This window comes from Amblyomma mixtum, chromosome 3, assembly GCF_055824585.1.
Source record: "Amblyomma mixtum isolate Tamu chromosome 3, ASM5582458v1, whole genome shotgun sequence".
Taxonomy (NCBI): domain Eukaryota; kingdom Metazoa; phylum Arthropoda; class Arachnida; order Ixodida; family Ixodidae; genus Amblyomma; species Amblyomma mixtum.
This window is the reverse complement of record NC_143014.1, coordinates 359,310,212-359,381,920: the sequence shown is the minus strand read 5'-3', so window position 1 is coordinate 359,381,920 and position 71,709 is coordinate 359,310,212. Positions and strand designations below refer to the sequence as shown.

The 71,709-nt window shown below is 48.0% G+C and overlaps 2 protein-coding genes, 1 long non-coding RNA gene and 4 pseudogenes across 3 annotated transcripts in view; 6 read left to right on the top strand and 1 right to left on the bottom strand.

The window, feature by feature from the left end:
- Positions 1-18,942: 18,942 nt before the first annotated feature.
- Positions 18,943-20,460, top strand: LOC149356494 (uncharacterized; annotated as a pseudogene).
- Positions 20,461-45,736: 25,276 nt separating this feature from the next.
- On the top strand, positions 45,737-47,514 carry LOC149356493 (uncharacterized; annotated as a pseudogene).
- Positions 47,515-50,933: 3,419 nt separating this feature from the next.
- Positions 50,934-51,683, top strand: LOC149356492 (DNA (cytosine-5)-methyltransferase 1-like). The gene has a single exon (XM_089576358.1). The coding sequence runs from the start codon at positions 50,934-50,936 to the stop codon at positions 51,681-51,683; it is 750 nt and encodes a 249-aa protein (XP_089432484.1).
- Positions 51,684-52,066: 383 nt separating this feature from the next.
- On the top strand, positions 52,067-53,844 carry LOC149356491 (uncharacterized; annotated as a pseudogene).
- Positions 53,845-56,488: 2,644 nt separating this feature from the next.
- LOC149356490 (uncharacterized) lies at positions 56,489-60,338 on the top strand. Its single transcript, XM_089584190.1, has one exon. The coding sequence runs from the start codon at positions 57,575-57,577 to the stop codon at positions 59,729-59,731; it is 2,157 nt and encodes a 718-aa protein (XP_089440316.1). The 5' UTR covers positions 56,489-57,574; the 3' UTR covers positions 59,732-60,338.
- A 2,941-nt stretch (positions 60,339-63,279) lies between these two features.
- LOC149356489 (uncharacterized) lies at positions 63,280-65,057 on the top strand (annotated as a pseudogene).
- Positions 65,058-68,417: 3,360 nt separating this feature from the next.
- LOC149356488 (uncharacterized) overlaps positions 68,418-71,709 on the bottom strand; it is an 11,153-nt gene continuing 7,861 nt past the window's right edge. Inside the window, exon 3 of the long non-coding RNA XR_016289818.1 lies at positions 68,418-68,645. This is a non-coding gene — a long non-coding RNA (uncharacterized LOC149356488). The remainder of the gene's footprint in view (positions 68,646-71,709) is intronic.

The following is a 71,709-nucleotide window of genomic DNA, read 5'->3' as shown; positions in this document are numbered from 1 at the left end:
ATGATAGTGTAAAGTAAAAATATGTATAGAAAAAAAATGCCTCAAAAGGCGTGTTCATGAATGCATTACTCTACATGAATATAGGGGGTGGGGGCACATCCTCGACTTTGACGGAAGAAATCTTGCTGCCGCCTGAAAACACAGGATGACCTGCTACTAATGCAAGAGACAGAAACCAAGGCAATATATACAGAAAAAGGGAACGAATTAGCACTGTGATAAAATATGTGAAAGTTTTCAGACATGAGCAAAGCAGTAAAGTGCACGTGCCTGTTTATATTCGCCTTAATTGCTCGAAATGCTGCACAAGCCTTTTAAAGAAAGCCAAATGCTTCTTCACTGGCTGTGGTGATGCAGAGGCTACAGTATTCAGCTGCTTAGCATGAGTTGCAAGTGTTATCTCAGGTGTAGCATTCGCATTTCATTGGCAACAAAAAACAAAAATGTCCATGTGCTGAGAGACAGTGTTAAAGACCCCAGATGGGCGACATCAGTTGGGGACAGGTGTTCAGTGTGGCATTTCTTATAGCTAAAACACAGCTTCAGGATATGAACTCCACAAAAAAAAAACACTTTACACAACTGTGCATAGATCAAATGTGTTTCCTGAAAACACATAGTGAACAAGGGAGGCTGTAGCTTCAGGGTCTTGCCAGCTGTTGCTGCAGGGTTCTTTTTTTGAATTGACAGACCTTTATTTCATATTACAACGCACGAACACACTCACACGAACTTGTGAAGTCTCCAGCTTGGGCCAAGTATGTTGTGCACTATGTGCAGATAAATAGATGCCACACATCACCTGCGAGACCTTCTATTCATTGTGTGCTTCCGAAAATATTTCCACTTCTGTAAACCTGAGGCCGGTATGGTATTTTACAACAGGCTCATACGCCAACAGGCTGGCCATCTGCCTGTGTTGGCCTTGTGGCACTTGGCGGAGAGCGTTCGCTATAGTGACACCGAAATCATCGCGTTCATCTCGGTCCTTGTGTGGCCTGAGACAACACATTCAGAAGTTTCTCTTCGAGCGACGCGGCGCTACCAGGGCTACCCGAGCCGCGCGCGACCTCCACCCCGAAGCTCGGCAGAGAAAGAAGATAGTGAGGAGAGGCGAGCCAACTTCCGGTTGCGAGGCGGCTTCACAAAAAGTGACGTCACAGCCTCTCCTTACTACTTTCTTTCCTCCATGCATGGAGACATGAATGCTCATGCATTGAAAAACAATTGTACTTGGCCCAGGAAACAGCATCATATTTAACAACTGTTAAGCGATGTATTTTAGTACCACAAACAGATCTTACTCTACATTAGACCTACCACTTGCATTGTCTGGATTGTCCCTCCATTATTCGTGGAATGCAATGCAAAACCCTTTTGGTAGTGACAGTTTTCCCTTCTCCTTTGAAGCCACAACTCCATGCCCAACGCCGTTTGTTTGGCCCCCTGAGTGGAAGCTGGTTCATGCCAAGTGGGATATATTTAAAGAAAATTCCTTAATCACTCACGATGATCTTACACATTTAACTATAGATAAAGAAAGTACTGCGGTCACATTGATAATCATCGTTGCAGTTTCAAGGTCCATACCCTGTTCCACTGGACGTCACAGGTCTACGGTAGACCTATTCGTGCGTCTTGAACCACAGGCCCGCGCAAATGGCCAAAACTGTCTGTTGGTATTTTGTGATCTAGAAAGGGCATACGACAAGACCAGCGGGTATGGAATCCTCCGGGACCTTGTCAACACTGGAATTGCCGGGACAATGCTCTGCTGTATTGAAGGCTTTTCCGTACCTTTTGAGTCCAATTGGGAAACACTATTTCTTATCTGTTCAAGAAAATATTGTGCCCCAGGTATCGTGTTGAGTGTGACGCTTTTTCTATAAAAATAAATTCAGTAACTAATATCATCCGTCCTGGTGTGCAGTACTCGTTGTATGTAGATGATCTGGAAATCAATGCTACATCATGGAACTTTGCTATCTGCGAAAGAAAAATTTAAACAACTGTCAATCGCCTCGCCAAGTGTGCGGATGAAAGTGGCTTTAGGTTCTCTCCGGAAAAAAGCAGTTTCAGTCTTGTTCTCACACACACTAGGCCTGCTTCCACATCCATCCCTGCATCTCAATGCAAAAACCATCTTCGTAAAAACGGAACAAAAGTTTCTTGGTTTGATTTTTTACTCGGAACTAACATTCAAACAACACATCAAGCAGCTGAAGCTCCGCACTCAGAAAGCAACAAATATCCTTGAGGTTTTTCCCAAAAGACGGTGTGCGTACAGGGTGTGCTTACTTCCACCTGTATCGGTAACTGATTTGCACAAGGACGGACTATGGGTGAGTTGTCTATTGTTCAGCCGGACCATCCACAATGAAGGCTCTAGACCCCGTGCATCATTTTGGTTTAAGGATTACTTTAGGCGCATACCGAAAGTCACCTTTTGAAATTCTAAATGTGGAATTCCATGAAGCATCCTTGAAATTGCGTAAGAGTGTTTTTGAATTTAATTTCAAAAGGCATTTTCATTGCCGGGGAACACCCTTGCAATCCTATTTTGGAAAATACACGCCAGACGACTCTTGCCAAATTAGACAAACTTCATACCAACCATAGGAATCAATAAACCAGACCGGCGAATGATGTCAATTGAGAATTTCTATAGAGCATATGTTCTTGTATGAAAATAACGTCGCACCCTGGGTGTGAACGCCCGTGCAGTGTAATGTTGAATTGGCCAAGTACGATAAGAAAGCTGTACTGTTGGTACTTATACCAAGGCAGTTTTTTGAAATTGAAAAATATGACGAATTTACTGCTTAATACGCAGATGGCTCAAAAACACATGACTGTGTTAGTGCAGCTGCTGTGCAAAAGGGTGAAGCCGGCTGTGCCATTTTATTGAACCCAGAAGCAAGCGTGTACGCTTCTCAATTGTGTGGCATATTAACAGCACTGGACGAAATACGTAATCAACACAGTAAAAATGCAGTAATATACACAGACTCCAGAAGTGATATGACTGCAGTTAGCTCGACATAAAGATAAAAAAACCCTCTTTTACTCTCTCCTGCAGGCGTCTGTCATAGCCTGAGTTGCTCTGGTATGTTAAGCCCCATAATCCAAGCCATCTATATCCTGCAAGAAACTCCATCAGCTTGCGGTACGCGGGTACAGTGTACATACTTCTCCTGGGCACTGAGCCATGTTGGGATTTCAGGAAACACTCGCTCAGTCCGTTGCAGGTAATGTAACCACAAGCGATGCCAACAAAGTGAACATGCCGTGCCAGGACTAAAAAGGAGCAATTAAGGGAGCGCTGAAATAGAAACCGCTGGTTGAATGGAACAATGAAGAAAATAATAAAATGCACCTCACAAAGCCAAACATGAAAGAATGGAAAAAATGGAGCAGATTTTATCAAGTCATACATTCAAGTCTACAAATCGGGCACACAGCATTAACACAGTAATTTACTGATGGGAGCAGAACCACCAGAAAGCAAGTACTGCAAATGCCTGCTCTCAGTCATTCACATCCTTTTAAGGGAAACTGCATAGGTTTTAGAAATCAACGAGCTTAAGAGGGTCGAATGTGCGAAACCTGCAGGTAAAGCATGCGAAGTCTTTTTGGGCTAGCACTTGAAATAGTGAAGTAATCGCCGATTAAAATCCGGACGTCATTCCAGCTTCTCCGCAGCGCACAACGCCAAGTGGGGGGCGCATGATGACGTCATCGAAGGTATGGGTACATCTCCAACGCACAAACGCGTGCTTTGAAGGAAAAAAACCAACGCCACCGAAGGCGAACCCTGCCGAGAGTTGTTTGGCAGCGTCTAACGCGTCAGGGCAGGGTGTGGCTGACGACAGCGGTAATTTGAAATACCTTCCATGACGTCACGCTGAGTTTCCCTGCACTTCTGCGGTGCATTGAGGAGAAGCGCAAAATTAAATCGTCGATTACGTCACTATTTTAAATGCTAGTGAAAAAACACTTTGCATGCTTTACCTGCAGCCTATAAAGATCTGTATCCTTGAATGTCGCGAAATTCTCAAAAAAGTGCTGCAGTTGCCCTTTAACCTGCCCATTTTATGAGACATCCTGACACTAATTTTGCAAACCTTTACAAATATCGCGTTTCATTCTATCTCGTTTGTCACGTGATGAACCTGGTATCCTCTGCCAAAGTTATGCAATTTTTAAATGAGGCTGGAAATATGAAGTTTTTATAGTTTTTTCTCTCTCATATCACATCATCTAAAGGGCACCCTGTCACAGACAAGGAGGCGCCGTAGCCATGAACGGTGGGAGGCAACTCCTCGCCCTCTTGCTCTTGGCAAAGCCTCCATTTCAATGTTTTTACCGCCATCTTTGCACCACATTTTAGGTATTAATATTTAGATCTCGTTATTTTGTTCGTGCTTTTTACACTGGATAATTAGTCTTACTTCCTTATAGAGAGTACCGTTTGATAATTACATCATTTTCACATAAACTAGATTTAGATAAACATTGCTTTGACGCTTTTTTGGCCTTGTCACCCGTGCGCCAATAAACTCCCAACGAACCAAGTTACCACATAAAACTAAACCGAAAGTGTAGCCCTGCATTTTCATTGCCGGAACACCCTTGCAATCCTATTTTGGAAAATACACGTCAGACGACTCTTGCCAAATTAGACAAACTTCATACCAACCAGAGGAATCAATAAACCAGACCACCGAATCATGTCAATTCAGAATTTCTGTAGAGCATATGTTCTTGTATGAAAATGACGTCGCACCCTGGGTGTGAACGCCCGTGCAGTGTAATGTTGAATTGGCCAAGTACGATAAGAAAGCTGTACTGTTGGTACTTATACCAAGGCAGTTTTTTGAAATTGAAAAATATGACGAATTTACTGCTTAATACGCAGATTGCTCACAAACACACGACTGTGTTAGTGCAGCTGCTGTGCAAAAGGGTGTAGCCGGCTGTGCCATTTTATTTAACCCAGAAGCAAGCGTGTACGCTTCTGAATTGTGTGGCATATTAACAGCACTGGACGAAATAAGTAATCAACACAGTAAAAATGCAGTAATATACACAGACTCCAGCAGTGCTATGACTGCAGTTAGCTCGACATAAAGATAAAAAAACCCTCTTTTACTCTCTCCTGCAGGCGTCTGTCATAGCCTGAGTTGCTCTGGGATGTTAAGCCCCATAATCCAAGCCATCTATATCCTGCAAGAAACTCCATCAGCTTGCGGTACGCGGGTACAGTGTACATACTTCTCCTGGGCACTGAGCTATGTTGGGATTTCAGGAAACACTCGCTCAGTCGGTTGCAGGTAATGTAACCACAAGCGATGCCAACAAAGTGAAGATGCCGTGCCAGGACTAAAAAGGAGCAATTAAGGGAGCGCTGAAATAGAAACCGCTGGTTGAATGGAACAATGAAGAAAATAATAAAATGCACCTCATAAAGCCAAACATGAAAGAATGGAAAAAATGGAGCAGATTTTATCAAGTCATACATTCAAGTCTACAAATCGGGCACACAGCATTAAAACAGTAATTTACTTATGGGAGCAGAACCACCAGAATGCAACCACTGCAAATGCCTGCTTTAAGTCATTCACATCCTTTTAACCTGCCCATTTTATGAAAGACATCCTGACACTAATTTTTGCAAACCTTTACAAATATCGCGTTTCATTCTATCTCGTTTGTCACGTGATGAACCTGGTATCCTCTGCCAAAGTTAAACAATTTTTATATGAGACTGGAATTATAAAGTTTTTATACTTTTTTTCTCTCTCATATCACATCATCTAAAGGGCACCCTGTCACAGACAAGGAGGCGCCGTAGCCATGAACGGTGGGAGGCAACTCCTCGCCCTCTTGCTCTTGGCAAAGCCTCCATTTCAATGTTTTTACCGCCATCTTTGCACCACATTTTATGTATTAATATTTAGATCTCGTTATTTTGTTCCAGGCTTTAACACTGGATATTTAGTCTTACTTCCTTATTGAGAGTACCGTTTGATAATTACATCATTTTCACATAAACAAGATTTAGATAAACATTGCTTTGGCGCCTTTTGGCCTTGTCACCCTTGCGCCAATAAACTCCCAACGAACTAAGTTACCCCAGAAAACCAAACCGAAAGTGTAGCCCTTCAAGTCCCTCATATGGAGGTAGACATGGAGCGCGGCGTGGTCGTCGAGCAAGGTTATTCATCCGCTGCATGCCCACTATCAGGTTCTAAAGTTTGCTCGAATCCTTCGTCGGCACGTGTTCACGAACGAAGAGCTCCGGGGCAAGTCTGGAAAAAGGGCTGAGGCCCATTAAAAAGTTCCATCCAAGAATGGAGTGGATCCGGTGCGGCTCAAGGCTGTCCTAGCTATTGGTGCGCTCACTATGACTTGCTGCGTGGCACCGTGTGGCCGCAGCGCTTTGTGAAGGTACGGGGGCGCCGATAAAAAGCGTGCCTGAAATGTAAATACTCTACCTTTCCAAGCATCCGTAGGCTGCCTGCGTCGTTCGCCATCACAAGGCGTCGTTCCTGCCACGTACCGGCGCGTTCAGTTGTTTGCGGGACCTCTACGCTGACGCGGAAGACTCAACAATAAATTTCTAGCCAGCGTGCTAGAAACGACTAGTTCACGATAGGTACAATTTTTTTTTCAGTGGCAGCGCATGCTACTGAGCCAAGCATTTTTCATTGACCCTAAGGCAACTAAACAAAAAACCAGACGGAACTATGCATTGCGCTTAGAAACAGAAAGAACATGAAACTAGAGTCGGTCAAGAACGTCCATTCCTCCATGGACGTGGATAGCAGAAAGTATTTTCGGGACGGTCAAAGAGTTTCGACACGGCTCGTGTCACCCTGAATGTCGTAATATGCTTCTTCAGCTGCGTTCAGTCTTTGCAGGACGCAGAGTCCAAGGCTTCGCTCGCGTTACGTCACTGAAGCCCTTATACACTAACATCCTCCACCCAACTGATCACGCGTCTTGCATGGTGGACTGGGCAGAGGTGTCTTTTCAAGTTTTCGTCAAGGAACCGACCATTCGAGAGGTACGGTATCGGTATATAATCGAGGATTTCGCAGTATTTGTCAGACGTGAGGCTACCTTCAGTCCAGTGGAGTTGACTCTAACTTTTCGGGACATGGCTACCCATGCATTCACCGTAATGTTTCCCCTTGCAGCCGCACCCTGAATATATTCTTGTTCGTGAGACCCGAGCGGATGCCTTAACCGATGTCGTTTAGAATGATAATGGTGGTTGGTTGGTTTATGGGGTTTAAAGTCCCAAAGCGACTAAGGCTATGAGAGACGCCGTAGTGGAGGGCTCCGGAAATTTCGACCACCTGGGGTTTTTTAACGTGCACTGACATCGCACAGTACACGGGCCTCTAGAATTTCTCCTCCAAAGAAATTCTAGCCGCCGCGGCCGGGATCGAACCTGCGTCTTTTGGGTCAGCAGCCGAGCACCATAACCGCTGAGCCACCGCGGCGGCTAGAATGATAATGGTGAATCATGCCAATTCCTTGGTCGATTTTTTTGGTATTGCCCAGGGAATGAAACAGGGTGAATGGGGAATCTACAACTTGGGTGAACACAGCATAGACACGGGCTATCGGTAACTTGGGTTCACACAGCAGACCATAGACGTGCGCTGTACTGCAACAACTTATAGCAAGAAAGGTTACGAAGCAGCAAGGACAAGCAAGACGGTTGGTCCTATTCATCTTTCTCGTCGTTGTTCGCTGCTAACTTGCGCGCCTACGTGCGATGAACAGACGACGTATGGTCATACAACTTTATTTTGCCCCGCATTTCACTCTTCACAGTCGTCTTCTATTTCCAAAACAAAAAACAGAACCAAACATCGCACACGTCACCCCAAGAGCATCTTGGGTCATTTTTGTCATCGATAGTAAGCACCGATAAAGAACACACCACCATAAGTTGTCTTCATCGATTTTCGAGCCCACCGCTCCTTGTTAGTTCATCTCTGCGTACTGATAACATTCACTGCCTTCATCAGATTTTCTGATTTCTCTAAAGCCATCCACAAAGTACTTTGATTTTACACGACACGCAACAACAAGCAAAAACTACCCGTGGAATCCGCTGTTTTCTAGCAGGCCGTCATGTTCACACTTTTCCGTCGTCAGCGTACCCTCACGGAAACGAAATTGACTGAAGAGCAAGAGGACGCTTCTTATTTTGCTTAGAATTGTTGAATTTCAAGCATGGTTTGTTAGCGAAATAAAACATTGCGCATTTTATTCATGGCCTGTTTACATCGAAACGTTAGCCTACGGTGTCTTATCGTGCAAATAAATGCTTCCGAGGCGAAGTCGTACTACTAGCCACCGCAACCTTGCTGCTGATTGGTTGAATCCGTGGGCAGTGTCTCGCGGAGGCATTTTGTTGTCATGCTATGGGAATTGAGAGCGGCTCGTAATTCGGCCCCAAAAGTAAATGTGCTTGCCTATCGGCGCTGCCATGCCGGGCCTGCACCGCAGCTCTCCTGCGCTGGCGAACACGAGAGCGTAGGAAGCATGCTGTTGAACACGGAAGGGTCCTGGAGATAACTGATTCGTTCAGCCCCGCAGGTCCCGGCTCCGAAGGACGGTGTCGAACTCCGATATGGAGGAAACTGTACAGAAGGTCGAGATGGGAGTGCTCCGTTCACAAAACAACATACCGTTATATAGGGTTCAGATTCCCCAGAACCCTGACTGGGGAATAAAGTTCGGAGAACAATGACCAATCAGGTGGGCAGATGTAGACACTGGTGGTACCCACATCAGGGGGCGGTGCTGGGCTCTCTCGCAGCTAGGTTGATGGGAAGGGGAAGACAGTCATCAAACACAGAGGCGTCACCTTGACCACTGCGGCAAGTCTTCTGTGCGATGCCTCTGCGGGAGAGGAGTCTCCTGCAGTCTCCCTGCTGGTGAATGAACGTCCTCGAACGCCCCCGCTGGATGACCAAAGCATGATACCACTGTCGAGGACACAGCTGTCTTTCAATTAGCAGCCTCAGCCTGACCTTGCGTAGCAACACACCGTCTGGCGACCCGAGGACAGACTTGGCCACACTACCGCCGCCGCCATCGTCTGCTTCCGCCGCTGCTGTCGCCAGCCCGCACCGCATCTTTTCTTTGCGATGAGTCACGTCCGGTACTAATTCGTCCGAGGTCCGTGTTCGCCGATCTTAACAGCTCCTCTGCGGCCTGAAGAATCTCGAATGGCCAGCGTTCACCACCGCTGGGCAGGAAGAGATGAGGCTGGAACCGGGTTAAAGGGCTGGTTTCCAGAAAGGTCATCCAAGCTAGAACAATCAACAAAAAAGGCATCAGTGAACTGTTCCCCGCGACAGGGCACTGACCCACAAGCAAGTGCTCGGAATTTGCCAAAGACCCACCAGGCTTCCCACAGTTTACTAAAATATGACTTAATTTTGGCGTAAATTTTGTGCCGACAAATTGAGAGTGCCCCCTTTGAAATCGCCAAAGACGGACTGCTCAAAAAAAAAAGGGAAGAAACACAGGCAGTGGTACTACTAAATTCTCCTACCTACAACAATCGGCTGAAGGCATCAGCATTTCCGTGCGGTTTTCCCCTTCTTGAATTGCACCGTGAAATTTGCTTTTGGAATGCAGTACTCCGTATAAGCAAGCGACCATTTTTGGGAGACAATTGTCATAGCCACGTCAGAGACAATGGTCAGTCTCAAAGGCGAACCTCGCGCCATACAGGTAACCCTGGTAACCCGACAACTGCTGTGCCGCCCAAACGAAACACGCGCAATCTTTTTCTGAAGCGCTGTACGCTTCCTCTCTACAGGTCAGCTTGCGGCTGACGTACAGAATCGGGTGTTCGTCGTGGTCGTCGCCAACTTGGCTTAAAACGGCACCCAGTTCTCTATCACTAACGTCACACTGGACTAAAAAACTCCCCACCATAGTCAGGGGTCCGAAACAAGGGTCTAGACATGAGCGCATCCTGCAGGCTCCTGAAAGAGTTTCCTCTTAGTACTGAGATAGGAAATCTCAGTGCAGGTCAGTGAGGCTCCCTTCCGTAAGGTGTCAGTCAAGGAATCGAAGCTCCATCTGCATCATCGAGTGGAACAGACGACGACACGTCGCGTGTCACTTGCTGGACAAAAGTGAGCCCCAGCGTTTATTCAGCACTGGTTTTATATACGATAGGAACAGGCGGGTAACGCCCTTATCACATAATGGCGTATCTGGCCATGAACACAGAGCTCGCTACATGCTGATCAGATTAAATAGAGATTACGATACATCCCCGTTTGTAAAGAGAAAAAAAAGGACAAGGAGCGCTTTTAGCTCGGGAGAACAAAAGAAAAAAAAACGAAAGTTAAAGAATCACTGCACATCAAAACTACAGCAAAGATCAGAGTGCTGAATACAGTCACGGCACTTGTTGAAAGTTCGCGTCATACATTAAGCGCCGAGGTGGTCTGTGTTGTCTTGTGGTCCTTCTTGGAGCAGCTGCTTGTTGCGGAACTGTCGGCAAAATGCTCGCTGTGCTGTTTAGATTTTGCGCCGCCTCTGGGTCGTGTTGTGTGCTGGCAGGGGCAGCGTATTCTTGAAAGTCACTTTCATCGTCGTGAGGAGGACCGGTAAGGCGAAAAGATTCTCTGGTTGACAGCAGATGCTCGCGGTTGCGCCGCAAAAGTTGCCCGTCTTCCGTCATGACTACGTACGACCTTGGTTTACCAGACGACCGAAGAACCCGAGCCTTTCTTCTCCATGATGAGCCGTGTTTTATTCTGACCGTTTCACCCTTGTTGAGTGGTGGGAGTGGCCCTCTTGAGTAGTCTTTTTGCTGGCGTTTGTCAACCCGCCGGCTTTGACCGACCTGCACGGCTGGTAGAGTTATTCACAGCGTGCGTCCCTGTAATATTTCTGCTGGTGACCAGCCGCATTCTAGTGGAGTTGACCTGTTAGCGAGGAGACCAAGCCAAAAGTCTTGCTTAGCTTCAGTAGTTTTCTTCAAGATTCTCCTGAATACTTGTACCCCTTTTTCGGCGAGTCCATTGGAGCGGGGAAAATACGGGCTTGAGGTCACGTGTTTGAAATCGTATACTTTTGAGAACATGGCACATTCTCTACTGGAAAACTGAGGCCCGTTATCAGTGCATACCTCTACAAGTATGCCATATCTAGAAAACATGACACTTGCTGCATCTACAGTAGTTTTTGCTGAAGTGTCTACGAGCTGTTGGACTTCGGAAAAATTGGATAGGGCATCATAAATACACAAGTATGACCGACTTGCGTGGCTAAAAATGTCCATGCCGACGCGGTACCATGCCGACGCGGTACCATGGTTGGTCTGGAACCGGACGCATAACCAAAGGCTCTTGTGGCAACTTGTAAGCGTACGTTTTCCATACAGAACGTGCCTGTAAAAACGCCTCGATATCAGTGTTCATTCCTGGCCAGAACGCCAGGCGCCGTGCCCTTTCTTTGCTCTTGCTAATTCCCATGTGGCCTTGATGAATTCTTGCCAACATATATCGCGCCTCATACTGGCCGGAATGACAATCTTACAGCCTTTCAAGAGAACCCCTTTTACTTCCGATAGCTCCGCAGCAAACGGCTTGAGCGGTCCTTCAATTGGTTGCCCGTTCTCCAGGTGCTCTAGCACAGCGGCGAGCTGCGTGTCCTTCATTGTCTCGGAAGCCAGTTTTTTGCACGTGGTTTCGCTGACAAGGGAATCGACCACACTTACTGCATGCACTTCGACGTCGTCGTCGTTGTCTGCGTTATCTGCTGCGCCCTTAACCGAAGCCCTGGACAGCATGTCCGCTAATAGACCTGGAACATAGTGCATGACAATGTCATAGCGTAGCAGGCGCAAAAAAAAATCGCTGCAGTCTTGGCGGCATGTCACCGATCGCCTTCTGCGAAATGGAGATCAACAGACGATGGTCAGTCTCAACGGCAACCTTCCGCCCATACATGAACTGGTGAAATATTTCGCAGCCGAAAAATATGGCCATTGCTTCCTTTTCAATTTGTGAATAGCGTTGCTGCGTATCTGTAAGCACTCTGGAGGCGTAAGCAACCGGTTTCCATGCACCGTGTTGATACTGCAGCAAAGCAGCACTGATTCCGTTTTGTGACGCATCGCATGATAACCTGGTTTCTTTTTCAGGGTCAAAAACTGATAGCAAGGGCTGCTTGCTAAGGCTGTCGCACAGTGCTCTCCACTCTTTTTCGTGATTTGCCGACCATTCGAAAACAGTCTTTTTTAGCAAGCTTCTGAGAAGCGTTGGCCTTTCCGCTAGTGCTGGCAAAAACTTTCCGAAGTAGTTCACGACACCCAGCATGCGTTGAACGGCTAGTTTATCACTAGGCGGTGGCATCTGCAACATGCACTCGACATGGGATGCATGTGGATGGATTCCTTCTTCGTTTATCACGTCGCCCAGGAATTCAATTTGTTGAACGCCAAACACGCATTTTGCTGGATTGAACGTTAGACCCGCACGTCCTGCCGCTTCTAGCGCTGATCTGAGACGTTGGTCGTGCTCTTGTTGGGAATTGCCCCACACGAGTATGTCATCGACATACACTCTAACGCCAGGAAGCGCGTCAAAAATTTCACTTAGGGTTTGATGAAATACTTCGCACGCTGATGATATTCAGAAAGGCAGTCGCAAAAATCGATAGCGGCCGAAGGGTGTTGCAAAAGTGCATAACCTAGACGTCTCGTCATCTAAAGGAATTTGGTGAATTTGCTGTGCCGCCCAAACGAAACACGCGCAATCTTTTTCTGAAGCGCTGTACGCTTCCTCTCTACAGGTCAGCTTGCGGCTGACGTACAGAATCGGGTGTTCGTCGTGGTCGTCGCCAACTTGGCTTAAAACGGCACCCAGTTCTCTATCACTAACGTCACACTGGACTAAAAAACTCCCCACCATAGTCAGGGGTCCGAAACAAGGGTCTAGACATGAGCGCATCCTGCAGGCTCCTGAAAGAGTTTCCTCTTAGTACTGAGATAGGAAATCTCAGTGCAGGTCAGTGAGGCTCCCTTCCGTAAGGTGTCAGTCAAGGAATCGAAGCTCCATCTGCATCATCGAGTGGAACAGACGACGACACGTCGCGTGCCACTTGCTGGGCAAAAGTGAGCCCCAGCGTTTATTCAGCACTGGTCTTATACACGATAGGAACAGGCGGGTAACGCCCTTATCACATGGGGGCGTATCTTGCCATGAACACAGAGCGCGCTACATGCTAATCAGATTAGATACAGATTACGATACACCATTTACGTCAGTTCTTGTGCAGGTCGCCTGTTGTAAGGAGCGGCTCCGGTGCTTTGAGGAAATCCATTTCACGCCACAGGATCGCTGGTCTTCACGCGTCGTGCAGGAAGTGCATTGCCATGCTAACCACTTCTGTCACCATGCATCGAGTGGAACAGACGACACGTCGCGTGCCACTTGCTGGGCAAAAGTGAGCCCCAGCGTTTATTCAGCACTGGTTTTATACACGATAGGAACAGGCGGGTAACGCCCTTATCACATGGGGGCATATCTTGCCATGAACACAGAGCGCGCTACATGCTGATCAGATTAGATACAGATTACGATACACCATTTACGTCAGTTCTTGTGCAGGTCGCCTGTTGTAAGGAGCGGCTCCGGTGCTTTGAGGAAATCCATTTCACGCCACAGGATCGCTGGTCTTCACGCGTCGTGCAGGAAGTGCATTGCCATGCTAACCACTTCTGTCACCATGCATCGAGTGGAACAGACGACGACACGTCGCGTGCCACTTGCTGGGCAAAAGTGAGCCCCAGCGTTTATTCAGCACTGGTTTTATACACGATAGGAACAGGCGGGTAACGCCCTTATCACATGGGGGCGTATCTTGCCATGAACACAGAGCACGCTACATGCTGATCAGATTAGATACAGATTACGATACACCATCTACGTGACTCTACATGTAGTTCTACGTGAGCTGCACTCCTGTGAGTGCCGTTATCACTTAATAGCATGGGAAATCGACACCTATCGTTTCCAACTCAGTGGCACCATAGCCTTTTTCTAAGGAAAAAAACAGTAACATTCGATCAACTCCAAGTTTTTAAACAAAGTAGCCTTTCCCTGCCCGATTTCACTTGCACAAAAAAAAGCAGTGCAATAAGAAAAAAAATAGCTTCGAATGGCTACGCGGGCGGTGAAAGCTGACTCACCTCCGCCGCGTTGAAAGGATTAGTCTTTCAGACACGGCCACCGGGGTCGCGCTCTGACTGACTGCTGCTGTCAACTCGTGACAAAAGGCTACAGAAAAAAATGATCCCTGACTCTCACTGTCGTTTCCGCGCCCCCTCCACGCTTTCGGACAACCTTTGTAGGACCAACAATTTCGATAAGCGACTCTGGACGGCGAGCAGTGAGCAGCGCGAGAAGGTACCCTTTTTTCTCGCCATAAGCAGGAAGCTAGGCAACCCTTTCGCTATGCGCGCTTCCTAGAATGCGGTGCCAAAAGTGAAGCATGAAACCTTCCCAAGGGCGCCCGCCTAACACGCCTGCATGCTTTGTCTCGGTTGTTCGACCCCTGCTCTCCCATGCGCTGAGTGTCGCGGAACCCGGCGCAATCTGATTCGGGCCGCTTTGCCTATTTTCTATCTGCCTTTTTGGTAGGACGGTGTGCTCTAGGTTTTTTTACAGGCCGATGCCCCTTGAAGCGTTTCGCGCCTGCTTTGATTGGAAAACACGCTGTTCTCTTTGCGTTACTGCGGTCAGCTTTAGAGCCACCTGCGTATGCCGCCTGACCACTAACTGCTGCTGCAAGTATACGAGGTGCAACGCGGGAAGGCTTCGCCTTTCCTTCTACCGCATTCCTTCCTTTGATAGCATTAGCAGCTGTCCGCACAACTGAATTTAGGGCTTCAAATTTGATGTGTTTTCTCTTGGCTCTTTTCCTTCTTCGCCTAGACTGTTCCGTGTGCGTCTCCTGATCACAACTAGGTATCTTCTTTTTCAGTCGCACCCCGGAAACCTTCCTCCAATTCAAAACTGGCCTCTGTGCCTTCGCAGCAGAGTGCGAGCTCCAAGCAGCTGACAGGTGGACATGAAGCTGCCCCTGAGATCCTCAGCTCATTCCTTTGTGGGTTGTCCTCTCTAGCTTGTCTGTCGTTCTGAGTAGAATTTCTGCATTGCACTGCTCAGCTACAACGGAGTTATCTTCTCTGGAAGCCTGGCTCTTTCCCTGCTCAGCTACAACTGAGTTCCCTTCTCTAGAAGTCTGGCTCTTACTGCTATCTTTTTAATCGGCAGCCTCGCCTTCTTCGAGCGCCAGCATAAGCAGTGTAGCCTCTCCCGATCTTTTGTCACTGATGCCACTGTGACACCTCAACTGGCCCGCGGTCACTACTGTCTAAAGGGTTTTCCTTTGTTTCAACTCGAAAACCTTTTACGGTAGAAAAATCTTCCTTTTTGGCGGTGCTGCCGGTCCGACGCTTGTATCGGCTCTCCCGAAACAGTCGCGCTCTCAACAATTCCTATAAAGGTGTCCGTTGCCCTTCCTACCTCAATTATAGGAGAATCCTCGTGTAGACGCTATCTCTGAATGCTCTCTCTTAGCATTGCATCTAACTACTCCGGACACGGTCTCGGATTCTGCGGCTTTCCTTGGACCAACGTACCGGTTGCACATGTTCTCTGCCACTTCCCTCGTGGTGTCACGATTTACCAACTCGGCTACGCTCACTGACATTGCGGGTCTTCTGATGGGGTTTAACATCCCAAAGCGACTCAGACTATTGGGATGTCGTTGTGGATGACTCCGGTAATTTAGACCACCTGGGGTTCTTGAAAGTGCACTCACATTGCACAGTAAATGGGCATCCAGCATTTCATCTTCATCAAAATATGACCGCCCTGACCAGGATCGAACCCGCTTCTCTCGTGTTAATGATTAGTGTCGACAGGTTGCTCGAGAAGAACAACCTGGATCTCATTACTGGTGGCAGCACCTGCCATCGCAAGGCCAGGAGTGCTACGAAAGCTCCCTACGATCTATGAATTCAATGTAGACAATGACGAATTCCACATATTAACCCATTAAGGCTATCGCGTCGTAACATTTAAGGTGGAGCTTAAATTTCCCCTCCAAATTTTCTTCTCATCTGCACTTTCACTTATGCAAACGAAAATTTTTGAGTGCCAGGGGTTCAGTAAGAATGAGTTCATAACGAATAAAGGTTTGACCTGGTTAAAAATTTGCACGCAATAGCTGCATGTGCCCAGAAGAAGGAGAAAAGCAATGTATGCTGCAACAAACTACTCGTAGACTTGTGCACTACTGCATGACATTCAGATGAGTGGAACAGTACATGCATGAAACTGGAATTCTTTTTCTCCAATCCTTCCTTTTCATGAAGAGTACTCTCCAGCTGATTTAAGAGCCTGCTTCGAAGAGTCCAGCCCTCTATGAGTAGACTTTTCTATAGTCACCTTTTCTTAAAGAGAAAAAGAACTAGAGTTAATTGTGAAAGGTTCAATTAATTCTGTTCATTTCCTGCAGCAATGACCATTACACCGCAATTTCACTCTGGAGATAAAAAGGCCTGGATACTTTTGAGTTGTTCCTGCTCCAACAACTTGTAAACAGCTGAAGTTCTATCACATAAGCAGACCACAGTTCAAACTGACATTGACTGTGCAGCCAACTTTTGCAGCACGCAGTTGCTGCAGTGAAAGTAGATAGTATGCGAATCTACAAGAGGCGCAGTGTCAAAGAACTAGAGAATTATACCCATGCTGTAGACCCTCCAGCTTCCACTGCACCTTTCCAGGCTCCTGCAGAGTCCACAGACACCTATTTTTTTTACAATCCAGCTAAATGTGGATATAAGTAAGTTAAGTGTTTTGCACAGAAAATATGAAAGGGCAGACATTATTGTGGTTCTTTTGCCAGGCAACGTTTTATTTCAGCATCTAAAAACTCCCTAAGCTAAGGTGGTGATGACAAACAACAGAGTGGGGACCATGGTGGAATTCGCAAAGCCGGAATACATGGTAGAGGTCGCCCGCGAACAATGTCTCTCGAAGCGGCTACTGAGGATGGGCCAGCAAATACGGTATATCTCGTCCAACGTGAAGCAAAGCAGTGGGTTCTTTCCAACAAAAGTGCAGTGATAAATCCTAGGCCCAGAGGCATAGATCACATCAGTAACAGAAGGTGCATGTTCGTTCCGAAGTTAGCCATGTTGTCACAGATCAGTATGGAGATAGCCATTCTAAAGTGCTAACATTGTGGCAACACAGCGTCACTTGGCCTCCCAAACACAGATACTGCTGCAGAAGAAAACAACTGCAAGATAGTCATTTAGCTAAGCCAGTGATAGCAACACAGTAGGAAACGTGGTGGAACTGACCAAGCTAAAGGACAATGCGGAAATCACCCCCAAATGTAGTCTCTCGAAACGACTACAAAGCGTCTACCTGGTGCAGTAGCTCAATGGTTAGGGCACTCGGCTACTGAGCCAGAGGATCTGGGTTCAATGCCAGCCACAGCAGCCGCGTTTCGATAAGGGCGAAACACAAAACGCGCCTATGTGCAGTGCGACTGTGGTGTAAATTAAATTGGCGCCTTCCCACTACGGTGCCCCTCATGGGCTTCAGGAAGTAAACCCTGCCAGTTCACAATTTTTGTAGATATCGTCCAATCTAAAGGAAAGTATTTGCTTCTTTACATAGCACTGCAGTGCAATGATCGTTAGTGGCATGACACTAGTGGACTGTACTAGATGACTGCTGTAATAGTACCACTCCACGACTGTACAGTAAGGTGCCAAGGTGGTTTTTTGCATAAGAACCCATGCAGTCTTTACCAAGACCTAGTCCGCATTATTGCAGTTTTCCCAGGATGTCATGTTAACAGTGAAAGTGAGCATTTATTATGCTATGAAATCGTTTGATTCATTTCTGCTCCACTCTGATGCATTTACAATTCAGTCGTAATTTGTTATATATGATTTCTTAATTGTGATGGCAGCAGACTGTCTTCTACCGTTTAGCACAAATACGAAAATCATCTTCCTCCTCGAGCAACAAGCCTCAGATTACCATGCTTTGCAGTTACTATCCATGAATCACTCAGTTGTGATGGCATCGCAACAATCCTTTGACTGCTAGATATAAAGAACCGATATTGTTCACTACAAACATAGAAAGCCGGCATTTTGTCTGTGCGATCCAGTGTTCTCACTCAAGTTTTACAGTACACGATGCAAAATGAAGACATAGATCAGGTCATTCACAATGTGTGCTTAATGTTTTTGCCACCTGTTGAAGAAATCAGATATATTTCCATTCTAATCCAATTACACCCTCTGGATGCGGTGACAGGCCAGACTCGGATAGTTGAGGCAGCAGCGCCATTGCAGTTGTCTCCGTTGGCTCATATGAAGCTGCTGGTGCCACAGACTCTTGCCCGGGCACCAAAGGAAGCTCGTGGGAAGCCGGAAGAGACATCAAACGCCCCTCCCGAGCAAGATTTTGCTGCTTCAGTTCATAGCGAGTGGCAGATTCGGCCACCTGTGCTTGCACAAGAAGCTCTGATGGCCAAGCTGTCTGCGGTGGTTCTGAATGAGCAGACACGGCAGGCCCTGTTTAACGTGCAGAGATCGTCATAGGCACCATCAGTTTTGTAACGTGATCCAAATACTTTGTCGTTTCCTGTGGCAGTTTGGAGGAAGCTGAAGTCACCATGAGCTCCTCCGCAGCTTCCATTACAAGGCTGTGCAACTCCATCTTGGAGAGAGCAGCAGACTTCAGCTGTTCTGCAAGAGATGCCTGCATGCTAGCTTCAGACAGGAGTGTGGATTGAGAGCGTTCTATAAGAGGTGGCACCTCTGGCAGTGCAGAGACAACCCCAGGCACTATGAGTCTTGTAACATGCTCCAAGAACGTTGTCATTTCCTCTGATGAGAAGGCCATGCTGCTCAACATGATAGCAGAAATGAAGGCTCCCCCGCCACTCACCCTTGCCTCCATCTCCTCTACGTGGTTGGGAAGAAAGCAAGGTTGGCATATTTGAGGTGACCTTGCCCAGAGCTGCCCTCCAAGTCCCCATGGTTGGCCTGGTCGCAAGAGTCGGTGCCTCCTCACCAAAGCCAGAGACCTCTCCATCAGAGCCAGTGCCGGAGTTGGCCCCTCCTTCAGAACCATTCCAACCCACATGACTCTTCGAGGCTTCTGTGCAGATATCCGGGGAGGCGCAGCTAGTGCCTGCTACTGTGGAGGAACCTGTGGTGCCTTTGGGTTCCGTTCCTTCGAACTGCGACAGGATATGGCAGAGGTGCTGGAACACCTCAGAGAGCTAATGGCATTTGCATCGATCTCTGCACCAGAGCCAGGGCTATTGCTGGAAATGACTGTTCTTTCAGGACTAGCCCAACCCATACGAATGTTAGCGGTTCGCATGCGGGAATCTGTGAATGAGCAGCAGCATCTTGCAATGAAGGATCTTAAGGAACTTGTGGCAACTTCAGTTTCGTCCGAACTGCCACACGAAACGGGAAGGGTGCTGGAGCCCATCAGAGCCAATGGGGCTTGCGTCCATCTCTGCACCAGACCTAAGGCCTGTGCCAGAGCTGCCTCCTACTTCAGCATCACCCCAGTCGAATTGGCTGTTGGACGCAAGTGTGCAGGCACCTCTGGCGAAGCAGGTGGAGTGTTGCGCTTTATCCAAACTGGAGTGGCAGGGTCTTATAATGGAAGCTCTGGAGGAACATGTCCCTTTGGCTACCGCCGAAGTGCCACAGGAAACAGCAGGAGTGCTGGAGCACATTGAAAAGCCCATGATGCCGGCAGGTACATGTGCAGTGGAGCCAGGGTCATTGCTGGAGGTGCCACCTCTTCCAGAACCATTTGAATCCGAACTGCTGTTGAACGCTAGCATGCAGGCATCTCTTGCAGAACAGCTGTAGTCTGTTACTCTCTTCAAGATGGAGGTGGAGGGCCTTGTAATGGAAGCTGCGGAGGAACTCATGGTAACTTTAGCTTCCTCCAAACTGCCACAGGAAACGACAAAGCTGTTGGAGCATGTTGCAGGACTGATGATGCCTGGGGCTATCTCTGCAAGGGAAATAGGGCCTGCGGTGTCTGCTCGGTCAGAACGACCACAGACAGCTTGACCATCAGAGCTTGTTGTGCTAGCACAGGTGGCAGAATCTGCCACTTGCTATGAATTGAAGCAGCGCAATCTTGCTCGGGAGGGGCCTGTGATGCCTCTGCCTGTTTCCCCCTAGCTTTCTCTGGTGCCCGTGCAAGTCTGGCACCTGCAGCTTCATGTGAGCCTACGGAGCCAACCGCAACGTCGCTGCTGCTTGAACTATTTGAGTCTGGCCTGTCACCGCTTCCAGAGGCTGCAATTGAACCGGAGTGGAAATATATCTGATTTCTTGAACAGGTGGCAAAAGCATTATACATACATTGTGAACGGCCTGATATATGGCTTCATTTTGCAGCCTCTACTGTAAAACTTGGGTGAGAACACTGGATCGTACGGACAAAATGCAGGCTTTCAATGTGTGTAGTGAAAAACATCGGTTCATTACATCAAGCAGTCAAAGGATTGTTGCGGTACCGTCGCAAGTAACTGGGTACAGCACACTTTTATTCATGGACTTGTTGCTCGAGGAGGAAGGTGATATGTCTTTCGAGTATCTGTGCTAAACGGCACTAGAAGTCTGCTGCCCTGTCAATTAAGAAATAGTGAATAACAAATTACGACTGAATTGGAAGTGCATCAGAGTGTAGCAGAATTTAATCTTAAACTATTTCATAGCATAATAAATGCTCACTTTCAGTGTTAACATGCAATACTGTGAAAAGTGCGGACTGGCCCTTAGTGTTGAGTGCGTGGCTTGTTATATACTAAACCAGCTTGGCACCTTACTGTGCAAATGTGGAGTGGTACTATTACAGTAGTCCTCTAGTACAGTCCACCAGTGTGATACCACTAACGGTCATTGCACTGCAGCTATATGTAAAGAAGCCACTACTTTGCTTTAGGTTGGACGATATCTACAAAAATTGTGAACTGGCAGGGTTTACTTCCTGAAGCCCATGAGGGGCACCGTAGTCGGAAGGCGCCAATTTAATTTACACCACAGTCGCACTGCACATAGGCGCGTTTTGTGTTTCGCCCTTATCGAAACGCGGCTGCTGTGGCTGGCATTGAACCCAGATCCTCTGGCTCAGTAGCCGAGTGCCCTAACCATTGAGCTACTGCACCAGGTAGACGCTTTGTAGTCGTTTCGAGAGACTACATTTGCGGGTGACTTCCGCATTGACCTTTAGCTTGGTCAGTTCCACCACGTTTCCTACTGTGTTGCTATCACTGGCTTAGCTAAATGACTATCTTGCAGATGTTTTCTTCTGCAGCAGTATCTGTGTTTGGGAGGCCAAGTGACGCTTTGTTGCCACAATGTTAGCACTTCAGAATGGCTATCTCCATACTGATCTGTGACAACATGGCTAACTTCGAAACGAACATGCACCTTCTGCTACTGATGTGATCTATGCCTCTGTGCCTAATTTTCATCACTGCACGTTTGTTCGAAAGAAGGCACTGCTTTGTTTCAAGTTGGACGAGATGTACTGTATTTGCTGGCCCAGGCTCAGTAGCCGCTTCGGGAAACATTGTTCGCGGGCGACCTCCACCATGTCTTCTGGCTTTGGCAATTTCACCATGGTCCCCATTCTGTTGTTTGTCGTCATCACCTTAGCTTAGGGACTTTTTTGATGCTGACACAAAACGTTGCCTAGCAAAAGAACCACGATAATATTTGCGGTTTCATGTTTTCTGTGAAAACACTTTACTTACACTTATATCCACATCTAGCTGGATTGTAAAATGTGGGTGCATGTGGACTCTGCAGGAGCCTCGAAAGGTGCTGAGGCAGCTGTAGAGCCCACAGCATGGGTATAAATTTGCTAATTCTTTAACATTGCCCATCTTGTAGATTCGCATAGTCTCTACTATCATTGAAGCAACTCCCTGCTGCAAAGTTTGCTGCACAGTCAGTGTCAGTTAGAACTGTGGTCTTGCTGCTATGGTCTGCTTCTGTGATAGAACCTCAGCTGTTCACACGTTGTGCGGGAACGACGGAAAAATATCCAGGCTTTCTTATCTCCACAGTGAAATTGCGGTGTAATGGTCATTGCTGCAGGAAATGAACAGAATTAATTGATTCTTTCACAATTAACTCTAGTTCTTTTTCTCTTTAAGAAAAGGTGGCTATAGAAAAGCGTACTCATGTAGGGCTGGACTCTTCGAAGCAGGCTCTGAAATCAGCTGGAAAGTACCCTTCATAAAAGGAAGGATTGGAGAAAAAGAATTCCAGATTCATGCATGTACGGCTCCACTGATGTGAATGTTATGCCGTAGTGCACAAGTCAACGAGTAATTTGTTGCAGCATACATTGCTTTTCTCTTTCTTCTGGGCACGTGCAGCTATTGCGTGCAAATATTCAACCAGGGCAAACCTTTATTCTTTATGAATTCATTTTTAATAAACCCCGTGGCACTCAAAAATTTTCTTTGACATGAGTGAAAGTGCAGATGATAAGGGAAAATTGGAGGAAACTTCAGCTCGGCATTAATGTTATGACGCGATAGTGTTGATGTGTTAATGGGAATTCGTCGTTTTCTACTTCGAATTCAGAGATCTTAGGGAGCCCTGATACCACTCCTAGCCTTGAAATGGCAGTTGATGCCACCAGTATTGAGATCCAGGTTGCTGTTCCTGAGCAACCTGTTGCAGCTAATCATTAACACGAGAGAAGCGGGTTTGATCCTGGTCGGGGCGGTCAAATTTCGATGAAGATGAAATGCTTGAGGCCCATTTACTGTGCAATGTCAGTGCACTTTAACTATTTCGCTACCGCGGAAAAATGGCCGATTTGGAGTGCGCTGAGAATTTTTTTTTACAAAAGATAACAAACCTAGCGCGCATTGCAATACATTAAAATGGAGCTTATTAGTTGCACTTCTGAATGAAGTACACAGAAGAGTCGTGTGTGCAAAAGTACTCGAACATTTATTAGTCAAATACGGCAAAAACACAAAAAAAGCATATACAAAAACCACAATTTACCTGCTGCACTTAGCCGAAGCTTGATTACAGGAAACCTGCAATATAAAAATTGTTTGATATGTCTATATCTTTCATTTCGCCGAGTTTCAGTTCTGAGAAAAAAGTTTTGCTCTTTCTACGGCCGGTCAAGTCAGGGGTCATGACTGCGGTGCCACTGTGCGAAGCAATCACGTGATTATGTAAAGCAGAGGTTTACTTTACAGGTGCTGCACACAACGTTCATTTTTTCTTGTTTTCTGCTCTGACAGCAGAGCTTGCAGTTCCTTCGCTTTTCCGTTTTTTTTCCGGTTGATGACGGATTGATTGTATGGGAGCATAGGGGGCGTGGCCTTCTTTTACTTCATCATACTCGAAGATTTGTTGCATGAGCTGCTCTCTGAAAGCCAGCTGATCGAATTTGGCGTGTTGGGTGAGCTCTGGTACATCCGGATGGTATCTTCGGTGTGCTTGGTACAGAATAAAACTGTTGACGCAAGCGATGTCAACACAGTGGAAAAATAGTTTTCCACCAACACACGCATTTTCTCAAGACGTTGTATGTGGCAATTATCTGATCGGACTTGTCAACGCCCAACATTCCGGCATTATATTCACAGATCAGGAGAGGCTTCTTGATGCTTGTCACAGTCCACGTGTGTCTTTCTTTGTGCCTTCGTTTTGCGGGAACATGCTGGTTGGCTGTGTGAATGGTGCTCATAAGGTTCACAGCACGCCGGGTCCTTCCTTTGCATGTACAAAATGTTGCCATCCCGAAGCCACCAGGACGTCTCCTGGCTGGGCTCTCCTCTCCCACGTGATGTCCTTCAACTCGGATGGGAAGTAGCGCCGATCTTTTCTGGTTGTGCCACATGCAAGTTTTCAGCTCAAGAAGGTGCTCGAAGAGTTCGGTTGACGTGTAGAAATTGTCCATGTAAGCACGATAGCCGTGGTCAAGGTACTCTGCGCACAGTTTGCTGACTACATCAAAATCTAGACCATGCGGTCCTGCTAGCTTACGTTTGCCAGTGTAGAAAGAAAACTGAAGGGTGTACCCTGTTTCGGAGTCAGCCAATACCCATAATTCATAACCCCACTTCGTCACTTTATCTCTCAAATACTGTCGAATTCCGGACCTTCCTTTAGATTTCACCATTCGTTCATCAACGGAGAGGTCGCGTTTTGGTTGAAAAAAATTTGCTGACGTTTCATTGATGTGCTTCAAAAGCCGGGACACTTTCCATGTCTTGCCAAAAGATGCAGCCGCTCCTGAATCCTCCGGGTCTGGTGCGTGAAAAAAGCAAGCAAAGCGAGAAACCGATTTCGGGACATTATTTTTGATGGCAGAAGGCCAGAATAGATCACTCCTGTATTCCAATAGAGATGTAGTCGCGGCACGTCAACAATTCCAATGTATATGATGATTCCACATCTGCAATGGAGTCGCCTCTTCCTATGAGCCGTCACGTCGAGAGTATATTGGCTTGTCCAAAATATTCATCTATGCGTACTTGTTAGTGCTTTCACAGAGGGTCTTCATCGCCTCCGCTGTGAAGAACATCAAGAAGTCGGGAGGTCGAGCAAAGCGCCGAGCGCCGCTCCGCAGCGATGCGATGCGCTGATATGGACTCCTCGTTGTCGCCTTGGTTGAAACGCGACTCGACCTTGGGCATTCGGCAGACTGTCTTCGCCATATGTTGTGAAGACCCTGAAGCAGCAAAATAAACCACTGTCATCAATTACAAACCCCATGCATCGCAGAAAATAAAGAGCGAACGAAAACGAAACTTACGTGCGAGTACGCGCTGATGATCTAGGCCTTAGCAGCGAAGTCTCGCTGTCGGAACTGAAATCCGACGTTTGTACATCGTTGTCCGACTGCTCACCACTGCTTTCGTCACGAAAAACGGCATCAGAAATGGCCGAAGTGCTTGGCATCGGTTGTCGTGTTCGAGGAGCGCGCGACGAAGCGGACGCCATGTTCGTGTTCTGACGCTGCTCACCCCGTTCAAAGTTTCATTTTTCACGGCGCCCCCTCATGTCGAAAGACCAAAACAACCACTGAAATCAGAAGAGCAGTTGTTGAGGACCACACTAGATGGCGCCGGACGTCCGCAACTCTCCGAAATCAGCGTTTTTTTTTGGCGGGCGATTTGAATCGATACCGGTGGTCGAAATTACCGGAGTCCTCCACAACGGCATCTCCAATAACCTGAGTCGCTTTGGGATGTTAAACCCATCAGATGAAATCAAGTTTAACTTTTACCTGACATGCTAGGCAGTTTGCTCACAAACTGGTGGGCAGGTTGGGATGGCTGTCGCAAGGTTCACATGACCTAGGGGGCCCACCTGCCACCTAGGTTGCTTCTCTGGGGATTTTTCGCTCGCGGCCAATGACGCCGATGACGGCGTCAGCTTTTCTGCATGTGTGTTCTGTGCTTCACCACTGCAGGGGTAGGATGTCACAGAACACGAGGCGAGAATTATTCAGTAAGAAGACTCCCTTTAAGACCAGCCGAGTTCCAAAACTCTTCTGAAGCTTTTTATTTCCTTTTAACACCATAATGTTAAGCCAAACACATTAAGCACAGACTATTTCTCTTTTTGCCAAGTTAGGAGAGGAACATACTTCAGCTGAGAGCAATGGTCTTAGAAAATCTTAGCCATTGGTAGAAACAGTGTTAACAAAACTGGAGGAAAATGCAGGGTGTCTCTCTTTTTTTTATATAGCGAATAGATGAAGCGAAATCAGTTAATTTTGAAAATGTGTCATTTCGTGAGCACTTCTCTCAAAGGTGAAATCTTTTACACGATATCTTTGCAAGTACTACTGTTTTGTTAACAGCCCTTATAGCTTCTGTATGGTTTCTTGCTTACTTGTACCATTGACTTATTTGTTCCGGTGTGTGTATCTGCGTGCATGCATATTTGGAAATTAGCAGGAAGATATTTCTGCCGGCCGCACTGTTCGCGGCAGTGACGGTATGGGTGGGTAGCCTCACTTCTCATCACCGAAGAACATACGATGCAAGGAGTCTGTAGGCTGCTTCTATGGCTTATACCTAACCTCATGCCTAGGAATGGAGAAGACATTTCATTGGGCGCAGTTTTAGAAAAGAAATGGCAGTCGATGTGCTCCCGCTTGGTCCGTCTTCGGCAGAATCTGTTAACGGACTGCCAACCGACATGACAGTCATTGATGTACTAAGTATGTTTGTTGGTTTCAATGCCAGAATCACTGCCATTGTGCTTAAGCGTTGTCCAGATGAAATGATTGACAAACTCGCTCGTAAATCATGGTGCTAAAGCCCGCGAGTAAAGCGGCATTCTTTGAAGAAGGCGATACTTTGTTTTTGCCTCTTTTTCTTGAGCCGTCACCTCATTTTCTCTGGCACCACCGCCTTTTACTTTTGCAGGAAATGAAATAAGATAGCTGTCACTGCCATGGGTGCTTGAAATCTGAAAAATAAAAGGAAGCCTCTTCTTTGTGCATGGAGCCTCTAATGGGGATGGACACTGCTAGCTCATCCTCATGTTTACCACCATCTAATAAACGTCATCAATATTTGAGTAGTAGATTGCAAATTGCGTTATTATATCTCTGTCAAGGGGGCAAGTTAAGTGCACTTACGGAGAGTGTCACTCGCTATAAGTGCACTTTGTCAAACCTAAACGTCGGTAGTGGAGTGTCACTCACAGAAGAGTGCACTCCGGCTGTAGCGCATTCAGGGAACACATTTTAGAGGGCTGAGTGCATGACGTTCCCCACTTCCTTGAGCCGAAAGGCGGCCTGCAAGTTTAAAATGCACTACACGAGGTGTAGTCCGGGTAGCCATGCTCTAGCTGGGAGCATTTGGATGGTCTATGATGCACATGGTATCACATGGAAAGGCGTGTCATCAAATCAAAGTGGCTCAGAGGGAACTGAAGGCAGTTCTTCGAATCACCTCCTATAGCGCTCGAGGTCACTCGCTTTAGCGCTTGAGCAGACAGCAAGCGTCACATCCGGAACCTCACCAGTTTGTTTTGATGCCTCCGCGCACTGCATACGCTTATATTCCACAGAGCGCAGCAACGCACCAAAGTGGATTCTCAGCCGATAAAAGCTGCTCCCTGCAAAACATTTTTCGGAATTGCCGCTAATAAATCGGCAGAAGTGCGGTGATTTAGTTTCACAAAACCGATGTAAATGCCTATAGTTCTACAGTTCCACACATCGTGCCAAATGAGGGAGAGTATGATCTTCGTGTCTACTACATTTCTGGGAAATCCTGGGCGCTCTTTAGCCATAACCGAGGGACTGATACATTTTTTATTGTGTACGTAAATCACATTTGGCACAAAGAAATTAGTACGACTCATTTCCTTAATGAGTTGCTGCAGTCGAGGACCGTGTGCCCAGATGCTTATGTAGGGTGGGCGGCGCGGGGGATACCCAGACAACCACACAATAGATAAAGTTATTGCTTCCACATAGACTTGCTCCGTGCTTGTATTTCAACACGGTCTTCCTGGTAAGCGGTCTTTATAGCCTTGCTACAGTATTTAAAAAAGATCGTATTTATTCATTTACAGATACTGCTGTTTGTGGTGCAGAGCGCTTTCTCCCATACTAAACGGCCAAATGTAGAGGGAAAATGTGAGCAAAAACGAACACAGAAAGAAATGTGTGACCACCATATTGGCACGTAGTAGTGACTGCAGTTTGGAGAGCCGGAAGACAGTGAAAATGGCTCCTAAAATTAAGTTTTTTTTGGGCTGACTTGCATCCGCAAAGAACTCATGAGTTGGCAGGGGCGTAACAAGCTTGCTCTCCAGTTGTCAGATTGAATGCCTGCCTTGCTCTCGGCCATGCTCAGTTTAAAGCTCATACTGAACCTCGAGATAAAACATGCAAAGTTACTAGAAAATTATGGAGCAATATAGAGTCGGCTCCGCCTGGATGCGATCAGTCGAGATAAATCTGGTCGCGTCTTCCATAGCAAATAGCGATAAAAGGGCATTTGTCAGCAGCTTTGAAAAATAAACACTAAAAGATTCTAGGCAATAGGGAAGCATAGCAGGGGGTGGCAGAAAGTTAGGTGGGAGGATGCGATTTAAAATTTTACGTGGGTAGGGTGGCAACAGCCGGCACAGGACAGGGTTAACTGGTAAGATAGGGCAGAGGACTTTGCCCTGCAATAGGTGTAGTCAGGCTGATGATGAAAATAAAAGAACGCAAGAATATAAAAGAAAACCATATCTATTGTGCAAGGAAAGAAAAAAAGGCTCAACAAGAAATGGTACCAAGGCTATATTAAAAAGTCTACAATCGTCTCTCACTTTGTGAAAAAAATGATTAAAGTTAGGAATCTGTGTGGAAGTGTGTCTAACACTAGAAGACCATAGTCGTTCATGCTTTCTGGACTCCTACACCCTGAAACATCAGCAGTGCCTTTACACAAACAAGGCATCATGTATCACCAATACGACCAACTTACATTCTTGATTGATGACCCAGTCAAAAAAAATGGAAACTTTATATGGAACCAACAGGGGTTTCCTATTGGTTGCTATTGGATTTTACAATTTGATCCAATTTTTTACGGTAGTGTTTCTAGGCATCCGACCAATTTGAGCTGACTGGACCAACCAATTGAACTCATTAGGCCTTAGGCATGCACGTCACCTCAGTGGCAAGACAATATACAGAGGCCAAGCAAGCATCTCACTGTGGGCTCTTGGGTTCCCATGCCATTGTGATGCAGTCATGGTGCCTTTTGATGTCGCAATTCCCATAGCCTCAGCCAGCCACAGAGCCTTTTCTGGTCTGTACTCTTGAGGGGGGGATGTCTACTCCCGCTCCTCTCAGCCATGGTTCACCTGTAGGAGGCATTGACACGACATCGGAAACACTACCCAGCATGAGTAGCTGCACTGCCTATCATCCAGTCATTGCATTATGCCGAGCTAAGCTCGGTGTAACACTGTTTTGCCACAGCTGCCACAATTTTCCGTGCACTGTAGTATTGAGCTGCATATCAGAAAATCTCTGTCATTAGCGTGACACTGCTCTAGTAGGAAGTAAGTGTCATGCTCTAAGTTGATTGCTGCATCAGTTCTGTAGCACCTTTTAGTGTTTTTGTTGACCCATGATACACCAGTGTTTCAACCGTTACATGTGGTGCTTAATAGCTGCGAGACCAAAGCTCACGAACTTCATTTATTGGAAGGCACGACTTACAGAACAAATGAAAGCAGAAAAATACCTTGCTATTATCTAGTTTTTATTGTCTCTCATCAAGTGGGGAAGTTATTGAGTATTGATTTTACACAGGAGATAATTTACCAATCTAGAAGACAGCATGCCGCCAGTGAGATCCACACCCATGGCTTATATGTTAACTCTACCCATGTCAGTCACAGGCTCAGCTCTTTTCTTATGCTTCGTTAAATCTTCTCCTGTCTGAAATGATCATCTAATTATTCCCCACTCTTGCAGCGAAAATAAAGCAATAAAGGAGCCTTAGCTGACAATGCCCGTTTTACCCCCGCCCCTGAAATGCAGCTCCAGATCTTGTCCGAAGTTGCTATGGTGCTAACGACGTACGAATTCAAACGTACCTTGGTCTCTTCGAGCCTCCGAGGCTGCCTGGAGCCAGGCCTGCACACATGTCAACACACTGAAGCAGTTCTCCTCTCATGCAGAACCCACACGAGGAACACAATCAGTACTTATGGGGGGAAGAGGCTCTTATAAAAAAATTTATTATTCATCTTATCCTAACGGAAACTTCAGGGCTGTTGCATTTTAAGGTCCTTATTTCAAATATATTCTCTGTGTTTGCGTAAGTACTGACATTTTTTTGTTTAATATTATATATAAGTTGAGGTCTACTGCCCAACATTTAACAGCATTGGCTGCATCCATCTTAATAAGCTTTATTCCAGTAGATTCTACTCTCATCAGGGTTTGCAATAAGGGTAGTTTTATTGTTTTATGTCTCCCAGAACCGAAGTTACTGCTCTTTGAAGTTTACATATAGAAAGCAAGGAAAACAACGCTGAATTCAAATTGTTTTGCAAAACTTGACAGCTAACTAAGGTTATGTTTCATGGCTTTATTGCAAGCAGCACACATTCAGCTTACAAACAAAGCAAACATGGTCAAAATGGGTTGAATGAAAGTCGAGAAAACCTTATCAGTAGTTGGTATGGTGACTAAAAAAATAAAACTGAGAAAAACAAAAAACTAAATGTAACACATTGAAACATAGTACTAAACACATCAACATGCTTTTTTATTCTTGGAAGCAAATAGCCTAGAAGGCACCTGGAGAGTAGTCTGCATCGCGCTTTTGTCGCTGGCGCCGCTTTGCCGTCTGCAAAAACGTGTCCGAGGCTTCATGTTTTTGCTTGTCACTTGTCAATCTTCGAGAGTCCTTTTCTTTTGCTCTCTTAGAGCTGGTGTAGGTCTCTAGTAATTGCAGTTCTTGAAGAACGCATGTAGTTGTTTTCTCCACTCCAGAATTACAGCGCATCACTGCTCCAGCTTCTGCAGACTATGGCAAACAGTGAGGAATGTTTGTCCTTAGAACTCAGTGACCAAATGACCGAGTGTAGTAGGGACTCGGTCGCATTTTGAGTCTTGCCCCTTTGGCAGCGTTTAAGCCAGGGTGTCGAACCGGCATTTTTTCGGGTTCGGTTCAGGTTCGCGTTCACGCCTTTCGGGTTCAGTTCCGGGTTCGGCTCCAGAGGGCCATTGCGTTCCGGTTCGAACCGGTTCGGACCGTCTCGAACCGGTTCAAACGGGTTCAAACTGGTTCAGGACAAAAAAAAATTAGAGCGCAGATGGGTTTCAGTCAGCCTTGCTACGCGTTTTCTTTTTTCTTGCACATCGCTATACAAAACGAAAAAATGGAAAGATTTGTTTACGAGAACATAAAACTGGGCCAGTTGGCAAGGGTTCCCAAGCAGCAGCACGTGTAATTGGCCCAATATTGCAAATGGATGGTTTCACTCGAGTCCCTTGTAGGAACGACCTTTGCCAATACATTTCCAACATCGGGCCAATTAGCTGCGCTGCTGGGGTTCATGCTTAAGCAGCCCAGTAAACAGGGCAAAAGGAAGTCTGTAGACGACACAGACGCTGACTAACAACTGGTTATTATATTCTCGGAAAAGTATATGAAGGCGCAGGACACAGGGAACAACCCCAAAAAACAGAAGAACAAAGGTTAAAACTATAAAACCATACTGCGCATGCACATCATACTGGAGTCATGACATCTTTTTCAACGAAATTTGAAGACTATATTCCATAGCAGATGGCACTCCCCTATCTCCTGGACTGCACACAGTTGCCAAGAAAGACTAAATCCTTATCTACGGAATTTGAAGGATGGTGAAGCAACACGCCCATCTGCTTCCTTCCTGATCATAAAGGCCTCCACCATCTCGCTGCAAATTGGATCAGGGTGATTAAACAGGAGACCTGTCCTTCAAAGTAGGGAAGCAATGAGCATTTGATCGAACATCACAGATGGATGAAATGTCGTACAACTTGGCTTTGCATTGCAGCGAGTGCAACGATTGCTTCCCCCAGTAGATAAGACAAGTGTCCCGTTTAATAACCCTGTTTGCATTTGTAGGGAGTTGGTCGAGGCCAATGGGATCAGGAAGGAAGCAGATGAGTGTGTTGCTTCACCATCTATCAATTTGTCACACAAGGAGTCAGGCTTTCTTGGCAACTGTGTGAGGTCCAGGAGATAGGGGAGTGCCGTCTACTATGGAAGATACTCTTCGAATTTCGTTGAAAAAGACGTCAAGACTCGACTGTGATGTGCATGCTCAGTGTGGTTTTTAAGTTTTAACCTTTGTTCTGTTTTTTGGGTTGTTCCCTGTGTCCTGCGCATTTATATACTTTTCCCATTATAAAATAACCAGTTGTTAGCGCTCGTGTCGTCTCCCGTCTTCCTTTTTTCGTGTTTACTGCGTTACTTGAGCATGAAAAAATTGTTTAATGCGAGATGTTCTCACTTTACCCATTTTATTTATTGTCTGCAGCAAAACGACGAATTTACGGCAAGGGCCGCAAAATCATATGAACTCGAAATTAAAGAAAATCGGCTATGTATATACGCTATAATCCACCTTATGAGGTATAACACGAAAAGCCGATGGATTTTGCATCTACAAGACCCTCCTGCTTGAGCAGTTTGGGGACCCTGTAGCGCGAGTAATAGGTCTCCCTTGAAGCTTTAGTCAGTTGGGACTTTCTCGTACGCAGTGTACTTACGGGGCGCCAAAATTGCTGGTTTTTGTATTTCCGGAATCAGCAGCCGAGCTCCACAGCCATTGAGCCCTTTTTTTTTCTTTATTGCCCTACAGGCCCATCGTGAGGGGTTTTATTTAGAACTTGCTGTCTAAGGCAATGAGCGCCTACAAAAGTAAATGTTGCACTACCCGCTGCGGTTGCTCAGTGGTTAGGGCGCTCGGTTACTTATTCGGTGTACCCGGGTTCGAACTCGGCCCCGGCGGCCACGTTTCGATGGAGGCGGAATGCAAAAGGCTCCGTGCGCTGCGCGATGTCAATGCACGTTAAAGGGCAACTGCGCCACTTTTTGAGAATTTCGCGATACTCAAGGATTCAAATCTCTACAAGCTGCAGGTAAAGCATGCCAAGGGTTTTTGCACTACCATTTAAAATAGTAACGTAATCGACGATTAAATTTTTCACTTCTCAAGGCAACGAAGGAGTGCAGAGAAGCTGAGTGTGACGTCATGGAATGTAAGATTTCAATTTACCGCTGTCGTCAGCCACGCCCTGTCCGGCCTCATTGAACGCTGCCAAACAACATTCCGCGGGCTTTGTCTTCGGTGGCGTTGGCTTTTTTCCTTCAAAGCAGGCGTTTATGCGTCGGAAAAGTATTGATACATTCGATGACATCATCATGCGTCCCCCACTTAGTGTTGTGCGCTGCGGAGAAGCTTGAAGGCCGTCGCAATTTTAATTGGTGATTACATCACTGTTTCAAATTCTAGGCCCAAAGGACTTCGCATACTTTACGTGGAAGTTTCACACATTCGACCCTTTTAAGTCATATTTTCTAGCGCTTAGTAAACACACGGGACAAGAACACAAATACACAGCACTAGCGTCTGTCCTGTCAATTTTTGTTCTTGTCCAGTGTGTTTACTAAGCGCTAAAAAATATGATTTCAAACGCTTTCCAACTAGCCCAAGTTTCCACCTTAATGACCCTTTTAAGCTCGTCGATTTCTAAAACCTATGCAGTTGCCCTTTAAGGAACGCCAGCTGGTAGAAATTATTCCGGAGCCCATCTCTACTGCGCCTGTTCCTCTTTTTTTCTTTCACTCCCACTTTCCTCCCTCTCTTACGGTGCGGTTCAGGTGTCTATCAAGAAGTGAGACAGACTGCGCCATTTCCTTTCCACAAAAACCACCAACACTACACTGTTGGGTCCACGCGCTAATATTTCGTCCATTTGCGCGAAATGACGCAAAGAAAAGGAAGACATTCTCCATCGGTACTAAAATGACTACACACACCCAGTTATAATGCGTGTTTTCTCCTTTCAAATGACGCCATGGTATTCGCTTATTGCCACTAAATAATTTAGAAAATAATTTTCTCCCATACTGGTTCGGCTTCATCAGCCGAATGATGGCTGTGACGTGAGTTAAACATTACGTCACGTGAGGCACGGGAAAACTAATACAAACGCTGATACGTTGTTTTGACTCACTGTAGCACTTAAATCAGCCGACTTCAAGACCTATAATTACAACGAACGACGTATCAGCAGTTATATTGCCATTCTATAGCACCTCACGCGACCTAATTTCCACTACACGTCACAGTCATCGTTATGTTGGTGAAACCGAAACAGGGTCAGGAAGAAATTCAAAGATAAATTGTTTATTACGTGTCGGTGAATACCATGTTCCATGTATACCAACGTCTAACGCATCGTTTGAAAGAAGAAAGCACGCAAGCAAAAGCTTGGTGTCTATAGTACCTTATTGAGTTAGAGCAGTCCTAACATTTTGATTAAAGATTTACGCAAATATGTAAAAGGGGAGGAGTAATAACTCAAGATTTCACATAAACCTGGCGTACAAGTGTTTAGAATTGGCGGTTTTTGGCGGTTTGAGCTGCGCGGTTTTTTTTAGCTAAGGGTGCAGCGCCAGGATGGGTCTTGGCAAAGGTGGTAATGAGCTCAGTGCTACAATTGCATGAACATGGTGCTCGCGTACTGGCAGTGATAAGCGATGGTGCCGGAAATAACAAATCGATGTGGACACACCTCGGCATCAGTGGAAAGGTAGAGCACCCACAGTGCAAGATTGAACATCCCTGCCTTCCAGAGGGAACATTCCTCCACTTCATTTGTGACGTGCCACATATCGTGAAATGCATCCGGAATCATATGATGAAGCACAAATATGGTCAGGCAAGTTAAATAAATCCTTGGATATGCATGTCTCTTGAGTGATGACGCTGTGTAACAGAGACTTGTTCACCTATGTTTAATTACTGCACATAACGAAATGGTGTACAATAATTTGTTGCAGGTAGGTGAATACCAAGCAAATTTCCAGCACTATGAACGTCTTTTTGAGGCGGAAAAAAAGGCCGCTATAAAAGTGGTTCCTAAGTTGACTGAGCACCATGTCAAGCCACAGAAGCTCCAGACCATGAACGTTCGTCTGGCGACTCAGGTAAAGTTGGCCATTCAGTCATTGTAAACATTGTAAGCAGTTGGTGCCATAAAACTGCATGCTTATACATTACATCTGTGCTTGTCAGCGTCCAGGCATTTTCAAAACTAATTTGCCATCATGTTTTTCCAAGCTTTACAAATTTCTTTTACTCTTTTTCCCTTGCAGCTCTTCAGCCGAAGTGTGTCGATTGGCTTGAAGGTCTACGACAAATGATGGTACCTGGCTTCGCCGACAGTTTTGGAACGGAACAGTTCACGATGCTACTAAATGACCTCTTTGGCATTCTGAACTCCAAGCTTCCTGCAGCTGGAATACGAAAGGGATCTCCCCCGTGCTGGTCTGAACACCCCGTGCTGGTCTCCGGTGTGTTCAACCGCCTGGATGCATCTTTATGGCACCCCGACGGCTTCTGCCGTGACTTTGGCCACATGCAGACTGACCTGATTGACTGCCGCACAGGCCGGATTCTTCGAGACCAGCCGATGCGGGTATTTTAGGAAGGCTTTGAAAGCTTGCACAAACGCATGAAGGACAGAGATGGAGAGTACATGATACTCAAGTTGAAGGACTGGCCACCCAGCGATGTCTTCAGTGATGTGCTCCCAAGCAGGTTTGCTGATATCATGAAAGCTCTGCATGTTCAGCAGTGGTTGCAGGTGCACATAATGCTCAGAGATTTTATGCAAAGAAATGTACTTCATGAGCTGAAAAGTCCTTGAGTGAGATTTTTATTACGGTGTTCTAGATGTGCTGCAGAAGACACACATATAAAGAGGAGTTCTGTTCACTGTAGCTTTACTACTAGTGCACACATGAAAGGTGTATATATTTAGCACGTGCATTAGTTGCTTACTAATTGTTTTCGTACCTGCACTCGGGAGCAAATTTATCCTTGTCAACCAAAACTTCCGCACCAATACCATACCGGCATAGCAAAAGAAGGAATTAATTACTTTTTACTCAATCAGATGTGACACACGTCAATAGTGTAAAATGTCGACGCACAGATCAGTCGCAAAAGATCAGCTAGGATGAAATGCGCCGTTGTGATCCGATGCCAGCACCAGGAGCGTACGACGAACAGACCCCGCCGACGCTACGTTGTTCAAGCGCTTAGTAAAAGAAAGGTATCTAAAAAAACCGCGCAGCTCACCGCTACACTCCTACACCTCCCTCACCGCAAACACGCACCTAGACACAGAGCGGCGCACAGGTGTGGTGAACCTTTTCCGACGCCAGGCCGAGAAAGACGACATTGCGCGCCGTTTATAACGCAGCGCACCGTCCGCCTCCGGCTACCGTACACAGGCCGTGTGGCCTTCGAAACGCAGCTCAGCAACGTCGAGAGCGGCTTCACGTTTCGGTGCTGTTTGGTGAGGTGCAAAAGTTCGCTGATCAAAACATTCAACGCTTCTTCGCGTGTCGAAGCGCGGTTCCGGAGTGCCACCTTTTCGCGAGATTCATTTCAATGCATCGATCGCTCCGCGTAACGACACCAAGTTTGACGAACAAAATATCAAATGAGCGGTTATTCGCCGCATTTAAAAACAATCCTAGATGCGTGCGTAACGTTACGACGCGAGGCATGTAGACTTTAACACGCAAGGCCGAACACACCGTGCCGAAAGCCCGTCCACCGCCACCGAGAAACACTCGGGGCCCTAGCAACAACGACGCCATTCGCCGTTGCTAGTGGCCCGAGTTTTTTTAGCAACAACGACAACGTTGCTAGGGGCCTGACTTTTTAAGCCTAAATTTTGACGTCACTTCCGCCACATTCTCGCCAATGCATTGGGAATACGAAGGGCCTCTCCTGAGTTTTCCTTCCTCCATGTCTCCATGGATCAGAAAAGGTGTTGATCACTAACTGACTACGTCTAGGAGGTCCTTTACCGAATACCACAATATTCAGACATTTGAACTGAACCCTTACTGCGACAGCTGCTAAAGAGTGTTCAGGCTTAACTCCTTGACAATTACACAGGAGTTCGCAACAATGCCAACACCACCCCCCGCCGGTGCCAACATTATCTAAAGATTTTTCACTGTGTTGTTTAACAGTGTTCCTTGAACACAAACTAAGAGTCATCGGTGCTCCTCTTATAATATGGACATATCATCATAGTGATGTCTCATGCCACGACAGGTCCACTGCATCAATGAAACGGCCACATTTATGCATGACAGTGTGGTTGCAGGATAAATATGAAGAGGAACACAATTCGTACTTATAAACAAACTATGCCTTACGGACTATGCAACGTTCTTACCAGGAGTTGTGATACGGGGTTTTCCTTTGCCGCCACCACAACGGCCACCAGAAAGGCGGCGGTCCTTCGGCGGCAAAGATGCTGGTACGGTTACCGAGACCTCTATATCCTCGACATAGGAGCTGGCCGTTAATTCGGCGTTGCGATGGCTCGCGGCCTTCGCGCGATACTTTTCTGGTGCAGCAGCTGCATCAGGCTCCGCTCTAGAATCTGAATCTATTGGAGCAGTCTTTGGCTCCTTTGTAACGTTGGGAGGGCAGGTCTAGCTGGGTGTTGGTGTTCTGGCCGCCCATCAGCGATGAGGCGATTGCCGATGGTGGCAAAGAAAGGCCTCCGGCGAAGATCACAAGATCTTTCCTAGAAAGGACTGTCGACGGGGTTGGGGCATTGATGTCGCACCAGGTCCCGCAGCTCCACCTGTGGGCCAACTGAAACTAAATACGGTTGCGGTTCCGGCTTCACCGCTTCAGAAAAAGTGCCCGTCTCTTCGAAGATGAATCGCTTCCTAGATTATGGGTAGGATATGTTCTCTTTTGTCTTCAAGCTAATAATTTATTTTACTGTCTTCCAAATACGGCACGACCTGGAGTGCGCGCCATGTGCGCCAGTGCAGGTGGTGTCTTTTCAGAGCCATCTACCGAGGAGCAGAAGAGTGGCGCCCGCCTCGTTTCCGAAGTGGAGAAGCCGCACAGAACCATCAACAGTGTCGACGTATACGGTGGCTGCGGGGGTCCGTCCTTCGGTCTAGCCAAAGCTTGCTTAGCAAGCCCCGTGCTCGCAGTCAGCGACAACGAGCACCATTTGACCACTTTAAGCAAGAACTTCCCCGATGTGCCGACGTCTCACGCCTGTCCGTGAAAAGTGCTCAAGCAGCTCCACGCTGGCGGGATGACCGACATTCTCGGAGACATCGAGAAAGAAGATGGGAGCCCGTCCTTCGAATCTCACAAGAGCTGCCGATTTTTGCAGGGTTGTGACAAACAGGGGCTCAGGAATTCTCAACTAGTGACTTTTCTCGGATTATGTGCCTTCTTTGACCCTTCGTACGTCGTCCTCGTTGCCGAGAGGTGCTCCGTCCGGCACCATAACGGCGACGGCCTTGCCTTGGCTCTCAAGTGCCTTCTGGACCTTGGTTATCAAACTTCTTGCAGCATGCTGCAGGGTGGCTGCTACGGTATGCCGCAGAGACACCGGCGCCTCGTCATCTTTGGGGCCAAGCGCGGCCGAGCAAAACTGCCAGCTTTTCCTTTGCCGACTCACACTTTCGAAGTGCCCGAGTGCCACCTATCATTTGCCGTGGACGGTCGCGCCTACAGCAGTCCTCTGAACTTGACCTCTGCGGCGCCGTACCAGAGGACCACCTTAAGGGATGCGATTGCCGACCTCAGTGATCCTGAGGCAAAGTTTGACAGAGGTCCGTCAGACTTCATTCGTTGTCACCAGCGGATATGCCCGATCGACTACGACTGCTACAAAAAGATGACGCCGTTGTCCCAGGCTAGTATCGCCGCCATCCCCAAGGTCGCTGGGTCGGACTGGCGCGACCTTCCCAACCGGGAGGTTGAGCTGAGCGACGGCACCCCCGCGTATCGCCTCATCTACAAGCACCGCTGCTCACCGTTTATAAAGCTTTTTTAGTTTCGAAACTTCTCCTCCCGAAGCGGCCGCGTTTTGCGCCCGGCCACTGAGATGGCGCTGCAGTCGAAGTTTGCGCCACGCTCGACGCTAGCTAGCCACGCCGCGGTGCAGCAACGTTTCTGAGGCTCCGTGTGTCGTGCTCATTTGTGTCGCGTTCTTTTGTTATCAAGTGATCCTTTCGTTATGAGTTGAGTGTTTGTGCACTACGCTTCAGCAGCTTTCGGTGTGTGGTCGGGTGAGGACGCTCATGGTGTGGACCCAACCTGCAAGTAGCGTGGGCTGCCGAATGTTCTCGAGCGCCAAGTTTTAGATTTTTTCGCTGTCAGAGGGTAGGTGGTGCGCGTCATTTATGGTCTTTAGAGTGTGCTACGACTCTCAACCAAATGCCAACGTGTTTCGTGCCGGGATGTACCAGCGGGTACCGGCGCAACACGGAGAAAAGGCACTTCTTTTCTCCGCCAACCAATCCAAATCTCCTTGCAAAATGGTCGAGAGCGATACCCCGTGCAGACAAGGTGTTGGGGAAAACATGCAAAGTGTGCGACGCCCATTTCCATGAAGGGGATATTCTGAAGTCATATAAGCATGTAATCAACGCATAAGTGATTGAAATCGAGCGCGGTGTATGGTCTCTAAGGAGTGATGCAATTCCTACCATATTTCCTAATCTCCCGCTGTACTTCTCGAATCGTAAACGGCGAAAATCTCCGAAAAAGAGAGCAATCGTCTCAAGAGACGCAGTGGCAACGCAGAGCGACGCTGCAGAAGATATCGATATCGAGCGAGAGCAACCAGAGCCCGTGCAAGACAGCTGCTTGCATGTTAATGAGCTGGTGGAGAAGAGTGCTTCTTTGAGGTTACCTCGTCAGTGCAGATCGGCAGCTCTTGGAGATGAAAATGGGCGCCGATCACAGATTGTTTTTTACACGGCAGGATTGGAGGCAGATGTATATACAGTACTCAAGAGTGTCGTAGTTCGCGAAGACATGAGTTATGTTGTATCTGCCCGCGGAAAACTGGTGCCGACGCTGCCCATGGATTTGGCAATCACTTCGTTAGCAGACGTAAAGGCAATTGTGCAGGTTGTACAAACTATGCAATCCTGTCATGGTTGCACCTCTAGCAGGGGAGGAACTGTATACCACAAGCAGTGCAGAGTTCTTACTGAGGCAGAAAAAGGAGTCTGTATAAAGTGTGCGAAAATGACGAAGGACCACAAAAGAAGAAGTGGGCTGAAACCCAAGAAAAAGGTGTGCCTTGCAGCACCTGTTTTGAGGAAGAGGCTCATTCGTGCCGCTGCAGCTCGGGAGAAAATGAAGAAAGAAATTAGCGAACTCAGTGAAAAACTGAAGAAAGCGTTTCAACAAGTCTAGGTGAAGTGACACAGGACCTGTCAGAAGCACAAAAGATGGTCATACAGACAGCCGTCATGCAACAAGCGGCCAAGTCGCCACGTGGGCACCGGTACAGTACAGACTGGCTTATGATCTGTCTGCTTCTGAGGCTGACAAGCCCAAAGTGTTACAGAACTCTATCTGACATGAAGATTTTGCCCCTGCCAAGTGCCAACCGCCTTGTACAGCTACTGAAAGGTCTTCCATGTGGCTACGGCTTAAACAAATTTGCCCTTGGTAGCATAAAACTGCATATGGCTGGCAAGCCAGAACATTACACATATGGTGGTCTAATCATCCATGAAGTGAAACACAGGGAAGGAACCGAGTTTAACAGGTCGTCCTACAAATATGATGGCTTTGTAGATTACGGGGATATTACTAAAGTTGGCACAGACCAGCTGGTAGACCATGCACTGGTTGTTATGTTCAACCTAATGTTTGCGTCATGGGTCCAACCCATAGCAACTTTTGCAGCTAAGGGTGCAGCGCCAGGATGGGTCTTGGCAAAGGTGGTAATGAGCTCAGTGCTACAATTGCATGAACATGGTGCTCGCGTACTGGCAGTGATAAGCGATGGTGCCGGAAATAACAAATCGACGTGGACACACCTCGGCATCAGTGGAAAGGTGGAGCACCCACAGTGCAAGATTGAACATCCCTGCCTTCCAGAGGGAACATTCCTCCACTTCATTTGTGACGTGCCACATATCGTGAAATAGCCGCCGCGGTGGCTCAGTAGCTATGGTGCTCGGCTGCTGTCCCGAAAGACGCGGGTTCGATCCCGGCCGCGGCGGTTGAATTTCTTTGGAGGAGAAATTCGAGGCCCGTGTACTGTGCGATGTCAGTGCACGTTAAAGAACCCCAGGTGGTCGAAATTTCCGTAGCCCTCCACTACGGCGTCTCTCATAGCCTTAGTCGCTTTGGGACGTTAAACCCCATAAACCAACCAACCAACATATCGTGAAATGCATCCGGATCATATGATGAAGCACAAATATGGTCAGGCAAGTTAAATAAATCCTTGGATATGCATGTCTCTTGAGTGATGACGCTGTGTAACAGAGACTTGTTCACCTATGTTTAATTCCTGCACATAACTAAATGGTGTACAATAATTTGTTGCAGGTAGGTGAATACCAAGCAAATTTCCAGCACTATGAACGTCTTTTTGAGGCGGAAAAAAAGGCCGCTCTAAAAGTGGTTCCTAAGTTGACTGAGCACCATGTCAAGCCACAGAAGCTCCAGACCATGAACGTTCGTCTGGCGACTCAGGTAAAGTTGTCCATTCAGTCATTGTAAACATTGTAAGCAGTTGGTGCCATAAAACTGCATGCTTATACATTACATCTGTGCTTGTCAGCGTCCAGGCATTTTCAAAACTAATTTGCCATCATGTTTTTCCAAGGTTTACAAATTTCTTTTACTCTTTTTCGCTTGCAGCTCTTCAGCCGAAGTGTGTCGATTGACCTGAAGGTCTACAGACAAATGATGGTACCTGGCTTCGCCGGCAGTTTTGGAACGGAACAGTTCACGATGCTACTAAATGACCTCTTTGACATTCTGAACTCCAAGGTTCCTGCAGCTGGAATACGAAAGGGATCTCCCCCGTGCTGGTCTGAACGCCCCGTGCTGGTCTCCGGTGTGTTCAACCGCCTCGATGCATCTTTATGGCACCCCGACGGCTTCTGCCGTGACTTTGGCCACATGCAGACTGACCTGATTGACTGCCGCACAGGCCGGATTCTTCGAGACCAGCCGATGCGGGTATTTTGGGAAGGCTTTGAAAGCTTGCACAAACGCATGAAGGACAGAGATGGAGAGTACATGATACTCAAGTTGAAGGACTGGCCACCTAGCGATGTCTTCAGTGATGTCCTCCCAAGCAGGTTTGCTGATATCATGAAAGCTCTGCATGTTCAGCAGTGGTTGCAGGTGCACATAATGCTCAGAGATTTTATGCAAAGAAATGCACTTCATGAGCTGAAAAGTCCTTGAGTGAGATTTTTATTACGGTGTTCTAGATGTGCTGCAGAAGACACACATATAAAGAGGAGTTCTGTTCACTGTAGCTTTACTACTAGTGCACACTTGAAAGGTGTATATATTTAGCACGTGCATGAGTTGCTTACTAATTGTTTTCGTACCTGCACTCGGGAGCAAATTTATCCTTGTCAACCAAAACTTCCGCACCAATACCATACCGGCATAGCAAAAGACGCAATTAATTACTTTTTACTCAATCAGATGTGACACACGTCAGTAGTGTAAAATGTCGACGCACAGATCAGTCGCAAAAGATCAGCTAGGATGAAATGCGCCGTTGTGATCCGATGCCAGCACCAGGAGCGTACGACGAACAGAGACCCCGCCGACGCTACGTTGTTCAAGCGCTTAGTAAAAGAAAGGTATCTAAAAAAACCGCGCAGCTCACCGCTACACTCCTACACCTCCCTCCCCGCAAACACGCACCTAGACACAGAGCGGCGCACAGGTGCGGTGAACCTTTTCTGACGCCAGGCCGAGAAAGACGACATTGCGCGCCGTTTATAACGCAGCGCACCGTCCGCCTCCGGCTACCGTACACAGGCCGTGTGGCCTTCGAAACGCAGCTCAGCAACGCCGAGAGCGGCTTCACGTTTCGGTGCTGTTTGGTGAGGTGCAAAAGTTCGCTGATAAAAACATTCAACGCTTCTTCCCGTGTCGAAGCGCGGTTCCGGAGTGCCACCTTTTCGCGAGATTCATTTCAATGCATCGATCGCTCCGCGTAACGACACCAAGTTTGACGAACAAAATATCAAATGAGCGGTTATTCGCCGCATTTAAAAACAATCCTAGATGCGTGCGTAACGTCACGACGCGAGGCATGTAGACTTTAACACGCAAGGCCGAACACACCGTGCCGAAAGCCCGTCCACCGCCACCGAGAAACACTCGGGCCCCTAGCAACAACGACGCCATACGCCGTTGCTAGTGGCCCGAGTTTTTTTAGCAACAACGACAACGTTGCTAGGGGCCTGACTTTTTAAGCCTAAATTTTGACGTCACTTCCGCCACATTCTCGCCAATGCATTGGGAATACGAAGGGCCTCTCCTGAGTCTTCCTTCCTCCATGTCTCCATGGATCAGAAAAGGTGTTGGTCACTAACTGACTAGGTCTAGGAGGTCCTTTACCGAATACCACAGTATTCAGACATTTGAACTGAACCCTTACTGCGACAGCTGCTAAAGAGTGTTCAGGCTTAACTCCTTGACAATTACACAGGAGTTCGCAACAATGCCAACACCACCCCCCGCCGGTGCCAACATTATCTAAAGATTTTTCACTGTGTTGTTTAACAGTGTTCCTTGAACAGAAACTAAGTGTCATCGGTGCTCCTCTTATAATATGGACATATCATCATAGTGATGTCTCATGCCACGACAGGTCCACTGCATCAATGAAACGGCCACATTTATGCATGACAGTGTGGTTGCAGGATAAATATGAAGAGGAACACAATTCGTACTTATAAACTATGCCTTACGGACTATGCAACGTTCTTACCAGGAGTTGTGATACGGGGTTTTCCTTTGCCGCCACCACAACGGCCGCCAGAAAGGCGGCGGTCCTTCGGCGGCAAAGATGCTGATACGGTTACCGAGACCTCTATATCCTCCACAGAGGAGCTGGCCGTTAATTCGGCGTTGCGATGGCTCGTGGCCTTCGCGCGATACTTTTTTGGTGCAGCAGCTGCATCAGGCTCCGCTCTAGAAGCAGAATCTATTGGAGCAGTCTTTGGCTCCTTTGTAAGGTTGGAAGGGCAGGTCTAGCTGGGTGTTGGTGTTCTGGCCGCCCATCAGCGATGGGGCGATTGCCGATGGTGGCAAAGAAAGGCCTCCGGCGAAAATCACATGATCTTCCCTAGAAAGGACTGTCGACGGGGTTGGGGCATTGATGTCGCACCAGGTCCAGCAGCTCCACCTGTGGGCCAACTGAAAGTGAATACGGTTGCGGTTCCGGCTTCACCGCTTCAGAAAAAGTGCCCGTCTCTTCGAAGATGAATCGCTTCCTAGATTATGGGTAGGATATGTTCTCTTTTGTCTTCAAGCTAATAATTTATTTTACTGTCTTCCAAATACGGCACGACCTGGAGTGCGCGCCATGTGCGCCAGTGCAGGTGGTGTCTTTTGAGAGCCATCTACCGAGGAGCAGAAGATTGGCGCCCGCCTCGTTTCCGAAGTGGAGAAGCCGCACAGAACCCTCAACAGTGTCGACGTATACGGTGGCTGCGGGGGTCTGTCCTTCGGTCTAGCCAAAGCTTGCTTAGCAAGCCCCGTGCTCGCAGTCAGCGACAACGAGCACCATTTGACCACTTTAAGCAAGAACTTCCCCGATGTGTCGACGTCTCACGCCTGTCCGTCAAAAGTGCTCAAGCAGTTCCGCGCTGGCGGGATGACCGACATTCTTGGAGGCATCGAGAAAGAAGATGGGAGCCCGTCCTTCGAATCTCACAAGAGCTGCCGATTTTTGCAAGGTTGTGACAAACAGGGGCTCAGGAATTCTCAACTAGTGACTTTTCTCGGATTCTGTGCCTTCTTTGACCCTTCGTACGTCGTCCTCTTTGCCGACAGGTGCTCCGTCCGGCACCATAACGGCGACGGCCTTGCCTTGGCTCTCAAGTGCCTTCTGGACCTTGGTTATCAAACTTCTTGCAGCATGCTGCAGGATGGCTGCTACGGTATGCCGCAGAGACACCGGCGCCTCGTCACCTTTGGGGCCAAGCGCGGCCGAGCAAAACTGCCAGCTTTTCCTTTGCCGACTCACACTTTCGAAGTGCCCGAGTGCCACCTATCATTTGCCGTAGACGGTCGCGCCTACAGCAGTCCTCTGAACTTGACCTCTGCGGCGCCGTACCAGAGGACCACCTTAAGGGATGCGATTGCCGACCTCAGTGATCCTGAGGCAAAGTTTGACAAAGGTCCGTCAGACTTCATTCGTTGTCACCAGCGGATATGCCCGATCGACTACGACTGCTACAAAAAGATGACGCCGTTGTCCCAGGCTAGTATCGCCGCCATCCCCAAGGTCGCTGGGTCGGACTGGCGCGACCTTCCCAACCGGGAGGTTGAGCTGAGCGACGGCACCCCCGCGTATCGCCTCATCTACACGCACCGCTGCTCACCGTTTATAAAGCTTTTTTAGTTTCGAAACTTCTCCTCCCGAAGCGGCCGCGTTTTGCGCCCGGCCACTGAGATGGCGCTGCAGTCGAAGTTTGCGCCACGCTTGACGCTAGCTAGCCACGCCGCGGTGCAGCAACGTTTCTGAGGCTCCGTTTGTCGTGCTCATTTGTGTCGCGTTCTTTTGTTATCAAGTGATCCTTTCGTTATGAGTTGAGTGTTTGTGCACTACGCTTCAGCAGCTTTCGGTGTGTGGTCGGGTGAGGACGCTCATGGTGTGGACCCAACCTGCAAGTAGCGTGGGCTGCCGAATGTTCTCGAGCGCCAAGTTTTGGATTTTTTCGCTGTCAGAGGGTAGGTGGTGCGCGTGATTTATGTTCTTTAGAGTGTGCTAGGACTGTCAACCAAATGCCAACGTGTTTCGTGCCGGGATGTACCAGCGGGTACCGGCGCAACACGGAGAAAAGGCACTTCTTTTCTCCGCCAACCAATCCAAATCTCCTTGCAAAATGGTCGAGAGCGATACCCCGTGCAGACAAGGTGTTTGGGAAAACATGCAAAGTGTGCGACGCCCATTTCCAAGAAGGGGATATTCTGAAGTCATATAAGCATGTAATTAACGCAGAAGTGATTGAAATCGAGCGCGGTGTATGGTCTCTAAGGAGTGATGCAATTCCTACCATATTTCCTAATCTCCCGCTGTACTTCTCGAATCGTAAACGGCGAAAATCTCCGAAAAAGAGAGCAACAGTCTCAAGAGACGCAGTGGCAACGCAGAGCGACGCTGCAGAAGACATCGATATCCAGCGAGAGCAACCAGAGCCCGTGCAAGACAGCTGCTTGCATGTTAATGAGCTGGTGGAGAAGAGTGCTTCTTTGAGGTTACCTCGTCAGTGGAGATCGGCAGCTCTTGAAGAGGAAAATGGGCGCCGATCACAGATTGTTTTTTACACGGCAGGATTGGAGGCAGATGTATATACAGTACTCAAGAGTGTCGTAGTTCGCGAAGACATGAGTTATGTTGTATCTGCCCGCGGAAAACTGGTGCCGACGCTGCCCATGGATTTGGCAATCACTTCGTTAGCAGACGAAGAGGCAATTGTGCAGGTTGTACAAACTATGCAAGCCTGTCATGGTTGCACCTCTAGCAGGGGAGGAAATGTATACCACAAGCAGTGCAGAGTTCTTACTGAGGCAGAAAAAGGAGTCTGTATAAAGTGTGCGAAAATGACGAAGGACCTCAAAAAAAGAAGTGGGCTGAAACCCAAGAAAAAGGTGTGCCTTGCAGCACCTGTTTTGAGGAAGAGGCTCATTCGTGCCGCTGCAGCTCGGGAGAAAATGAAGAAAGAAATTAGCGAACTCAGTGAAAAACTGAAGAAAGCGTTTCAACAAGTCTAGGTGAAGTGACACAGGACCTGTCAGAAGCACAAAAGATGGTCATACAGACAGCCGTCATGCAACAAGCGGCCAAGTCGCCACGTGGGCACCGGTACAGTACAGACTGGCTTATGATCTGTCTGCTTCTGAGGCTGACAAGCCCAAAGTGTTACAGAACTCTATCTGACATGAAGATTTTGCCCCTGTCAAGTGCCAACCGCCTTGTACAGCTACTCAAAGGTCTTCCATGTGGCTACGGCTTAAACAAATTTGGCCTTGGTAGCATAAAACTGCATATGGCTGGCAAGCCAGAACATTACACATATGGTTGTCTAATCATCGATGAAGTGAAACACAGGGAAGGAACCGAGTTTAACAGGTCGTCCTACAGATTTGATGGCTTTGTAGATTACGGGGATATTACTAAAGTTGGCACAGACCAGCTGGCAGACCATGCACTGGTTGTTATGTTCAACCCAATGTTTGCGTCATGGGTCCAACCCATAGCAACTTTTGCAGCTAAGGGTGCAGCGCCAGGATGGGTCTTGGCAAAGGTGGTAATGAGCTCAGTGCTACAATTGCATGAACATGGTGCTCGCGTACTGGCAGTGATAAGCGATGGTGCCGGAAATAACAAATCGACGTGGACACACCTCGGCATCAGTGGAAAGGTGGAGCACCCACAGTGCAAGATTGAACATCCCTGCCTTCCAGAGGGAACATTCCTCCACTTCATTTGTGACGTGCCACATATCGTGAAATGCATCCGGAATCATATGATGAAGCACAAATATGGTCAGGCAAGTTAAATAAATCCTTTGATATGCATTTCTCTTGAGTGATGACGCTGTGTAACAGAGACTTGTTCACCTATGTTTAATTACTGCACATAACGAAATGGTGTACAATAATTTGTTGCAGGTAGGTGAATACCAAGCAAATTTCCAGCACTATGAACGTCTTTTTGAGGCGGAAAAAAAGGCCGCTATAAAAGTGGTTTCTAAGTTGACTGAGCACCATGTCAAGCCACAGAAGCTCCAGACCATGAACGTTCGTCTGGCGACTCAGGTAAAGTTGTCCATTCAGTCATTGTAAACATTGTAAGCAGTTGGTGCCATAAAACTGCATGCTTATACATTACATCTGTGCTTGTCAGCGTCCAGGCATTTTCAAAACTAATTTGCCATCATGTTTTTCCAAGCTTTACAAATTTCTTTTACTCTTTTTCGCTTGCAGCTCTTCAGCCGAAGTGTGTCGATTGGCCTGAAGGTCTACAGACAAATGATGGTACCTGGCTTCGCCGACAGTTTTGGAACGGAACAGTTCACGATGCTACTAAATGACCTCTTTGACATTCTGAACTCCAAGGTTCCTGCAGCTGGAATACGAAAGGGATCTCTCCCGTGCTGGTCTGAACGCCCCGTGCTGGTCTCCGGTGTGTTCAACCGCCTCGATGCATCTTTATGGCACCCCGACGGCTTCTGCCGTGACTTTGGCCACATGCAGACTGACCTGATTGACTGCCGCACAGGCCGGATTCTTCGAGACCAGCCGATGCGGGTATTTTGGGAAGGCTTTGAAAGCTTGCACAAACGCATGAAGGACAGAGATGGAGAGTACATGATACTCAAGTTGAAGGACTGGCCACCCAGCGATGTCTTCAGTGATGTGCTCCCAAGCAGGTTTGCTGATATCATGAAAGCTCTGCATGTTCAGCAGTGGTTGCAGGTGCACATAATGCTCAGAGATTTTATGCAAAGAAATGCACTTCATGAGCTGAAAAGTCCTTGAGTGAGATTTTTATTACGGTGTTCTAGATGTGCTGCAGAAGACACACATATAAAGAGGAGTTCTGTTCACTGTAGCTTTACTACTAGTGCACACTTGAAAGGTGTATATATTTAGCACGTGCATGAGTTGCTTACTAATTGTTTTCGTACCTGCACTCGGGAGCAAATTTATCCTTGTCAACCAAAACTTCCGCACCAATACCATACCGGCATAGCAAAAGACGCAATTAATTACTTTTTACTCAATCAGATGTGACACACGTCAGTAGTGTAAAATGTCGACGCACAGATCAGTCGCAAAAGATCAGCTAGGATGAAATGCGCCGTTGTGATCCGATGCCAGCACCAGGAGCATACGACGAACAGAGACCCCGCCGACGCTACGTTGTTCAAGCGCTTAGTAAAAGAAAGGTATCTAAAAAAACCGCGCAGCTCACCGCTACACTCCTACACCTCCCTCCCCGCAAACACGCACCTAGACACAGAGCGGCGCACAGGTGCGGTGAACCTTTTCCGACGCCAGGCCGAGAAAGACGACATTGCGCGCCGTTTATAACGCAGCGCACCGTCCGCCTCCGGCTACCGTACACAGGCCGTGTGGCCTTCGAAACGCAGCTCAGCAACGCCGAGAGCGGCTTCACGTTTCGGTGCTGTTTGGTGAGGTGCAAAAGTTCGCCGATAAAAACATTCAACGCTTCTTCGCGTGTCGAAGCGCGGTTCCGGAGTGCCACCTTTTCGCGAGATTCATTTCAATGCATCGATCGCTCCGCGTAACGACACCAAGTTTGACGAACAAAATATCAAATGAGCGGTTATTCGCCGCATTTAAAAACAATCCTAGATGCGTGCGTAACGTCACGACGCGAGGCATGTAGACTTTAACACGCAAGGCCGAACACACCGTGCCGAAAGCCCGTCCACCGCCACCGAGAAACACTCGGGCCCCTAGCAACAACGACGCCATACGCCGTTGCTAGTGGCCCGAGTTTTTTTAGCAACAACGACAACGTTGCTAGGGGCCTGACTTTTTAAGCCTAAATTTTGACATCACTTCCGCCACATTCTCGCCAATGCATTGGGAATACGAAGGGCCTCTCCTGAGTCTTCCTTCCTCCATGTCTCCATGGATCAGAAAAGGTGTTGGTCACTAACTGACTAGGTCTAGGAGGTCCTTTACCGAATACCACAGTATTCAGACATTTGAACTGAACCCTTACTGCGACAGCTGCTAAAGAGTGTTCAGGCTTAACTCCTTGACAATTACACAGGAGTTCGCAACAATGCCAACACCACCCCCCGCTGGTGCCAACATTATCTAAAGATTTTTCACTGTGTTGTTTAACAGTGTTCCTTGAACACAAACTAAGTGTCATCGGTGCTCCTCTTATAATATGGACATATCATCATAGTGATGTCTCATGCCACGACAGGTCCACTGCATCAATGAAACGGCCACATTTATGCATGACAGTGTGGTTGCAGGATAAATATGAAGAGGAACACAATTCGTACTTATAAACTATGCCTTACGGACTATGCAACGTTCTTACCAGGAGTTATGATACCGGGTTTTCCTTTGCCGCCACCACAACGGCCGCCAGAAAGGCGGCGGTCCTTCGGCGGCAAAGATGCTGATACGGTTACCGAGACCTCTATATCCTCCACAGAGGAGCTGGCCGTTAATTCGGCGTTGCGATGGCTCGTGGCCTTCGCGCGATACTTTTTTGGTGCAGCAGCTGCATCAGGCTCCGCTCTAGAAGCAGAATCTATTGGAGTAGTCTTTGGCTCCTTTGTAAGGTTGGAAGGGCAGGTCTAGCTGGGTGTTGGTGTTCTGGCCGCCCATCAGCGATGGGGCGATTGCCGATGGTGGCAAAGAAAGGCCTCCGGCGAAAATCACATGATCTTCCCTAGAAAGGACTGTCAACGGGGTTGGGGCATTGATGTCGCACCAGGTCCAGCAGCTCCACCTGTGGGCCAACTGAAAGTGAATACGGTTGCGGTTCCGGCTTCACCGCTTCAGAAAAAGTGCCCGTCTCTTCGAAGATGAATCGCTTCCTAGATTATGGGTAGGATATGTTCTCTTTTGTCTTCAAGCTAATAATTTATTTTACTGTCTTCCAAATACGGCACGACCTGGAGTGCGCGCCATGTGCGCCAGTGCAGGTGGTGTCTTTTGAGAGCCATCTACCGAGGAGCAGAAGATTGGCGCCCGCCTCGTTTCCGAAGTGGAGAAGCCGCACAGAACCCTCAACAGTGTCGACGTATACGGTGGCTGCGGGGGTCTGTCCTTCGGTCTAGCCAAAGCTTGCTTAGCAAGCCCCGTGCTCGCAGTCAGCGACAACGAGCACCATTTGACCACTTTAAGCAAGAACTTCCCCGATGTGCCGACGTCTCACGCCTGTCCGTCAAAAGTGCTCAAGCAGCTCCGCGCTGGCGGGATGACCGACATTCTTGGAGACATCGAGAAAGAAGATGGGAGCCCGTCCTTCGAATCTCACAAGAGCTGCCGATTTTTGCAGGGTTGTGACAAACAGGGGCTCAGGAATTCTCAACTAGTGACTTTTCTCGGATTCTGTGCCTTCTTTGACCCTTCGTACGTCGTCCTCGTTGCCGAGAGGTGCTCCGTCCGGCACCATAACGGCGACGGCCTTGCCTTGGCTCTCAAGTCCCTTCTGGACCTTGGTTATCAAACTTCTTGCAGCATGCTGCAGGATGGCTGCTACGGTATGCCGCAGAGACACCGGCGCCTCGTCATCTTTGGGGCCAAGCGCGGCCGAGCAAAACTGCCAGCTTTTCCTTTGCCGACTCACACTTTCGAAGTGCCCGAGTGCCACCTATCATTTGCCGTGGAAGGTGGCGCCTACAGGAGTGCTCTGAACTTGACCTCTGCGGCGCCGTACCAGAGGACCACCTTAAGGGATGCGATTGCCGACCTCAGTGATCCTGAGGCAAAGTTTGACAGAGGTCCGTCAGACTTCATTCGTTGTCACCAGCGGATATGCCCGATCGACTACGACTGCTACAAAAAGATGACGCCGTTGTCCCAGGCTAGTATCGCCGCCATCCCCAAGGTCGCTGGGTCGGACTGGCGCGACCTTCTCAACCGGGAGGTTGAGCTGAGCGACGGCACCCCCGCGTATCGGCTCATCTACACGCACCGCTGCTCACCGTTTATAAAGCTTTTTTAGTTTCGAATCTTCTCCCGAAGCGGCCGCGTTTTGCGCCCGGCCACTGAGATGGCGCTGCAGTCGAAGTTTGCGCCACGCTCGACGCTAGCTAGCCACGCCGCGGTGCAGCAACGTTTCTGAGGCTCCGTTTGTCGTGCTCATTTGTGTCGCGTTCTTTTGTTATCAAGTGATCCTTTCGTTATGAGTTGAGTGTTTGTGCACTACGCTTCAGCAGCTTTCGGTGTGTGGTCGGGTGAGGACGCTCATGGTGTGGACCCAACCTGCAAGTAGCGTGGGCTGCCGAATGTTCTCGAGCGCCAAGTTTTGGATTTTTTCGCTGTCAGAAGAGGGTAGGTGGTGCGCGTCATTTATGGTCTTTAGAGTGTGCTAGGACTGTCAACCAAATGCCAACGTGTTTCGTGCCGGGATGTACCAGCGGGTACCGGCGCAACACGGAGAAAAGGCACTTCTTTGCTCCGCCAACCAATCCAAATCTCCTTGCAAAATGGTCGAGAGCGATACCCCGTGCAGACAAGGTGTTGGGGAAAACATGCAAAGTGTGCGACGCCCATTTCCAAGAAGGGGATATTCTGAAGTCATATAAGCATGTAATCAACGCAGAAGTGATTGAAATCGAGCGCGGTGTATGGTCTCTAAGGAGTGATGCAATTCCTACCATATTTCCTAATCACGCGCTGTACTTCTCGAATCGTAAACGGCGAAAATCTCCAAAAAAGAGAGCAACCGTCTCAAGAGACGCATTGGCAACGCATAGCGACGCTGCAGAAGACATCGATATCGAGCGAGAGCAACCAGAGCCCGTGCAAGACAGCTGCTTGCATGTTAATGAGCTGGTGGAGAAGAGTGCTTCTTTGAGGTTACCTCGTCAGTGGAGATCGGCAGCTCTTGAAGATGAAAATGGGCGCCGATCACAGATTGTTTTTTACACGGCAGGATTGGAGGCAGATGTATATACAGTACTCAAGAGTGTCGTAGTTCGCGAAGACATGAGTTAGGTTGTATCTGCCCGCGGAAAACTGGTGCCGACGCTGCCCATGGATTTGGCAATCACTTCGTTAGCAGACGTAGAGGCAATTTTGCAGGTTGTACAAACTATGCAAGCCTGTCATGGTTGCACCTCTAGCAGGGGAGGAACTGTATACCACAAGCAGTGCAGAGTTCTTACTGAGGCAGAAAAAGGAGTCTGTATAAAGTGTGCGAAAATGACGAAGGACCTCAAAAGAAGAAGTGGGCTGAAACCCAAGAAAAAGGTGTGCCTTGCAGCACCTGTTTTGAGGAAAGGCTCATTCGTGCCGCTGCAGCTCGGGAGAAAATGAAGAAAGAAATTAGCGAACTCAGTGAAAAACTGAAGAAAGCGTTTTCAACAAGTCTAGGTGAAGTGACACAGGAACTGCCAGAAGCACAAAAGTTGGTCATACAGACAGCCGTCATGCAACAAGCGGCCAAGTCGCCAGGTGGGCACCGGTACAGTACAGACTGGCTTATGATCTGTCTGCTTCTGAGGCTGACAAGCCCAAAGTGTTACAGAACTCTATCTGACATGAAGATTTTGCCCCTGCCAAGTGCCAACCGCCTTGTACAGCTACTGAAAGGTCTTCCATGTGGCTACGGCTTAAATAAATTTGCCCTTGGTAGCATAAAACTGCATATGGCTGGCAAGCCAGAACATTACACATATGGTTGTCTAATCATCGATGAAGTGAAACACAGGGAAGGAACCGAGTTTAACAGGTCGTCCTACAAATTTGATGGCTTTGTAGATTACGGGGATATTACTAAAGTTGGCACAGACCAGCTGGCAGACCAAGCACTGGTTGTTATGTTCAACCCAATGTTTGCGTCATGGGTCCAACCCATAGCAACTTTTGCAGCTAAGGGTGCAGCGCCAGGATGGGCCTTGGCAAAGGTGGTAATGAGCTCAGTGCTACAATTGCATGAACATGGTGCTCGCGTACTGGCAGTGATAAGCGATGGTGCCGAAAATAACAAATCGACTTGGACACACCTCGGCATCAGTGGAAAGGTGGAGCACCCACAGTGCAAGATTGAACATCCCTGCCTTCCAGAGGGAACATTCCTCCACTTCATTTGTGACGTGCAACAAATCGTGAAATGCATCCGGAATCATATGATGAAGCACAAATATGGTCAGGCAAGTTAAATAAATCCTTGGATATGCATGTCTCTTGAGTGATGACGCTGTGTAACAGAGACTTGTTCACCTATGTTTAATTACTGCACATAACGAAATGGTGTACAATAATTTGTTGCAGGTAGGTGAATACCAAGCAAATTTCCAGCACTATGAACGTCTTATTGAGGCGGAAAAAAAGGCCGCTATAAAAGTGGTTCCTAAGTTGACTGAGCACCATGTCAAGCCACAGAAGCTCCAGACCATGAACGTTCGTCTGGCGAATCAGGTAAAGTTGTCCATTCAGTCATTGTAAACATTGTAAGCAGTTGGTGCCATAAACCTGCATGCTTATACATTACATCTGTGCTTGTCAGCGTCCAGGCATTTTCAAAACTAATTTGGCATCATGTTTTTCCAAGCTTTACAAATTTCCTTTACTCTTTTTCGCTTGCAGCTCTTCAGCCGAAGTGTGTCGATTGGCCTGAAGGTCTACAGACAAATGATGGTACCTGGCTTCGCCGACAGTTTTGGAACGGAACAGTTCACGATGCTACTAAATGACCTCTTTGACATTCTGAACTCCAAGGTTCCTGCAGCTGGAATACGAAAGGGATCTCCCCCGTGCTGGTCTGAACGCCCCGTGCTGGTCTCCGGTGTGTTCAACCGCCTCGATGCATCTTTATGGCACCCCGACGGCTTCTGCCGTGACTTTGGCCACATGCAGACTGACCTGATTGACTGCCGCACAGGCCGGATTCTTCGAGACCAGCCGATGCGGGTATTTTGGGAAGGCTTTGAAAGCTTGCACAAACGCATGAAGGACAGAGATGGAGAGTACATGATACTCAAGTTGAAGGACTGGCCACCCAGCGATGTCTTCAGTGATGTGCTCCCAAGCAGGTTTGCTGATATCATGAAAGCTCTGCATGTTCAGCAGTGGTTGCAGGTGCACATAATGCTCAGAGATTTTATGCAAAGAAATGCACTTCATGAGCTGAAAAGTCCTTCAGTGAGATTTTTATTACGGTGTTCTAGATGTGCTGCAGAAGACACACATATAAAGAGGAGTTCTGTTCACTGTAGCTTTACTACTAGTGCACACTTGAAAGGTGTATATATTTAGCACGTGCATGAGTTGCTTACTAATTGTTTTCGTACCTGCACTCGGGAGCAAATTTATCCTTGTCAACCAAAACTTCCGCACCGATACCATACCGGCATAGCAAAAGACGCAATTAATTACTTTTTACTCAATCAGATGTGACACACGTCAGTAGTGTAAAATGTCGACGCACAGATCAGTCGCAAAAGATCAGCTAGGATGAAATGCGCCGTTGTGATCCGATGCCAGCACCAGGAGCGTACGACGAACAGAGACCCCGCCGACGCTACGTTGTTCAAGCGCTTAGTAAAAGAAAGGTATCTAAAAAAACCGCGCAGCTCACCGCTACACTCCTACACCTCCCTCCCCGCAAACACGCACCTAGACACAGAGCGGCGCACAGGTGCGGTGAACCTTTTCCGACGCCAGGCCGAGAAAGACGACATTGCGCGCCGTTTATAACGCAGCGCACCGTCCGCCTCCGGCTACCGTACACATGCCGTGTGGCCTTCGAAACGCAGCTCAGCAACGCCGAGAGCGGCTTCACGTTTCGGTGCTGTTTGGTGAGGTGCAAAAGTTCGCTGATAAAAACATTCAACGCTTCTTCGCGTGTCGAAGCGCGATTCCGGAGTGCCACCTTTTCGCGAGATTCATTTCAATGCATCGATCGCTCCGCGTAACGACACCAAGTTTGACGAACAAAATATCAAATGAGCGGTTATTCGCCGCATTTAAAAACAATCCTAGATGCGTGCGTAACGTCACGACGCGAGGCATGTAGACTTTAACACGCAAGGCCGAACACACCGTGCCGAAAGCCCGTCCACCGCCACCGAGAAACAGTCGGGCCCCTAGCAACAACGACGCCATACGCCGTTGCTAGTGGCCCGAGTTTTTTTAGCAACAACGACAACGTTGCTAGGGGCCTGACTTTTTAAGCCTAAATTTTGACGTCACTTCCGCCACATTCTCGCCAATGCATTGGGAATACGAAGGGCCTCTCCTGAGTCTTCCTTCCTCCATGTCTCCATGGATCAGAAAAGGTGTTGGTCACTAACTGACTAGGTCTAGGAGGTCCTTTACCGAATACCACAGTATTCAGACATTTGAACTGAACCCTTACTGCGACAGCTGCTAAAGAGTGTTCAGGCTTAACTCCTTGACAATTACACAGGAGTTCGCAACAATGCCAACACCACCCCCCGCCGGTGCCAACATTATCTAAAGATTTTTCACTGTGTTGTTTAACAGTGTTCCTTGAACACAAACTAAGTGTCATCGGTGCTCCTCTTATAATATGGACATATCATCATAGTGATGTCTCATGCCACGACAGGTCCACTGCATCAATGAAACGGCCACATTTATGCATGACAGTGTGGTTGCAGGATAAATATGAAGAGGAACACAATTCGTACTTATAAAATATGCCTTACGGATGTCACAAAATTCGGCGCATTTTAGGAACAAACAAAGAAAAACCGCCGCGCGCACGGCGTCTCGCCGGCGCGAGCCCAACGGGAGAGAGAGAAAGCCCCGCCGAGCGCGTGCCTCTCTCTCCACCGCCATGGCGTGCGCCGAAGGAATGAGTCATCCACACCGAATTCTCTGGAACAGACGAGTCGGTTCTACAGCTGACGGGGGGAAAGGGCGTAGCCTTGCGTGCACTAAGACACGTCCCCCTCGCCCGTCGGCGTCGGCGCCACTCAAGAACACGCTCGAAACTTCGAGATGCGACCCGCGACCTCTGACCAATGGGGACGCGCGGCCGGTGAGAAGAGGAAAGAGAGACAGCACTGCCAATGCTGCGTGTATGTGCGCGCCTACTCGGGCGCGAACAACAAACAGACGGGAGAGCGAGCCTATAAAGAAGGACGTTGACCGCTATCAGTCAGTCCGGACCGCCGTTTAAGCTTCGGAGAAGCGCGCCCGTTCGACTCCCGGGGAAAACACCACTCGGCCAGCCACGGACCAACGAGGCAACGTTCGCCAGTCTGCGGGACGGCATCGTCGTGGAACTCTGGTCGTCGGACTGCCGCAGTGCCCGGTGAACAAATTGTGTTTTGTTTGTTTACCTCTCTCTCGTGTGTTAGTGCACTTTAGGTGCAATATTGCCTCTGTATTGTATTCTCTCTCGAGTTTAACTTGCGCGCGTTGCATTGTTTTATTAATCACTTTGTATGTGCTTGTACTAGTGATTGTGTAACCCTCTGTATCGTCTCTTTGCTGCATAAACTTTGTTTTGTTTTGTAAACCTCTGGCTCCGACCCATTCTCTGGCTTGCGACCAGCGAAAGCTGGGCACCGAACGCCCAAAAACCTCTTGTCACTTGGTAGCTGGTCTCCGCTGAGTTTGCCACGCTGAGTCGAGGGCATCTCCTTTGAGTCCGAGACTGCTACCCCCACACGCTCTAAGGGTGTCTGGGAGCTTCCCACTAAAAGTGCGCGAAGTCTGGGTGACAATATATTCTGGCGTCCGCGACAGGACGTTTGGTGTTGCAAGCACAGAGAACGGAGAAAGAGTCAGAAGGAGTTTACGAATCGTAAACGAGTGTTAGCAGCAGAGCGATATTGTGAGGTGCCGCGCGGAAGCGGTTAGTGAGGTTCACCGTGGAGAGGTACTCGTTGCCTTGAGTACAGAGTTCGGCCTCCAACTATGAATTTAAAGGAGCTTGTAGAGGTGGGCACCCAGATGGGGTTCTCCGGAGCTGGACTGCGTAAATGGGTGGACCAGGAAAGAGAGAAGGCCGAGAAAGAAAGAGAGAGGGCTCGGGAAGAAGCCGAGAAAGAAAGAGAGAGGGCTCGGGAAGAAGCCGAAAAAGAGAGAGAGAGGGCTCGGGAAGAAGCCGAAAAAGAGAGAGAGAGAATTGAAAAGGAAAGGCAGAAGGCTCGAGAAGAAGCCGAGAAAGAGAAAGAGAGAGAATTTGAACGCGAAATGAAGCTGCTTGCCGCGAAGCTGGAACTGCAACGTGGTGCGAATCATTCAGCTGTAGTTCAGAGCACTAGAGAGGAAGGTAGCAGCGTGCGTATAGATGCCAGCAGGTTGCTTCCAAGATTTGATGAAAGAAGGGACGATCTGGACGCATTCCTCAAGCGATTCGAAGGGATCGCGGTGAGCCAGAATTGGTCAGACAGTGAATGCGCTACCGTTCTTAGCACTTGTCTGAGCGGTGAGGCACTAAGTGTATTCGGGCGACTGTCTCCTGAAGACGCAGCAAGTTATAGCAAGGTGAAAGCCGCTCTGCTTAAACGATTCCGACTCACCACCGAGGGATTTCGGGACAAATTCCGGACAGGAAAGCCCACAGACGGAGAAACGGCAACCCAATATGTGGCGCGATTAAGCCACTATTTCGATCGGTGGACGGAACTGTCGGAAATCGCACAGGAGTACAGTGCACTCCGCGAGCTGCTGATCAAGGAACAATTCCTGAGCAGTTGTCACCCGAACTTGGCGCTATACCTCAAGGAGAGAAGGGCCAAGACCCTCTCCGAAATGCTCGTACTTGCCGACCAATTTCTCGAAGCCCAAGGAGGAACCAATCTGAGTAAAGTCAAGAATGCAAATTCGGAAACCGCAGAGAAATCCGACAGCCGCGATACTCGATCCAGCCCAAAGCCTCCACCGAAGTGCTACCTGTGTAATAAGACAGGCCACTACGCATCTAACTGCCGCAACAGCGCTACGAACGGTAGCCCGACAGCTTGTTTTAAGTGCGGCCAGAAGGGGCACAAAGCCGCGACTTGTTCCAACCCGGGCAGGGACGTTCCCCAGGTATCGTGCGTGCGAGCCTCCTCAGCGGACCACCTGGAGGAAGAAGACGAAAACGGCTTTGTCGAGCTGAAAAACGGCAAGAAGGTGCCCGTTGTGAACGCGGTAGTGAACGCGCGACCCGAAGCCGGTATGCACAGGATGCCTGTCTCGGAAGGGAAAGTAGGGCCGCAAAGAATTTCAGTGCTGCGAGACACAGGAAGCAGTGCGGTCATCATAAAGCGAGGCTTGGTGCGAGACAAGGATCTCACTGGAACGAAGAGCCTTGTGCGGCTAGTAGACGGCTCCTTTAAGCGCTTACCAGAAGCTAGAGTGCAGGTGCAGACTCCCTACTACAGCGGTAAACTGACTGCACTTTGCATGGAACGCCCCATATACGACCTCATATTGGGTAACATCAAGGGGGCAAAATTTCCCAAGGACCCAGACGGTCGCCGCGAAGGAGAAAAATGCGAATCCTACACGTCAGAGCGTCGCGGTGATCGACAGGAAAAAAAGCGGCGAAGGAAGCGCGAGCGAGCTAGCGCAAGAAAGGAAGAAATAAAAGAATCCCCCAAGAAGGAAGAACGGCAAAATGTAGCGCAGAAACGTTCCGCGCAAGAGAAGCCTTCTTCGCAAGAAACATGCGGAAACAAAGGAAACAGCTGTGAGAAGCTAGAGGATAAGCAAGTGAGTGGCCGCAGCGGAGCACGAACGCCGAAGGAAGGAACGAAAAACCAGAGAAGGACACGCGAAAACAATGTGTCAGGAGTTTCTGCCAAACTCAGCGCAATACACACTCTGGAAATGATTCTCGTGCTGATCGGCACATTGCTTCGGCTGTTTGCTTGCCGCACCGTCGAATTCAGGAAAGATACCAGGAGAGTGTTCACACCGGTCCTTATTGTGAGTCTCTGCGTTCTGATGCAAGTGCCTTGGAACATGTCGATTGTCTTGTTCGCATGTGCATGCCGCCCCGAAAACTTTTTGTATGCTTGGGATATGAAAGAATTTCCCAGGGCAGAAAGCCAAGAGGCAGACATTGACAGAGCGAAAGAATAGCTTAGGAAAGAGAGCCAGGAGTGCTCCCGAATTTTAGAACAGGGCCAGTCTGTTCGCCGTGAACTGTGTAGGCCAAACTTGGAAGTATAGGAGAAAGTATGCCTCATACTTGTGTGCTTCCTGTTTGCAATGTTGTGTTACTGTACTGCCCAATCGCGGTGTGTTTTTATGTGCATTGTGAACATTTCATAAAGTTGTGTATGTGAAAACCATCATGGTATTGATGTGTATATTCTCACATCTAGTTTGTGAGCGCATGCATGTGCGCGTGAATTGTACCGCCGAAACGCGGCGTGTTTTGAAGTGTTGTGAAGTTTTGGAGTGCACTCTGTCTATTGCACTGTGTTATGTATGTGAAAGCATCAAGGTATTGATGTGTGTACTTTGGCATTCGCCATTGACTGTGTGAGCGCATGCATGTGCGCGCGAATTTTGTGGTTTGTGAATATTGTTACACAATATTCTTAAAGGAAGGGGCAGTGTCACAAAATTCGGCGCATTTTAGGAACAAACAAAGAAAAACCGCCGCGCGCACGGCGTCTCGCCGGCGCGAGCCCAACGGGAGAGAGAGAAAGCCCCGCCGAGCGCGTGCCTCTCTCTCCACCGCCATGGCGTGCGCCGAAGGAATGAGTCATCCACACCGAATTCTCTGGAACAGACGAGTCGGTTTTACAGCTGACGGGGGGAAAGGGCGTAGCCTTGCGTGCACTAAGACACGTCCCCCTCGCCCGTCGGCGTCGGCGCCACTCAAGAACACGCTCGAAACTTCGAGATGCGACCCGCGACCTCTGACCAATGGGGACGCGCGGCCGGTGAGAAGAGGAAAGAGAGACAGCACTGCCAATGCTGCGTGTATGTGCGCGCCTACTCGGGCGCGAACAACAAACAGACGGGAGAGCGAGCCTATAAAGAAGGACGTTGACCGCTATCAGTCAGTCCGGACCGCCGTTTAAGCTTCGGAGAAGCGCGCCCGTTCGACTCCCGGGGAAAACACCACTCGGCCAGCCACGGACCAACGAGGCAACGTTCGCCAGTCTGCGGGACGGCATCGTCGTGGAACTCTGGTCGTCGGACTGCCGCAGTGCCCGGTGAACAAATTGTGTTTTGTTTGTTTACCTCTCTCTCGTGTGTTAGTGCACTTTAGGTGCAATATTGCCTCTGTATTGTATTCTCTCTCGAGTTTAACTTGCGCGCGTTGCATTGTTTTATTAATCACTTTGTATGTGCTTGTACTAGTGATTGTGTAACCCTCTGTATCGTCTCTTTGCTGCATAAACTTTGTTTTGTTTTGTAAACCTCTGGCTCCGACCCATTCTCTGGCTTGCGACCAGCGAAAGCTGGGCACCGAACGCCCAAAAACCTCTTGTCACTTGGTAGCTGGTCTCCGCTGAGTTTGCCACGCTGAGTCGAGGGCATCTCCTTTGAGTCCGAGACTGCTACCCCCACACGCTCTAAGGGTGTCTGGGAGCTTCCCACTAAAAGTGCGCGAAGTCTGGGTGACAACGGACTATGCAACGTTCTTACCAGGAGTTGTGATACGGGGTTTTCCTTTGCCGCCACCACAACGGCCGCCAGAAAGGCGGCGGTCCTTCGGCGGCAAAGATGCTGATACGGTTACCGAGACCTCTATATCCTCCACAGAGGAGCTGGCCGTTAATTCGGCGTTGCGATGGCTCGTGGCCTTCGCGCGATACTTTTTTGGTGCAGCAGCTGCATCAGGCTCCGCTCTAGAAGCAGAATCTATTGGAGCAGTCTTTGGCTCCTTTGTAAGGTTGGAAGGGCAGGTCTAGCTGGGTGTTGGTGTTCTGGCGGCCCATCAGCGATGAGGCGATTGCCGATGGTGGCAAAGAAAGGCCTCCGGCGAAAATCACATGATCTTCCCTAGAAAGGACTGTCGACGGGGTTGGGGCATTGATGTCGCACCAGGTCCAGCAACTCCACCTGTGGGCCAACTGAAAGTGAATACGGTTGCGGTTCCGGCTTCACCGCTTCAGAAAAAGTGCCCGTCTCTTCGAAGATGAATCGCTTCCTAGATTATGGGTAGGATATGTTCTCTTTTGTCTTCAAGCTAATAATTTATTTTACTGTCTTCCAAATACGGCACGACCTGGAGTGCGCGCCATGTGCGCCAGTGCAGGTGGTGTCTTTTCAGAGCCATCTACCGAGGAGCAGAAGATTGGCGCCCGCCTCGTTTCCGAAGTGGAGAAGCCGCACAGAACCCTCAACAGGGTCGACGTATACGGTGGCTGCGGGGGTATGTCCTTCGGTCTAGCCAAAGCTTGCTTAGCAAGCCCCGTGCTCGCAGTCAGCGACAACGAGCACCATTTGACCACTTTAAGCAAGAACTTCCCCGATGTGCCGACGTCTCACGCCTGTCCGTCAAAAGTGCTCAAGCACCTCCGCGCTGGCGGGATGACCGACATTCTTGGAGACATCGAGAAAGAAGATGGGAGCCCGTCCTTCGAATCTCACAAGAGCTGCCGATTTTTGCAGGGTTGTGACAAACAGGGGCTCAGGAATTCTCAACTATTGACTTTTCTCGGATTCTGTGCCTTCTTTGACCCTTCGTACGTCGTCCTCGTTGCCGAGAGGTGCTCCGTCCGGCACCATAACGGCGACGGCCTTGCCTTGGCTCTCAAGTGCCTTCTGGACCTTGGTTATCAAACTACTTGCAGCATGCTGCAGGATGGCTGCTACGGTATGCCGCAGAGACACCGGCGCCTCGTCATCTTTGGGGCCAAGCGCGGCCGAGCAAAACTGCCAGCTTTTCCTTTGCCGACTCACACTTTTGAAGTGCCCGAGTGCCACCTATCATTTGCCGTGGACGGTCGCGCCTACAGCAGTCCTCTGAACTTGACCTCTGCGGCGCCGTACCAGAGGACCACCTTAAGGGATGCGATTGCCGACCTCAGTGATCCTGAGGCAAAGTTTGACAGAGGTCCGTCAGACTTCATTCGTTGTCACCAGCGGATATGCCCGATCGACTACGACTGCTACAAAAAGATGACGCCGTTGTCCCAGGCTAGTATCGCCGCCATCCCCAAGGTCGCTGGGTCGGACTGGCGCGACCTTCCCAACCGGGAGGTTGAGCTGAGCGACGGCACCCCCGCGTATCGGCTCATCTACACGCACCGCTGCTCACCGTTTATAAAGCTTTTTTAGTTTCGAATCTTCTCCTCCCGAAGCGGCCGCGTTTTGCGCCCGGCCACTGAGATGGCGCTGCAGTCGAAGTTTGCGCCACGCTCGACGCTAGCTAGCCACGCCGCGGTGCAGCAACGTTTCTGAGGCTCCGTTTGTCGTGCTCATTTGAGTCGCGTTCTTTTGTTATCAAGTGATCCTTTCGTTATGAGTTGAGTGTTTGTGCACTACGCTTCAGCAGCTTTCGGTGTGTGGTCGGGTGAGGACGCTCATGGTGTGGACCCAACCTGCAAGTAGCGTGGGCAGCCGAATGTTCTCGAGCGCCAAGTTTTGGATTTTTTCGCTGTCAGAAGAGGGTAGGTGGTGCGCGTCATTTATGGTCTTTAGAGTGTGCTAGGACTGTCAACCAAATGCCAACGTGTTTCGTGCCGGGATGTACCAGCGGGTACCGGCGCAACACGGAGAAAAGGCACTTCTTTTCTCCGCCAACCAATCCAAATCTCCTTGCAAAATGGTCGAGAGCGATAACCCGTGCAGACAAGGTGTTGGGGAAAACATGCAAAGTGTGCGACGCCCATTTCCAAGAAGGGGATATTCTGAAGTCATATAAGCATGTAATCAACGCAGAAGTGATTGAAATCGAGCGCGGTGTATGGTCTCTAAGGAGTGATGCAATTCCTACCAAATTTCCTAATCACCCGCTGTACTTCTCGAATCGTAAACGGCGAAAATCTCCGAAAAAGAGAGCAACCGTCTCAAGAGACGCAGTGGCAACGCATAGCGACGCTGCAGAAGACATCGATATCGAGCGAGAGCAACCAGAGCCCGTGCAAGACAGCTGCTTGCATGTTAATGAGCTGGTGGAGAAGAGTGCTTCTTTGAGGTTACCTCGTCAGTGGAGATCGGCAGCTCTTGAAGATGAAAATGGGCGCCGATCACAGATTGTTTTTTACACGGCAGGATTGGAGGCAGATGTATATACAGTACTCAAGAGTGTCGTAGTTCGCGAAGACATGAGTTAGGTTGTATCTGCCCGCGGAAAACTGGTGCCGACGCTGCCCATGGATTTGGCAATCACTTCGTTAGCAGACGTAGAGGCAATTGTGCAGGTTGTACAAACTATGCAAGCCTGTCATGGTTGCACCTCTAGCAGGGGAGGAACTGTATACCACAAGCAGTGCAGAGTTCTTACTGAGGCAGAAAAAGGAGTCTGTATAAAGTGTGCGAAAATGACGAAGGACCTCAAAAGAAGAAGTGGGCTGAAACCCAAGAAAAAGGTGTGCCTTGCAGCACCTGTTTTGAGGAAAGGCTCATTCGTGCCGCTGCAGCTCGGGAGAAAATGAAGAAAGAAATTAGCGAACTCAGTGAAAAACTGAAGAAAGCGTTTTCAACAAGTCTAGGTGAAGTGACACAGTACCTGCCAGAAGCACAAAAGATGGTCATACAGACAGCCGTCATGCAACAAGCGGCCAAGTCGCCAGGTGGGCACCGGTACAGTACAGACTGGCTTATGATCTGTCTGCTTCTGAGGCTGACAAGCCCAAAGTGTTACAGAACTCTATCTGACATGAAGATTTTGCCCCTGCCAAGTGCCAACCGCCTTGTACAGCTACTGAAAGGTCTTCCATGTGGCTACGGCTTAAATAAATTTGCCCTTGGTAGCATAAAACTGCATATGGCTGGCAAGCCAGAACATTACACATATGGTTGTCTAATCATCGATGAAGTGAAACACAGGGAAGGAACCGAGTTTAACAGGTCGTCCTACAAATTTGATGGCTTTGTAGATTACGGGGATATTACTAAAGTTGGCACAGACCAGCTGGCAGACCATGCACTGGTTGTTATGTTCAACCCAATGTTTGCGTCATGGGTCCAACCCATAGCAACTTTTGCAGCTAAGGGTGCAGCGCCAGGATGGGTCTTGGCAAAGGTGGTAATGAGCTCAGTGCTACAATTGCATGAACATGGTGCTCGCGTACTGGCAGTGATAAGCGATGGTGCCGAAAATAACAAATCGACTTGGACACACCTCGGCATCAGTGGAAAGGTGGAGCACCCACAGTGCAAGATTGAACATCCCTGCCTTCCAGAGGGAACATTCCTCCACTTCATTTGTGACGTGCAACAAATCGTGAAATGCATCCGGAATCATATGATGAAGCACAAATATGGTCAGGCAAGTTAAATAAATCCTTGGATATGCATGTCTCTTGAGTGATGACGCTGTGTAACAGAGACTTGTTCACCTATGTTTAATTACTGCACATAACGAAATGGTGTACAATAATTTGTTGCAGGTAGGTGAATACCAAGCAAATTTCCAGCACTATGAACGTCTTTTTGAGGCGGAAAAAAAGGCCGCTATAAAAGTGGTTCCTAAGTTGACTGAGCACCATGTCAAGCCACAGAAGCTCCAGACCATGAACGTTCGTCTGGCGACTCAGGTAAAGTTGTCCATTCAGTCATTGTAAACATTGTAAGCAGTTGGTGCCATAAAACTGCATGCTTATACATTACATCTGTGCTTGTCAGCAGCGTCCAGGCATTTTCAAAACTAATTTGCCATCATGTTTTTCCAAGCTTTACAAATTTCTTTTACTCTTTTTCGCTTGCAGCTCTTCAGCCGAAGTGTGTCGATTGGCCTGAAGGTCTACAGACAAATGATGGTACCTGGCTTCGCCGACAGTTTTGGAACGGAACAGTTCACGATGCTACTAAATGACCTCTTTGACATTCTGAACTCCAAGGTTCCTGCAGCTGGAATACGAAAGGGATCTCCCCCGTGCTGGTCTGAACGCCCCGTGCTGGTCTCCGGTGTGTTCAACCGCCTCGATGCATCTTTATGGCACCCCGACGGCTTCTGCCGTGACTTTGGCCACATGCAGACTGACCTGATTGACTGCCGCACAGGCCGGATTCTTCGAGACCAGCCGATGCGGGTATTTTGGGAAGGCTTTGAAAGCTTGCACAAACGCATGAAGGACAGAGATGGAGAGTACATGATACTCAAGTTGAAGGACTGGCCACCCAGCGATGTCTTCAGTGATGTGCTCCCAAGCAGGTTTGCTGATATCATGAAAGCTCTGCATGTTCAGCAGTGGTTGCAGGTGCACATAATGCTCAGAGATTTTATGCAAAGAAATGCACTTCATGAGCTGAAAAGTCCTTGAGTGAGATTTTTATTACGGTGTTCTAGATGTGCTGTAGAAGACACACATATAAAGAGGAGTTCTGTTCACTGTAGCTTTACTACTAGTGCACACTTGAAAGGTGTATATATTTAGCACGTGCATGAGTTGCTTACTAATTGTTTTCGTACCTGCACTCGGGAGCAAATTTATCCTTGTCAACCAAAACTTCCGCACCAATACCATACCGGCATAGCAAAAGACGCAATTAATTACTTTTTACTCAATCAGATGTGACACACGTCAGTAGTGTAAAATGTCGACGCACAGATCAGTCGCAAAAGATCAGCTAGGATGAAATGCGCCGTTGTGATCCGATGCCAGCACCAGGAGCGTACGACGAACAGACACCCCGCCGACGCTACGTTGTTCAAGCGCTTAGTAAAAGAAAGGTATGTAAAAAAACCGCGCAGCTCACCGCTACACTCGTACACCTCCCTCCCCGCAAACACACACCTAGACACAGAGCGGCGCACAGGTGCGGTGAACCTTTTCCGACGCCAGGCCGAGAAAGACGACATTGCGCGCCGTTTATAACGCAGCGCACCGTCCGCCTCCGGCTACAGTACACAGGCCGTGTGGCCTTCGAAACTCAGCTCAGCAACGCCGAGAGCGGCTTCACGTTTCGGTGCTGTTTGGTGAGGTGCAAAAGTTCGCTGATCAAAACATTCAACGCTTCTTCGCGTGTCGAAGCGCGGTTCCGGAGTGCCACCTTTTCGCGAGATTCATTTCAATGCATCGATCGCTCCTCGTAACGACACCAAGTTTGACGAACAAAATATCAAATGAGCGGTTATTCGCCGCATTTAAAAACAATCCTAGATGCGTGCGTAACGTCACGACGCGAGGCATGTAGACTTTAACACGCAAGGCCGAACACACCGTGCCGAAAGCCCGTCCACCGCCACCGAGAAACAGTCGGGCCCCTAGCAACAACGACGCCATACGCCGTTGCTAGTGGCCCGAGTTTTTTTAGCAACAACGACAACGTTGCTAGGGGCCTGACTTTTTAAGCCTAAATTTTGACGTCACTTCCGCCACATTCTCGCCAATGCATTGGGAATACGAAGGGCCTCTCCTGAGTCTTCCTTCCTCCATGTCTCCATGGATCAGAAAAGGTGTTGGTCACTAACTGACTAGGTCTAGGAGGTCCTTTACCGAATACCACAGTATTCAGACATTTGAACTGAACCCTTACTGCGACAGCTGCTAAAGAGTGTTCAGGCTTAACTCCTTGACAATTACACAGGAGTTCGCAACAATGCCAACACCACCCCCCGCCGGTGCCAACATTATCTAAAGATTTTTCACTGTGTTGTTTAACAGTGTTCCTTGAACACAAACTAAGTGTCATCGGTGCTCCTCTTATAATATGGACATATCATCATAGTGATGTCTCATGCCACGACAGGTCCACTGCATCAATGAAACGGCCACATTTATGCATGACACTGTGGTTGCAGGATAAATATGAAGAGGAACACAATTCGTACTTATAAAATATGCCTTACGGACTATGCAACGTTCTTACCAGGAGTTGTGATACGGGGTTTTCCTCTGCCGCCACCACAACGGCCGCCAGAAAGGCGGCGGTCCTTCGGCGGCAAAGATGCTGATACGGTTACCGAGACCTCTATATCCTCCACAGAGGAGCTGGCCGTTAATTCGGCGTTGCGATGGCTCGTGGCCTTCGCGCGATACTTTTTTGGTGCAGCAGCTGCATCAGGCTCCGCTCTAGAAGCAGAATCTATTGGAGCAGTCTTTGGCTCCTTTGTAAGGTTGGAAGGGCAGGTCTAGCTGGGTGTTGGTGTTCTGGCCGCCCATCAGCGATGAGGCGATTGCCGATGGTGGCAAAGAAAGGCCGCCGGCGAAAATCACATGATCTTCCCTAGAAAGGACTGTCGACGGGGTTGGGGCATTGATGTCGCACCAGGTCCAGCAGCTCCACCTGTGGGCCAACTGAAAGTGAATACGGTTGCGGTTCCGGCTTCACCGCTTCAGAAAAAGTGCCCGTCTCTTCGAAGATGAATCGCTTCCTAGATTATGGGTAGGATATGTTCCCTATTGGAAAAAAAGGCAATGATGTAAATATTGGAAACCAACACTGGAAACCTTGGTGGATTATGGTAATGGAAAATGCGTTGGAATGACTGGGCATGTTGGAATGACTGGGCATGTTGGAATGACTGGGCATGTTGGAATGACTGGGCATGTTGGAATGACTGGGCAGGTTGGAATGACTGGGCAGGTTGCAATGACTGGGCATGTTGGAATGACTGGGCATGTTGGAATGACTGGGAGATGTTGGGGCAGGGGCCATGCAGCAATGTTTATGTCTGTCGCAATGAGACAGCAAATTTCAAAATAGATGAAGCTCCTACAGCCAGTTTTATTTTGTGTTCATGCTCCTCTTGCTCTTCTTTAGCCACTTGTCAATGCAGCTGGGCCCCATGAAACAGCCTTGTTGATGTACCACCGCTCGTCCTGTCCTCTTCTCGATCTTCAGTCCTGTCAAGTTTGTGGTTATCCCTCCTCCCCAACATACCACCGGTGCATGAGGGCTTGGGAAAACTGGGCGATGCACTCTGCAGAAAAGATTGAAATGAAAGAATTAGGATGCACAAGTTTTTATTCTTGCCAGTATTAGAGTGCTAAAAAAGTAAACTCCGTATTGTGGCCACAGGAATAAAGTGAGCCTAAATCAAGAACCACTCAAGCTATTCGCACTCAAAAAGAAAAATAATTTGAGGTTCTTATTCAATATATCATATGCTCGTCATTAAGTACCATCATCAGCAGCATAACTAGCACCACTGCAAGACAAAGGCCTCTCCTATATCCCTAAACATAAGCCTGACGTGTGCCATAATGAGCAAAATAAAAAAGCCATCGTTTTTTGTCCTCTGAAGGCTTTTAGTGGGGTATTAATAAGAGGGACAATATAAAGGTAACATCAGAAGGGTGACTGCAGTAGCACAGCTGAGATGTCGCAGACGATACACTACGAAAAGAGGCATACAATCCATTGATACATCAGTTGCAAAAAATAAAAACAGCAGCAAAGAAAAGGTAAAACAAACCAGTGTCAATGCTCCAAGCGATATCACTTATTTCCATAATTTTGAGGGACCACATGCAATGAAAATGTGGTGAGGTAGAATCACAAGCGAAGGCCATTCTGTTCTCGATTTAATTATTACTAACTCTATGCAGCTGAATGCTTTTTCTGGTGTTTTATCTTGTTGTGTTAGTGACCATCTTCCTGTGTTTGCTTGCATTGAGAACGCTAGTACAATAGGAAGTAAGTCCACATCAATCACATACCAAGCTATTACAGAATCATCATTGAAATCCTTTAGGGATGCGCTCATGAAAGTATATTGGAGTAAGATAGCTGAACTTCATGATGCAAATGTTGCCTATAATACGTTTGTCGATTGCTGTAAACAGATATATCACGACTGCTTTCCTCTTGTAACACGCGTGAAAAGTCGCAGAATCCGCAAGCCTTGGGTAACGCCAGAGCTTCGCGGAGAAATACAAATGAAAGACAAGCTGTACAGAAAATTTTTGAGCAGCCGGAAGGTTGAGGACCTTGCGGTATTTAAGAAATATAGGAACAAATTGACTAAAAAATTGCGGTCTGCACGAACAGCCTATCACGTGTCACTTCTAGATGTTAAGAATGCTCGAAATGGTGTACTATGGTCGAGATTAAATACACTTCTGCAGCGGGACAGTTCACGCACTGCATTAACAAAATTAAATATTGATGGAAAGGAAGTTTCTGGCGTCGAACTGGCTAATGTATTCAATATTTTTTTAACGAGCTTGGCTACCCGTGCTATAACACGTGCTGCCGGATCTGACGCTTGCAAATATGTTCGAATTCAGAATGATGAAACAATTTTTCTGCACCCAGTCACGGTAGACGAAGTAGTGTCGGTGATAACAAATCTTAACAATAGCAGTAGCTGTGACATTGATGATATCCAAATACGGCCAGTCAAGCATGTAGTTGACATAATTGCTCCCATACTTGCTCACATCTTTAACATCTGTTTAGAAACTGCAGTTTTTACGGAAAAAATGCAATTAGCAAAAGTTGTTGTTCTTTACAAAAAAGGAGATCGCAACGCCCTCGCCAACTACAGACCAATCTCTATTTTGCCAGTGTTTTCGAAAGCATTTGAGAAAATGCTGCATCTAAGAATGTCAAATTTCATCCATAAATTTAACTTGCTAACACCATTTCAGTTTGGCTTCTGCAAAAGCAAATCCACTGAACTTGCATTACTCCAACAAAAGGAATATATAATAAAGCAACTTGAAAACAAATCTATTGTCATTGGTGTATTTGTGGACTTCTCAAAGGCTTTTGACCTGGTAAATCATAAAATCTTACTAAATAAATTACACTACTATGGTATCCGAGGAAAAGCGCTCTCATTGTTAAGTTCTTATTTGTCGTTTAGACAGCAAGTGGTGTACATAAATGGTATACAGTCTGAACCGAAGCCGCTCTTCTACGGTGTCCCCCAAGGCAGTATGCTAGGGCCTCTACTCTTCAATATTTACCGAAACGATATTGTCAACATTAGCGATAATACAAAGTTTTCCATCTATGCAGACGATACGAGCGTATTTTTTTCGGGTGAAAATGTTCATGAACTTATCAAACAATGTAATGCCACAATGCCTCTTGAGGTCTGGTCTGCAGTTAACCTGATGCAAATAAATGAGAGTAAGACCAAAGCTGTCATATTTAGGCCGAAAAATAAAGTTATCCCACTGCACGAGAACATTATATTAAACTCGCGGGCTGTAGAAATTGTTGAGCAGTTTAAATGCCTTGGGGTCATATTTTCTGCCAGTATGTCATGGGATTATCATGTCAATTATATCTTGAAAAAAATAGCTCAAATCACTGGTGTTATAGGCCGTCTAAAATACATACTTCCCACAAAAACTAAGATGCTGGTATACAATTCAATATTCAACTCGCATTTAAACTATTGCCAGTTGGTGTGGGGCACTACAACATTCACTAACCTTGAACGTATTCATTTAATGCAAAAAAGATATCTCCGAAATGCATATAATTTACCGTTCCGACATCCCAGTGCAGCTTTCTTTTGTCGTTCCAGAGTTATTAAAGCACATAATCTTTATAAATATCGCCTCAGTGTTACTTTTAAAACAGAAATCAAGAAGAATGTAACAAATCTTAAAAATTTTGCAGAACTAAGGAAAAAAGAATCAGTCTATCCAACAAGACGTGGCGAAGAATGGACAGTGCCAACACCTCGACTAAATCTTGGTAGGGAATGCCTTCAGTACACACTTCCATCTCTTCTAAATAGGTATATCCACATTAACCTCGATTTGTTTTCTTTTTCACGTCATGAACTACATAATTTGTTTTTGCATAACATTGTTTAAGTTTCATTATGTATACATATTGCTGTTTCGTGTATTCTCCGGTGCTTCCTTAATGTGCTTGTTTTTTAAAATTGTATAAACTCTTGTGTTGCCTCCCTGTCAATAATAAGGATTGTAGACTCGTCAAGCTGCCCAAGGGCAGCTTTTTTCTACGATTCCTCCATCTGTAGTGCTAGATGGGAAATAAACTTTGATTTGATTTATTCT

Coding starts and splice junctions, on each gene's coding strand:
- LOC149356492 (XM_089576358.1), top strand. CDS start 50,934: ATGACCGACATTCTTGGAGACATCGAGAAAGAAGATGGGAGCCCGTCC.
- LOC149356490 (XM_089584190.1), top strand. CDS start 57,575: ATGAATTTAAAGGAGCTTGTAGAGGTGGGCACCCAGATGGGGTTCTCC.